The sequence below is a fragment of the Panicum virgatum genome, chromosome 9N, assembly GCF_016808335.1.
Source record: "Panicum virgatum strain AP13 chromosome 9N, P.virgatum_v5, whole genome shotgun sequence".
NCBI classification, from domain to species: Eukaryota; Viridiplantae; Streptophyta; class Magnoliopsida; order Poales; family Poaceae; genus Panicum; species Panicum virgatum.
The window spans coordinates 24,213,577-24,265,342 of NC_053153.1; the positions used below are offsets into that span (position 1 = coordinate 24,213,577).

General features: G+C 44.0%; 2 protein-coding genes and 1 pseudogene across 3 annotated transcripts; 2 read left to right on the forward strand and 1 right to left on the reverse strand.

Moving 5' to 3' along the window:
* The first annotated feature begins 29,054 nt into the window (after window positions 1-29,054).
* On the forward strand, window positions 29,055-35,543 carry LOC120693009 (protein CHROMATIN REMODELING 24-like). Its single transcript, XM_039976410.1, has 20 exons — window positions 29,055-29,270; window positions 29,338-30,233; window positions 30,530-30,660; window positions 30,744-30,798; window positions 30,974-31,207; window positions 31,287-31,342; window positions 31,440-31,530; window positions 32,138-32,275; window positions 32,361-32,444; window positions 32,575-32,784; window positions 32,880-32,951; window positions 33,092-33,172; window positions 33,247-33,365; window positions 33,461-33,572; window positions 33,893-33,961; window positions 34,044-34,138; window positions 34,467-34,595; window positions 34,736-34,807; window positions 34,894-35,025; window positions 35,143-35,543. Exons 1-20 carry the CDS (start codon window positions 29,093-29,095, stop codon window positions 35,297-35,299), a joined length of 3,111 nt encoding a protein of 1,036 aa, XP_039832344.1. The 5' UTR covers window positions 29,055-29,092; the 3' UTR covers window positions 35,300-35,543.
* A 573-nt stretch (window positions 35,544-36,116) lies between these two features.
* LOC120692045 lies at window positions 36,117-38,000 on the reverse strand (annotated as a pseudogene). Its single transcript, XR_005682463.1, has 2 exons — window positions 37,081-38,000; window positions 36,117-36,959 (listed from the first exon to the last, which is right to left on the reverse strand). The product of XR_005682463.1 is annotated as a tyrosine--tRNA ligase, chloroplastic/mitochondrial-like (transcript).
* A 3,159-nt stretch (window positions 38,001-41,159) lies between these two features.
* On the forward strand, window positions 41,160-46,579 carry LOC120688875 (cyclin-dependent kinase inhibitor 4-like). Its single transcript, XM_039971232.1, has 4 exons — window positions 41,160-41,332; window positions 43,712-44,119; window positions 45,870-46,061; window positions 46,231-46,579. The coding sequence occupies exons 1-4, from the start codon at window positions 41,160-41,162 to the stop codon at window positions 46,295-46,297; spliced, it is 840 nt and encodes a 279-aa protein (XP_039827166.1). The 3' UTR covers window positions 46,298-46,579.
* The last annotated feature ends 5,187 nt before the right edge of the window (window positions 46,580-51,766 follow it).

Sequence of the window (51,766 nt, forward strand, 5' to 3'; positions counted from 1 at the left end):
ACTGGGTGTACAATCCTATTGTTGCTCGTACTGAGTTGTTGTTGGCACTCCTTAGCCTAACGAATTACTTCGCAAGCATACAGAGACCGATTGTAGCTTTCACCAAGGAGTATACCTGGGATATCAAATCCAAGGAATGGTAAAGCTTCGACCAAACATAGAGATCGTCAACCGGACACAACCAGCGAGAAGAAGAACAGGGAAGAGGGCCTAACTCTAGATAACCTACTGTTCTGACTAGTTAACGAGCTAACTACTGACTTGATCTACTTCGACGGCTAGAAGAGGAAGGACTGCAAAAAGAGATGAGAGGGGAGTCCGACGGCAACCTGCACTACTGCTATGAAAACACCCGAACGTGGTGAACTACAAAGGACGGATAGGGCTGTCACCACCTACCGACTACCACAATAGTTTCGTGGGGTGGAACACAACCTAAGGTAACTACCAAGCCTGGGCACCATGCCCACAGCTCTCGAGCTACTTGCTCCTACTGTGTACTTAGATAGAAAGCAACATCAATTAAGCAGAACTTGCTACTTATGCAGACTCAGGATCCCGCAGATCAAAGTAAGTACTTAACAAGTAACTAAGATAGAAAATAAAGCTAGCGAGAAACTGAAGTTGAGACAAGAAACTTACTCAAGTATATTCCCTTGAGGTGGATACAAAAGTGGAGTAAGACCGAGAGAACTCGAGTCCACTCCTTTCAGCTCGGCTTTCACCAGAGCACTCACCTCACTCTCTTCCTACTCAACACAAGAGTGTACAAGAGACTCTCTTCTCTATGGAATGGTGTGTGTTACAAGAGGGGTATGGTGCTCTATATATACTACTCTGAAGTTGGTAATGGGCTGAGCGTCAGTTGCACGTAGGTAAGTTCGTTGAGCTTGTCTTCACGCCAAGGCAGAGCAGCAGAGGCTGCCAGGTGGGGCCGGCCGGCCTCCCCTAGGCTAGCCGGCCTGGGGATGTGGCCGCGTGGCCATCGCCTTTGCAGGGACGCTCTGGATCTCCTCCTAAAGTCGGTAGAAGTTGCGTGGCTTCAACGGTGACGGTTAGGGGCCGGCCGGCCTCTCCTAGGCCGGCCGGCCTAGCTCTGGCTCGGCTCAGGCTCTTGTTGCACCGACATGTTGTTCTCTAGGCCCAAATTGCCTCACAAGTTGAATTGCGCTCTGGTTCTTCGGGTTGTCACTGGATTTGATCTCAATTCTACTTGGTTCAAGCCTTTCGGCCTTATCTTATGAATTTTGCAAAATCCACCTTGGTGTGACTTGATCTTGGGCTCAAGTCACCCACCACAAAGTTGCTTGATGGGGTGCTGCAAGGGTAGGCCGGCCGGCCTGGGGTTCACCCTTTTTGGCTCAATTTTGCACATGTTGATCCTGGATTCAAACAATCACCAAAACTTGTGGAACTTGTTAATGTTAGTGAAAATTATAGTAATATGGTTCCAAAAGAATAAATCCGAAGGAATGTTGGCGATAAAAATAATCGAAAATGACCGCCAACACACCCCCACACCTAGACTTTGCTCGTCCCGAGCAAAAAGACTCGACAAGCATCCTGAGGATCAATCAAAGTCCGGGGTTCACAAACTCAGGCATGCATAAAAATTAATTCAGAGCTTTCCTTTCATACCTCGGATTCCGGGTGGCTAACACCTTCATGTTCACCTATTGATCCCCAGAATAAATCAATGAAGATTATGACTAGCTCTTGTTTCGCAGTACTTGGAAGATTTTTGTTTTTAAATAAATCCAAGGCATACTCTTTTTGCCCAAGTCACTCATTCACTCGATTTTTGTTCACAACTTCACTAATCCTCCTAGAATTTTCTTTGAAAATGAGAATGTGGAGCTGAGTGAAGGATGTTGCATGTCCTTAACATTTATATTGCAAGATCAAACCTAGTGTCTCTTAGCAATCTAGATGCTCATCTTATGGGTCAAGTGCAAGTGAGAAATGAGGATATAATCCCATGGTGGTTTTGTGTTTAGCACTATACACCTCCCCCTTCTTCTTCTTCTTCTCTTTTTTTTTGAGACAAGGCATGGATGTTATTCACCCTTTTCTTTCTTTTCAGGGGGGTGTAGTGCTGTTTTTTCAGCCACATTTCATGGATTCTGAGTGATGGACGTGTACGTGAATGATCCCAAGAAGATGAATCAATCTAAACTCCTTCGGAGGCACCAAATTTGAGCAAGCTCACAATGTAGAGGATAGCTCTGTGTTTGAATTCGAATGGATAGCTCTGGAAAGGGCATCGGTAGAGTTGAGCATAAGAGTTTTGCCTGTTTTTGTATTTTCAAAATGAAAACTTCCAAGACTTTGAGTTAAGAACTAACATAACTCCATATCATTATATCATGGAAAGCAATAAGCAAGCAATCAAGTGATCCTAGATTTGAGTTCCGAGGGTATTTCAGTACTTGCATAAGAAATAAAACTTAGCATACCATGGTTGTGAAAAGATTTCAACTCTTCCTAGTTATTTCATTCAAATATTTTATTTGATTTTAGTTAGCATGATTTTGAATGAAATTGAACGAAACCAGGAAGGAACAGGGAGTAAGAGTGGCAAACCATGAGCACACGAAGGGGGCCAGGGAATGGTCGACAGGTGGGGCCGGCCTGGGCCTGTGGCCATCCTTGGTGGCCCTTTTTTCACAGGTTCAGGCTCGGTCTTCTCTGCCCCAGTGAGGGTGTTTTGGTAATTTTTCAAAGATCTCAGGACGGCCGTCCTGATTTGAGCCACCCGGCTTGCTTCTCTTTCGGAATTTGTCCGAATTTCTCTGGGATCTTGTGTTCATTCTTCTCATTTGGTTTTTGCTGCGCAGTAGTCAAACATGAGAGCAGGGGTGTGGTTGGCACACACATGTGCACCAACCACATAAACACTAAGAGGGAAGAACTTGAGACTTTATTTTATTCAAACGGAAATGGGGGTGCTGTTGATTACAAAATAAATGAAAGAAGGAAATAAAGGAAATAAAAGCACCCAAAACTAATCCTAATCTAGACCTACACCTACTTGGGATCCGGGGATCTATAGATATCCTCGTTCCCGGTCGCCTTTGCAAGGCGTTTGATCTTGGAACATACCGCCTTGCGAAGGGTATCCACCCTAACCCCCAACTCCATCCTATCTATCTCCATCTCGGCTACGCGCTCATCCATATTGTTGAGGCGTAGCCGGAGAGCAGCAAGCTGCTTACGGAGTGAGGTGATGTCGTTGGGCTCCTCCTCCTCCTCGTCATCGTCGTCGTCGAAGTTGGTGTAGGCGTGGACCTCGACCGGTCCACGGATCGGTGGTGGCCGGATGTGGCGATGCACCGAACTCGGCAGAAGATCTATGCCGGTATGATCCAACGGAGGGGTGAGCACCTTCCCCCTACCGACTTTGCCCCGGACATGTGATGGCGTGGAGGACTAGGGCTAGCGGGAGAGTACTCCGGGGGGAGTACGTGGACAGGTCCTGCTGCACCATCTGTAGTGCAGCGACCTGCACGACACGTGCCCCTCCTGACGACGTCCCCGCATGCTTTGTCACGACCTTCCTAGGGGAAAGAACCCCTGTGGCAGGTCGTGTCGGACTGCGCGTGCGGGAGTGCACGAGGGCCCTTGACACCAGGCCCTAGACCGAACTTTCCACCGAACCGGGAGACTGGCAGCCTCGGGGTGAGGCCGGCCGGCCTCCCATAGGCCGGCCGTCCTAGGGCTGGTGCCCCTGGCCAGCCGGCGGCAATGGCGAGAAAGTGGCGATCTCCACCGGCTCCAGAATCCTGACGCTGCTCAACGAAGCCCTAGTTTGGTTGGATTTGGAGGGTTCCTTGGGAGTGGGTGTGTCCATGGCTTCATATTTGGGAGGTTTAGGAGAGGTTTGCGAGGCCATGGTGGTGATTTCGGAGAAAGGAATGAAGTTCGGGATGAGATCTGGTGAATGGCTGTGAACTGAGGAAGAAAGGGGAGCCTTTCAGTTTAAATCGTCTCATCCAGCTCTGAACACCTAGTATCTGAAAGTTTGAACCACGGGGAACGTTGCATGAAGAGATGAGGCCGAACGGCCCCGGAGCCAGGCCGGCCGGCCTAGGGTAGGCCAGCCGGCCCCACCTTGTCAGGTGTGGGCCCCGGGCTTCTGCAGGCTCCTCTTGATCCTTTTCTTTCTCGGTCATTTTTGGTGTTTTGGTCCAGAAAAGGAAAGAAAGAAATAGAAAGGAAGATCTAACCTAAGTTGGGGCACGTTTTAGGTACAGCGACGATCATAGATGATTATTCTATCTCGGTAAGCTTGTAGACATCTACTTCTTCGAGCTCGAGAATTTCGGGCTCGAGGAATATTTTCAATCTAGCCATTGGCCTTGAAAACATTCCCGTCATCGTCCTGGAGGGTTATGGCGCTGTGGTCAGCGGTGTTCAACACTAAGAAGGGGCCTACCCACTTGCTTCTAAGTTTACCATGACCAAACAGGCGAACGCGGGGGTAGAAAAGGAGTACCTTATCTCCTGCTTTGAACTGTTTGATCTTGATACGCTTATCATGCCATCTTTTTGTTCGCTCTTTGTAGAGCTTAGAGTTGTGGTAGGCCTTCTCCCTCCATTCATCCAATTCAGCCAGCTGGATTTGTCGCTTCATTCCGGCTAATTGGAGGTCCATATTCCACCTCTTAATAGCCCAATGGGACTTATACTCGAGTTCAACTGGCAAATGGCAAGTCTTGTCATAGACTAGTTGATATGGTGTCATACCAATCGGCGTTTTGTAAGCTGTTCTATAAGCCCATAGTGCCTCGGGTAGTTTGCTCTTCCAACCCTTCCCATGGCATTGACCGTCTTTTGCAAGATGTTCTTGATTTGCTAATTGGACGTCTCTGCCTGACCACTTGTTTGGGGATGGTATGGTGTTGCAACCCGGTGGTCTACTCCTAGCCCGCTGAGGAACTTCCTGAAGGTTCTGTCGATGAAGTGTGAGCCTACATCACTGATCACGACTCTTGGAACTCCAAAGCGAGGAAATATGATTTCCTGGAACATTTTCTTAGAGCTCCTTGAATCGGCCGCAACACAAGGAAGTGCTTCGACCCATTTGAACACGTAGTCCACTGCCACCAAGATGTATTCGCATTGCTCCGATATTGAGAAAGGACCCATGAAGTCAACTCCCCAAACGTCGAAGATATCCACTTGAAGATTGCTCTTCTGTGGCATTGCGTCTCGGGAATTGATATTCCCGTATTTTTGGCATCTTGGACAACGTCGCACGAATTCTTTTGCGTCTCCATACATGTTTGGCCAAAAGAATCCACTTTACCAAACTTTTGCATGGGTTCGGAAGGCTCCGTAATGTCCTCCATAGGGTGAGGAGTGACAACGCTCTAGAATCTTGTGGGTCTCACATAACGGGATACAACGGCGGAGCAACCATCAGCGCAGACTTTGAACAGATATGGGTCATCCCATAAATGGAATCTGCTGAGGTGTATCAGTTTCTTCTTGTCTTCTCCCGGAGCTATGTACCCAGTCACCATGAAATTCACTAAGTTTGCGTACCATGGACTGGATGAGGTGACCTTCAGGAGAGGGTCATCTCTCAAGTAATCATTGATTGGGAGATCCGGTCCTTGTATTTGCATCCTTGAGAGATGGTCTGCCACACAATTGTCTGCTCCTTTCTTGTCTCTTATTTCTAGATCAAATTCTTGTAGGAGCAGAATCCAATGGATAAGTCGTGGCTTGGCATCCTTCTTGGTTAAAAGGTACTTTAGTGCTGCATGATCCGTGTACACAATCACTTTTGCACCAACCAAGTAGGACCTGAACTTGTCCATGGCGAATACTACCACCAGGAGTTCCTTTTCCGTTATGGCGTAGTTGAGTTGGGGCCTGGTCAATGTCTTACTTGCATAGGATATAGCATAATGTTGCTTATCTCTACATTGACCAAGCACTGTGCCTACGGTGCAGTCACTTGCATCGCACATGATCTCAAAAGGAAGTTTCCAATCGGGAGGCTGTATGATGGGTGCGGATACGAGTGCCTTCTTAAGGGTATAGAAGGCCACAAGACATTCCTCGCTAAAGTTGAACGGGGCGTCCTTTGCCAGCAGGTTGGTCAAGGGTCTGGCTATACGGGAGAAGTCCTTAATGAACCTCCTGTAGAAACCAGCATGACCCAAGAAACTCCTGACTCCCTTGACATTAGTCGGGGGTGGCATCTGTTCGATAACATCGATTTTTGCCCGATCCACTTCTATACCTCGCTCAGACACTCTATGTCCGAGAACAATTCCCTCTCTGACCATAAAGTGACACTTTTCCCAGTTGAGAACTATGTGTGTCTCTTGGCACCTCTTGATAACCTTTTCCAAGTTCTCAAGGCATTGAGTGAAGTCTTTGCCATAGATGGAGAAGTCGTCCATGAACACTTCCATGATGTGCTCAATTAGGTCCGAGAAGATTTCCATCATGCACCTTTGGAATGATGCTGGTGCGTTGCATAAACCGAAAGACATTCGCCGATAGGCGAACGTACCATAGGGGCAAGTGAAGGTAGTCTCGCTCTGATCATCAGGGTGGATAGGAATCTAATGATAACCAGAGTATCCATCGAGGTAGCAAAAGTACAAGTGCTTTGCCAACCGTTCAAGCATCTCATCGATGAAGGGAAGAGGAAAGTGATCTTTCTGGGTTGCCTTGTTAAGCATCCGGTAATCGATACACATTCTCCATCCGGTCACTGTCCGTTGAGGTATGAGCTCGTTCCTCTCATTACGGACTACCGTCATACCTCCCTTGTTCGGGACCACTTGAGCTGGGCTGACCCACTCACTGTCTTGCACAGGGTATATGATGCCCGCATGTAGTAACTTGAGTACCTCTTTCTTGACTACCTCCCTCATCGCATCGTTAAGCCGCCGTTGATGTTCTTGTGACGGCTTATGTTCCGGCTCCGTTGGAATGCGATGGGTGCATAGGTTGGGGCTGATCCCCTTCTAGTCTTAGAGAGAATATCTGATGACAGACCGATACTTATCTAAGACTGCAACGAGCCGCTGAGTTTCACTCTCTGTCAGCTTGTCGCTAATGACAACTGGCGTTGCTCTATTGTCGTGGAGGAATGCATACTTCAAACCAGGGGGCAGCGGCTTCAGCTCAGGTAGAGAAGGTTGCGGGATCTCCTCTCCATCGAGCTTACTTTTACCGACCGGATCTGTTTCCTGGGTGCAGTGTGAGACATCTTCCTCAAGAATGGGCTGAGTTAGCTCTTCTTGGCTGATGTTCACTACGTCCTCCAATGGGTCTTGCTCCGATCTAGCCTCAGCAATGGTGTTGCATGAATGAACTAGACTAACCGGGACTTTCTCTTTGCCAACCTTTACCTCGAGCGTTGCTCGGTCTTCGTTTGGGTTGACAAGGGGCTCTATTGGCTGACCAATCAAGATAAACTCTTCACCTTCTGGGATATCGAAGATGTGGAAGTCCAGGAAAACCTTGTTACGTCCCATCTTTATGGACATAGCATGGATAATTCACTTACTTTCCACTATCTGGCCGTCGATCCACTTCAGGTGCTTACACGAGAAGGTCAGGGGCTCAGATGAAATGTGATCTGCCAAGGTTTTGGACATCACGTTCAACCCGACCTTCGGGTCATAAAAAGTTTCTTGTGGTCCAGCGTCCCCAATAGTGCGGATGAGCACTCTAGGATTGCAGTAGATCTGTATGATGCTACTGCTGGCCTCGGCTTCCTCTGTCCATTCCTTACTTATAATCGCAGAAAGACCCTCTATCTGCAATGAAACTTCGGAAATGAACGCCTCAGATCTTAAGAAAATGCACTTATGTTCCTTCGGCACGCTTGAAGCGTTACCGAGTTCCAAGTACTCTTCCTCTGTGAAGAGATCAGGTATGAACATGGGCATGTCTTCGATAAAGGGCTCAGGATCTGGGAACTTTGGTGGTTCGGTTATTTCCTCTATGTATGGTGGAGGTGGAGAGGATGTGGCTGAAAGGATTCGAAGCTGTTGTGTCTCACTGGGCTGCTCTATCAGCTCTGGTGGATCGTCATAGATGCCGGTATAGTCAGTGCTGTTCAGAACCTTCTCTAGGAGAGTTTTGACTTCAGCTACTGTTCTATGCATGACGGATCCCTCGGAAGCCACATGAAATGTGCACTTTCCGGTTTAAGGCCATAGAAGAAGTGTTGCATAAGCATTTCCTCTGGCATCTGATGTGGTGGCTCGGAGTCTACTAAATGCATAAATCTAGCCCAGGCTACTCCAAGTGATTCATCGCCTTGCTCGAATGATATCAGTTGTTTCCGATGAGCAATCACTTTGGAGATAGGATAGAAGAACAAGCAGAATTCATCCTTCAGCTGTATCCAATCTCCTCCGACTCTCCTTGTCATCCGGTTGTACCAAATCTTGGCTTGCCCCGTCAGAGAGAACGGGAATAGCTTCCACCGTAAGGTGTTTTGGGACATACCGGGTATAATCAAAAGAGAGCAATTCTCTTCGAAGATTTGCAAGTGAACATAAGGACACTCGTCCTTCTTACCAGAGAAGGACTGTGCGCGAACCATGGCTACGAGACCGGGACGGATCTCGTAACCATCGGATAGGATGGGGTGGCAAGATGGTGATGGTTCCAAATACTCGCGAGATGGAACTGCCGGATAACTAGGAGAATACTCCATGTGGATGGATGGAAAATCGTACGGCTGATTAGCTCTAAGTCTAGTGTTGCTACCGTTTCCCGGCAACGGTGCCAGAAAGCTTGTTGGCACTCCTTAGCCTAACGAATTACTCCCCAAGCGTACAGAGACCGATTGTAGCTTTCACCAGGGAGTATACCTGGGATATCGAATCCAAGGAACAGTAAAGCTTCGACAAAACTTAGAGATCGTCAACCGGACACAACCAGCGAGAAGAAGAACAGGGAAGAGGGCCTAACTCCAGATAACCTACTATTCTGACTAGTTAATGAGCTAACTACTGACTTGATCTGCTCCGGCGGCTGGAAGAGGAAGGACTTCAAAAAGAGATGAGAGGGGCGTCCGACAGCAACCTGCACTACTGCTATGAAAACACCCGAACGTGGTGGACTACAAAGGACGGATAGGGCTGTCACCACCTACCGATTATCACAACAGTTCCGTGAGGTGGAACACAACCTAAGGTAACTACCAAGCCTGGGCACCACGCCCACAGCTCTCGAGCTACTTGCTCCTACTGTGTACTTAGAAAGCAACCTCAATTAAGCAGAACTTGCTACTTATGCAGACTCAGGATCCCGCAGATCAAAGTAAGTACTTAACAAGTAACTAAGACAAAAAGTAAAGCTAGCGTGAAACTGAAGTTGAGACAAGGAACTTACTCAAGTATATTCCCCCGAGGTGGATACAAAAGTGAAGTAAGACCGAGAGAACTCGAGTCCGCTCCTTTCAGCTCGGCTTTCACCAGAGCACTCACCTCACTCTCTTCCTGCTCAACACAAGAGTGTACAAGAGACTCTCTTCTCTATGAAATGGTGTGTGTTACAAGAGGGGTATGGTGCTCTATTTATACTACTCTGAAGTCGGTAATGGGCTGAGCGTCAGTTGCACGCAGGTAAGTTCGTTGAGCTTGTCTTCCACTCCAAGGGAGAGCAACAAAGGCTGCCAGGTGGGGCCGGCCGGCCTCCCCTAGGCCGGCCAGCCTGGGGATGTGGCCGCGTGGCCACCACCTTTGCAGGGACGCTCTGGATCTCCTCTTGAAGTCGATAGAAGTTGCGTGGCTTCAACGGTGATGGTTAGGGGCCGGCCGGCCTGGCTCTGGCTCGGCTCTGGCTCTTGTTACACCGACATTTTGTTCTCTAGGCCCAAATTGCCTCACAAGTTGAATTGGGCTCTGGTTCTTCGGGTTGTTCATTAATTCTCATTATGGTTCAGAATTGTTGAGTGGATATCATGGGTTTGTTGCTGAAAAGGTAATGGAATTCCTGGAACTCTTCTATGATTCTACTGTTGTTCTTTCTGGTGCTTATTATCCCACAAGTCCACTTGTTTTGCACCATATCTTAGAGATTGCATCTCATTTGCATGCTGCTGAAAGAGATCATAACTTTAGAAATATTGTTGCTCCTATGAAGCTTAAATTCGTTAAATATTGGGAGGACATACCACTGCTATATTCATATGCATTCATTCTTGATCCTAGAGCTAAGATGAAAGGATTTTTTAATGTGTTGCAAATACTTGATGATAGTACTGGAGCCACTTACAGTTCATATTATGCTATAGTCAAAACTGAATTGTATAAATTGTTTAGCAAGTATGAGACCAAGTTTGGTGCAGCTAGATCTCATAGGGTTCCACAACCATCAGCTCATTCTGGTAAGAAAAAGCAGGCATGGGCAAAGATCTTTGGAGAACATGTTGATTCAATTGTTGTTGGTCCTCCCCCTGTCTCTTCCTTTTCATCTTCATCTGGTGCTGTTAGTGAGCTCTCAGCTTACTTAGACAGTGATTGTGTCACTGCTTATGATGATGATTTTGACTTACTTCTCTGGTGGCGTGGCCATAAGATAACCTATCCAATCCTATCTATAATGGCTAGAGATATCATGTCAGTTCCTATATCTACTGTCTATTCCGAGTCTTGTTTCAGTTTGTCAGGCAGGATACTTGAAGAGCGGCGGCGACGTCTGTCACCAAAGAATGTGGAGAAGCTGACTTGCATCAAGGGTTGGTTGCTAGGAGCAAGAAGGGAACAACACGATGCTGAGGACACAGAGCTTGAGGAGGCATTCGAGAATCTATATCTTGATGAAGAAGAAGCAACTGGTGGTGTTGGTGCTGATGTAGTGAGCTGAGAGTGAGAGTGATCTGAGAGTCTTATGCTATGAGATGAGTGACCATTTGAACTCACTGTCATTTTGGGTGGTCATTTGAACCATGCCACAATGGATTGTAATAATTAAGACTTATTTTTTAGCTGACTGCACTCTTTTTCTTTCTAGGGTTTCTCACAAGGGTGAGTTTTACCTAGAGAGGTTTTTAATGAGGTAATATTGCACATCAACTCATTTTGATTATCATGTTCTTGCTATCTGTTGACTGTGTGTTGTGTATTGTGTGCTGTGAATTGTGATTGTGGAATGTGAATGTTGGTGAATGTGAAAAATGATGAAGTGTTTGAGGTATTCTGAGGTTGATGGGCTGTGGGCTAGCACGACCAGTGAAGTGTGCTGTGCTACACGGGCAGGCACAACACGAAAAATGGCCCTAGGCACGAAGCACGCAGCGGCACGATTCGTGAGGCCCGGCGGCCCATGTCGGCCCGACTACTTCTGGGTCGTGCCGGCCCGACATCGGGTCGGGCCGGGCCGGGCTGGCCCGTTGGCCATCTATAGGGGCGGTCGGCAGCCTATCACTAGGATTCGGGAGGAGCTGACTAGAGCTAGGGTTTAGCACATTTTAGTAGATCAGTAAATTGGGCTAAATAACATGGGACAGATAGACCGGACCTGTGACACCTCTGGTGTCTGTACACTAAAAGCCAATCCATTTAACCCAAATAAATCATAGAAGGGGTTTTGGAAATTTAATTCAGAAAGAAAAGGTCAAATACAATTCAAACTACACATTTGGAACATGGAATGTGAGAGCAATGATATTAGAAACATACTCAAATCCTATTTAAAAATATGCACAAAACTAAGTTTGGGTTGAAGTTAGTACCTTAAATGACATATGCTGAATTCAAGTTTCAGCCAAATCCCATAAAAAACCCAATAAAAATCAAAGCCCTTTATTGCAAGTTTGGAATTTTAAAATAGTTCAAAATGTGAACATCAAATGAAAATTTGCCTAAAACAAAAGTTGTAGATCTTGAAAAGTTACACAAGTTTGGTATTCAATACTTTTTCATTTGAGCCCAGAAAGATGGAGAAAATTTTAGTTTACAAAAAGGTCCCTAAACTTCTTGGAAATCACAAACTGGTCCCTATCTCCATCTCCCTCTCTATTTCGCCACCGCCCGCCCGTACACCGTCGGTGGACCTCGTCCACGGTGCGCCCGCGGCCAACTGGACCCAGGAGGGCCCGTCAGGGACACCTGGATGGCCCCTTGGCCTTTCCTCGCACACAGACACTTGGGCGCTTGCCACGCCGCCCCGCCATCCGCAGCGCCGCTCCTCCGGCCGCCACCTCACCGCTGAGCATCTCTGGCCTGGTCCGACCTCCCCCAAACCTCTTTTGCTTCGCCTCTAAGCCCTCCAGCCTATAAATAGGACCAGAACCCCCGCCGTCACGCGACCCTCGCGTTTTCCCCTTTCTCCGCCGTCCGCCATCGCCGGCGAGCTCGAGCTCGCGCGGACAGGCCACCCCCGACCCACATTCCCCCATTCGACCTCACCAGCAGCCTCTCCTAGCTCCTGTGAAGCTCACGCACGCCTGAAACCCCACCTGAAGCCACCCACGCGCCGCCGCCCAATCGTGCCGCCGCCGGTGAGCCCTCGGCTCGCCGTGGAACGACCGATTCCGGCGACAATCGAGCACTAAATCTACCCCTATAGCATCCTCAAGCCCTGATGGTGCTCGTGCGCTCGACGTTCGACTACCCCGAGCCTTCCTTCGGCCACAACGCCGGCGACTCGAACGCCATCGCCGCCATTCACGCCGGTGAGCTTGATTCCGACCGCCCCAACCTTGAACACCGGCATTGGTAGGTAGCTCTCGAACTCCTCTACCCCACGTGCCTCCCAGTCGCAGCAGCGGTAAGCCCTGCCTAGCAGAACACCACCGGCAAGGTGCGGCATGGAGAAGGCCGGCGAAGGACCCGGTTGTAATTTTTCTTTTTTGTTTAAGGGGCTAAGTACAAGTTTCTCTGAGTATTGCAGTGAACTTCAAAAATGCATAACAAATCACAAAAAAATTGAAAAATGCAAACTCAAATGTTCTGGAACCCTTACAATGAAATCTACAAGTTTTGTTACATGCAAACCTTCAGAATCCATCCACATTTTAATCTATGAAAAAGAATAGATTAAACACCTCATAAATGTTCTGGTAGTTTTGTACACTAGATGAACATCATTTTTGGATATGTTAGTCCTGGTAGAGTTTTAAGCCTCTAGTAAAAAGATGAGATCTGTTTGAATCTGTTAACTTGCTTAAATGACAAAGATTCTTAGATCTGCTAGTGAACTTCATGTTTTAATGCTGAAAAACTTGGACATGTTCTAGCTCTGAATTTTTTCCTGGATGAACTTGTGACTGCAGTCCTGCTGATCCATAAGTTTGAGAAATATTAGGTATAGTTTGCTATATATAATGTTTAATGCTTGTTTTACCAACTAAATTCATGGTATATAGTTCCTGTGCTTAGAAACATCTAGATTTATTTCTGAATCCTTCTTTTAGTTATGCAATCATGCTTGCATAGTTTGAACTCTATTTACTGAGTATTGCTACAGTTATAAATCATGCTTGGTATATCATGTCTAGATTTGTTATTTTTGTTCTGGATAAAATATTCCATATCTGATCATGATCTTTGGACGTGCTCTTAGCTAGAGTTAATAATTCCTGTGGTAAAAGTTTCACATGCAGCACTGATCATTTTGAATCTCGATTGAAAATGCAAGTTTATCTAAAGTTAAATGCATAAATAAATAATCTGGTAGAAATAATACTTGATAATTTGTTCGGAGCATGATTAAGCCATTACTAGGTTCTGGTAAAATTTTGAGATCCATAACCTTTGCATAACTCCCTATGGAAGTATTCTTTGTTGCTAGATTGTTAGTTTTGTTAATTTTATAGCTCCTGATGAATGAGTATATAAAATCTGGAAAAATTACAGTACTTAGTAGATAATATCTAGATGCTACAGTAAATTTTGTAGCCCCATATACCATGCCTATCAGTCTGTGAAAAATTATGAAGTTCCTATGTTAATCTGTTTGAATGATTTTTCATGTTTAGATGCCTTGTTGTTAGATGCTGAAATTTATACAGTAGATGCTAAATTGTCTGAGCTATTCTACATAAATTTTTCATCACTAGTTCATGAGTAGGTTTTCCTATTATGAAATTGTGAACGTATGTTATGTTTTAATTCTAGAAATGGAAACCACCCCCACGCACTCATTCATGAAGTTAGTTAACTATAAGTACTACTCCATAAACGACTGCCCAGGAAATGAATTCACAAAGATCGTCACTAAGTTAACTTTTTGTTGGACTACTACTTTATCGTGAAGGAAAGAAATCATTTATCCTATTGTAACCATGAAAATCTTGCATTGCATATAGACAAGGTTAATCTTGCCGACGGTGATTACGAACTGATTCCAGCGGACCCTCTTGCTGCGTCGGAGGTTAATCTTAACTGTGCTAACTTGAACCAAGACCTGGGCAAGGACTCTTAGTTTGACAGTGCCCAAGAAGGCAAGCCCTAGTGCATAACCCATTATTTTCCGCGTTATTATTCATCCAACTATTCATAAGTGTTGTAATAATTTATTTGCGCATTTACATTTTCTAGGCATTGATCGAAAACCTTAGATGCATGATCCCTAGGTACCAATGTTTGATATCCGGATCTTTTTATCGACTAGTTGCCCCGCTAATTAGGAACGGTAGAAGTCGAGGGGTTTCTTGCCTCTCGCGAGCATATAGGAATTGACTGACTTTACCTTTAGCTCAAATATAAGGACAACGGGCGGGGTTGTGTAGTTGTGATACCCCGCTGGTGTAGTCGAAATTGGATAAGGTCGCGGTGTGTGGCTCATTTCGTTAAGCGTTTGAAAGTACTAGCCACATGCCGAGAAATATGGTAATCGGTAAGCTTAAGTACCTGATTAGACCAGCGAGTGGAACGACCTTGCACCCTCTTGGTAGAAGTAGGTTTTATTTTTGTCCGGATGTACGGGTGCAGAGTAGTCGGACTCTGTAGTCGGGGAAGGTGCCCCGGATCCACGGACAGGAAAGAAAGGGGAACAGTAGTGTGGGCGAGAGCGAAGTCGATCCCCATGCGTGTGCGTTAGGTTCCCCTGGCCAGGTTGAAATTCGATTCGGAATCGTCCGCCTCTCACGGCATGAGATTGCTTAACGTTTTCGGTCACATAGAGTAACAAGTGGAACAAGATGATGATAATACTGCTGATTGATTAAATGGTTGCTCTACCATGTTTGTGTAGAGTTAGATGTAAACTTAGAACGGTTAATCCAACTAGAATATGGCAAAGTTAAAATCTGAAAATAAGGATCAACTCTTAGTGGCGTTTTTGGCAAAAAAAAAACCCCCACAAACCAAAAAACCTTGCATGTCTAGTTATCGGACTATGGTATATCCGGTGATGGGTAAGTCTTGCTGAGTATTAGTATACTCAGCATTGCTTGTGGCACTGTTTTCAGGTACTAACTCGAGGATATGATTGCGAGTCTGACTTGGCCATGTACTTTGCCTCTGGGCTGGTCTGTCGAGTGGGATGGCCCTTCAGCTGGTGCTGACCACCCTCCCACTAAGTGACGTGTTTCATACGGGCTTTATCGATGCGTCACATGTTTCGCTAGACGTCGTTTTACTTCTTCCGCTGCAATAACGAGACTTGAATAATTTGTGTAGTTGGACATCTATAGTACTTCGCTACTCTGAACATGGTTTGTAATAAATTTACTTTCCGCTACAAACTCTGATGATGTAAGAAATGCTCTATGTTGTAATCTCTGGGCTCACCTTCGTGTGAGTGTTGTCTGTGCGATCTTGGAAGAGCGTGGCTTTTATCGAGGCTTCACTCGAGGAACTACCGGTGCGTGCCGAATTGGGTCAGAGTTTTCTAGCAACGAAGATCAGTGCACCCGGGCCTAGTATTTTGGGTGGTTCCGCCACAGGACCGTTGGGTAAAAAGCGATGTTTTGTAAGAGTATACCTCACCGGAGCATCAAGATAAATTTTAGGTCAGTGACAAATCTACTTAGCGTTGTTTAGCCAAAGTCTTCATTTATAATGCATTGCTACTATCTTGTAGAGTTAAGTAAAATGGGTTACAATGTAGCATTTTTCATTTGTGGAAGATAGAATTTCGTTAATGACTACTCCCTCCGTCCAAAATTATTAGTCATTTTGGCTTTTCTAGATACAACAATTTTGCTATGCATCAAGATATATATCATGTCTAGATCCATAGCAAAATCGATGTATTTAGAAAAGCAAAAGCGACTAATAATTTGGGATGTAGAGAGTATATTAATTTACAGGATAAAGCAAGAGATTATGATTGAGAATATTTTCTACAAAAGTGCAAATGAGAATTTTTACAGGATAAATAAAGGATTTGAATTATCTGGTGAGATTATTCTAGTTAAATAAAATATTATTTTAATCGCATCACGGGTCAAAATATATAATAGAACATGTTATTTTGTTTTACAATGAAACTATATCAATGAATTATTATCTTATGTGATGCTCTATGTAATGTATTATATCATTTTTACTGGCCGTAGGAACGCACGAGCACAAACCTAGTATACACATAAGCTTGATCCTTTGCTATGTTTGTAAATGAAAAAAGAAATAGAAAGCAGCGAAAAAGGAGGAAACGAAATTGAAATCAATATACCAACATTTTAAGTGGCAATTTTACAAAGCCACCCTCATAATAGATTATGCAAAGCTTAATATTTACAATGGTAAAATTTTAAATTTATCATACTATTTCTACTCACGGTCTCGACTTCTCCCTTCGTCCCACAAAGGTTGTTCATTGGCCATTCCAAGTGGGAGTTTCGTAGGGGCTTCATGCACATTTAATAGGGTGCCGAATAAACAATTTGGATGACATGACACATTTTTAAAGAAGAGAGATGGAAGGAGTTTCATCTACAGTATTTCCAAGTCACATTGTGTCTTATACATTTAGTACATAGGAAACATCAAAACTGAAATCATGCATTGTAGGTATTGTTTCATGAGCAAATTTCCTGTTTGTCATTGGGAAATGTAACTCATCCTTTTATGTGCCATTGAAAATTAGCACATCTTTTCTATGCTATCCTTTATAATTTCCCATCCCATATATGCCATTACTGTTAGATTTCAATCTTAACGGCATCAAACTTTTGGTGCTGGGACATTTTTACCCCTATGTGTATCATATGACTCGAGTCAAGAAGTAGGACAAGATGGATTAAAAAAAGAACCGCCTTACCCCATCCTACCCGCGACGCAAGACCCTGATCCCCCCTCGATGCAGGAACCCTAGATCGGGTTGCCTCTCCTCCGCCCACCCTGTTGAGCCCCGGTCCTGTTCCACTGAGCCTCGCTCAAATTGATTCATGTGCAGATCTGGAAGTGGCTTAAACCAACTAGAGCAACTTTTCATTGAGTATCCTATGCTAACTACATGTGGGAGCACACCTCCACCTACTACCTCCAAGCCTACAAAAGAGAACAAAGCTAAAGGGAAGGCAAAGACAGCAGGAAAGAACAAGAAGAAACAAGTTACAGTGCCTCATGATAGTCCAGTGATGGGTACTAGAAGCACAACACCCCTCACAAGCATAGCCCTACCTCACATACTAGAAGCAAAAGAAAGTTTCACTGCCAGATCTGAATGTCTAGTTGATGCAATTCATTATGTATGAGCTGCAAGTTGATGTCTCATGTTTTGCTTGGTATTTGTCAAACCTAGTTTATGTACTGTTATTTTGCTTGAAACCTAGTGAGGTTGTTGCTTGTGCTTTTGGCATGTGTGGACAACACCGATTAGTTGCAATATTGCATATTTGGACATCAAAAACTAGCTGTATGAACAACATCAGCAGCTTGCAAAGATTTTTATATATTTGACATCTCTCTGTATGGCTGTTCGGCCATTATGTTGTTTTGTTTGATCATTATATATTGTTCGGCTAGCATATTTTGTTATAAAATAACCAGGTCATTTATATACTGCTCTTCACTCTAATGGCATGGGAGGGATGAATGCCACAAATATGCATCATTCTAGCTAGGGGTAGAATTATCTTTTCAACCTATCCTTAAAAACCTTAGTTAGTGGATTTTGACGGTAATGGCATATAGGGAATGAGAAATTATAAAAGATGACATAGGAGGGATGTGCTAATTTCCAATGGCACATAAGGGATGAGTACATTTCCCAATGGCATATAGGGAAATTGCCTAAAAATGGCATACAGGGAATTCTTTGTGGGGCGATTTTTTAGGCAATTTCCCTGTATGCCATTGACCTAGTTCCCTACTATGAAACTATGTACTATGATTGACCTTATGTAGTTTCTTAGACTTTAATTTTTGTGCAAGAAACCATTTCTTGCATGAGACCTAGTTTTTTTGTTTTTCTTCTCTCTCTCCTCTTTAATTGCATTGCCAAATCAGCAAAATATCCTACATGGCACCATATTAAATGGTGTAGAAACCATCCTAATCACTGCATTGAGACTGAACTCATAGAAACTCTCCAATTCACAAAGTCAAGAACAGGCTCACCCTGGATTAGTCACCGATGAACATGGTTGATGATTGGTTTTGATTTAGCTTCTCACCCTTTAGACCAGTCCCAACACTCAAGGATAGTTTCCATAGCATTAATGAGGATGCCATAAAAGTAATTTGGTGACATGGCAAGTGAGTTAATAAGGGAAAAGATAGACATGGTTTCTTATGTAAGACACCGTATCTACACAAGAACCAAGAAAGAGATAAGAGTGATAGGGTGAGGTAAGGAGATAGAAGAGAGAGGATTGAATGAGATTTATTTTCTTTATTTATTATAGAAATTATGCATTGGGGAGGTACTTATAGTTTTTTACTCTCTATTTTTAAGACACTGTCAGACCTAAGGCCAAAAGATATCACACGTGACATGGTTCTGTACGAGATATAGGATGGGGAATTTCATGCACCATGTAACCACCTATATCACATCTTGTACTAGTCGGATTAGATGGAAACTACTCGAGATAAGCTCTAGGAGTTAAACCGACTTATGGTTTTCATGTAACCTTGCTCTCCCGACCTATATAAGGGCAGGCAGGGACCCCTCCCATTCATCCCATAACATATAGAGACATCCCTCTAAGCGTATCGCTACACCCAAGGCAATACAAACCACATAGGATGTAGGGTATTACGCAACATCTGCGGCCCGTATCTGTCTAATTCTTGTGTTGCTTGCACCATTGTGTTCCTGATTTCGGCGTTCCCCCATGATCATCTCTCTAACTAAGAGTATCCCTAGATGGACATGATGGTAAAACAACGACAGACACCATCTTAAGCACTATGGGTTGAGGATGATCTTAATTGGCATGCTTTGATCCTCACGATCATCTCTCTATCTAAAGGTATTCTTAGATGGACGTAACTGTAAAACACCGACATACATCATCTTAAACACTATGGGTTGGAGATGACCTTAAAAGCAAGTATTATGGATCGCTGCAAGCTGGCTAAATCCTACGTGGAGGAGAGAGAGGATAGCAGAAAGAAGAAAATAGGCGCAGGGCTGGCTCATAGTTTTCAAGGGCCCCAGGGCGAGCCCGATACTATGGGCCTTTTAGCCCAACTATTTTTTTATTTGTTATGGTAATTAAAAATAAAATAGAAATTAATAAATAATAATATCAATATTACAAACTAAAATGGTAGAATATAAAACTAGGATTACCTGCAACCTGCTAGAGCGCTAGTGCTAGCGCCAAGGCAGCAAATGCTCGCGCGGGCCGCGGTGCCGCAGCATCAGCCAGCCTGCGTGTGGATGAGTGTGTCGGGCTCTGGTCTCCGATGTGTCGGTGTCTGGTGTAGAAGGAGAACACCTGGTGCCGGCCCCTGACAAAGCAGATGAAAACGAAACGGCGAACTTCGAGTTGCGATCGTGGTGCGGAAGTGCGGAAGTCCGGAAGACCGGGCGCTACTCGGACTCCGAGTGGATGTTAGGCAAGATGGGCCGAAAGTAAGAAGTCAGGTTGGTCTAATATATCAATTCATGGTAAATATAAGAAAATTGGAATATCTTTTTAACATGCCAAAAGAAAAATTCGGCTAAAATAGCAGTGGCTGGGGACTACTATGAAATTCAATGTGGAAAACAACAAATTGTTTCAGCATAAAAAATTATTCCGTTATGTGTGATAGTTTGGCTGCCAGTCACACATGTGATTACTAATATTTGCTGAAAGACCTGTGTGCCTAGTTGCGTGACTGACTGCTTGCTCGTATACTCCGAGTTGGACTAAATAATATTATCTACGATATACTAGATATTGGGCCCCCTCCTCCGTGGGCCTTGGGCCGGCGCCCAGCTGCCCTCCCCCTTGAGCCGGTCCTGAACAGGCGCATAGCTAGGGATGGCAACGGGTAGAAACCCGTCGGGTATCACTAAGCCAAACCCGCACCCGGCAGGGTAAAATCGTATCCGTTAAAAAACCCATACCCGTCGCGGGTATGATTTCATGCCCGTACCCGTACCCGTGCTGTTTTTTTTACCCGCGGGTTTCCCGTACCCGATAGAAGAAGCAACAAAATTTAATAGAAAGCATAAACAAATACACAATACATTATAGGCAAATGAGTCTATGAGTAGGTAATCATCGATGGGAATGGAAGTACATGAGTTTAAGTCTCTGTTAGCATGTTATTGGACCTTATTTTGATACAAGGCCTTATGACATTGGTATTTTAGGTTATATGTAGTCGGGTTTATTGTACCCACGGGTTTGCGGGTTTTGATACTTAGAGAACAAATCCGCACCCGCAAACCCGACGGGTATGAAGTTTATTCCATTAAAAAACCCGCGGGTATATAATTTAATCTATGCACACACTCTAATGGAGAAAAAACCCATCGAGTTCGGGTACCCGTTGCCATCCCTAGCATAGCTTACCGCCGGCTGAAACCGGCACTCCAACCTCTGGTTATGGGCCTTGAGGGAGTCAGACGCCTGCCAGCAGCTCGCTGCAGGCGAAAAGCGAGCGTCTGGGCCGCCCACGCAGCCGGCCGGCTGCATTATTGACCCCGCCCTAACTGGCATATGCCTCGGCTATCCCATATGTCTAATATTTACAGCAGTGCATAATTAACCGAGCAGTCATCATTAAATAGGTTTAAATAGGCTGTGGAATCCATCCATTTGGCAGCTGGCAGTCCAGCTGGGAGAATAAAATTTTTTAGCTTATGTGGCATTATAATAAATGTGAGTGTGGAAAGAGAAAGAAACTGGTCTTATGCAAGACCCAGTATCAACACGCAAACCAATACACTAGACACCACATGTTATGCATTGAGAGTGAGGTGATGTTTTCATAATAAATAGAGAACAAATATGATAGGTGGAGAAAAGAGAGAGTTTAATAGGAATCCACACCAAGGAATCATGAGTTGTAGAGTGTAGTTTTTAAAAGTGATGTTTTAATGATATGACAACATAGACACTACTCATAGACACTATGGATTGTGATTGGCCTAACACTTCCATTAACATTGGCGCCCCTAAGAGTATTCCACAAACCAAAATAGAAGATTAACTCAAACGTTAATTTCCAGCTGCACCACACCTTATTCAATATGTATGCAAGCATGCAGGGTGATTCCATTTTTCAAGGTCACGCTCACCCAATAAACCAATATTTAGTTCGTGAATTTTTTTAAATTTTGGTACTTTAGCATTTTCGTTGTTATTTGACAATTAGTATCTAATTATAGACTAATTAGACTTAAAAGATTCGTCTCGCCATTTAGTTTACAGTTAAATTGTATAATTAGTTATTTTTAGCTGCATTTTCATATTCCATGCATGTATCCGAAGATTCGATGAGTACTGTAGGAAAATTTTAAGGAACTAAAAATGATCTTAGCTTTCACAAAATCTCCTTTGCTTTAATCATATGACGTGCATGCATAATCTCTTCAGAGCATCTCCAAGAGCTTTTCCAAAATCTACTCTCTAAATTATTATTTGGAGAGGCATTTGAGTGAAAATCGTTTTTTCATATTTTTATCTTTTTCAACATCTCTTCTATATCTTATTTGTAGTCTAGAGAGCCATTCTTACTCTCCATCTTTAGCTAACATGAGCTCTGAAATAGAGAATATCTATCTTTGGATATACATTTGAAGAGACTGTTGGAGACTAATTTTTTTATCAAAATCTCTATTTCTATAAATTAGAGAAGATATAAAAAATCTCTTGAAGATGCTCTTGAAGAGCCTGCATTCAAACGTGCGCATTCTCGTTTCCGTCGGCGCCCGTTTGAATTCCGAGTATATAAGAAAAAATGGGAATACGGAGTACTCCTATAAAAGAGTCCGGAGGGAGTATCCCGTTTTCGTCGGCACCCGTTTGAATTCCGAGTTTCTGACCCATTCCCGTCGCCTTCATCGTTCCCGCAGGCCGCAGTAGCGGCTTGGCGCCGCTCGCCGCCACGGAGCGCCGCCGCTTGTCGGCGCCATTCCTCTGGATCCACCATTCTCTTCCTTCTCTTGCTCGTGGGTCCGGGATTCAACCCAAACTCGCCGTCGGCTCCTCCACTATCAAACCCTAAGCGGGCCTGCCGGCTTCGGCGGCGGCTTGTCGGCCAAGAAGGCACGCTCTGGTCGCACGCCGCTCTATCATCCTGCTCGATAAGGGTATCGTGTTTGTCAGCTTGTTTCTGATCTTGATTTGGTTTGTCCTTGAGGAACTGTCAGTACTTGATTGATACGAATACGATTGCTAACTGATAGAAAATACGGAGCAATGTCTCTGGATCACTAGATGAATACCACCAAAGTTTCTGAAATTACTGATGGACTAGTCTGGTGCTGCTACAGTTGAGATGGCGAACTATAAATTCTAGGTTTTATTCCTAAGCTTATCTGTTTGGTCGATTGTCGACAACTAACATACACCTTGTTTCGAACAAACTTGTATGGGAGAAGTCTAAATACCCCCCCCCCCACCCCAAACTATCAGTGTTGGACTACATAACCCCCCTACTACTAAACCAGGTAACGTGGACCCTAAACTGTGCAATCACGTTTACTTCACCCCCTATAGTGGTTTTGTCCGGTGGTTTTGACACGCTGGAACGATGAGGTGGACTAGGCTGCTGAGATGGCGCCTCTGACTTGCGGGACCAGTCTGTAAGTGAGGGATAGGCCATGGCGGCTCTGTAAAAAGGCACTGGAACTCCCTCGGCCCCTCCGTCTTCCATCTTCCGCCCGCTCCGTCGCTAGCTCCCCCGGCGAGGCGATGATCTGGACGAGATTCGGTTGATCGTCGTGCTGTAGGAGTCGAGGTCAGTGTCCACTACTCTAACTCCACACTCTGTTTTGTTTCTTTTGGGGCACTCAAAGTAGGGCATGGGTTTTCGAGGTGGGGTTTTGTTGGGGGTTTTTCTGTCATGGATTTCACCATCGATGAGTGTTGAAATTAGTTTGAAAAGTTATTCGCTTTCCCTTGATTTCACCCACTGCGCATCATATTCTGTCAATCCTAGGGTTAGACAAGAACAGAAGCAAGAAAGAATGGGGATTAGATATACAACGTGATCGTAGTGGCCAAGAACGATTTAATTTGTGTTTTTACGCAATGAATTACAACCATAAACCTTTAATCTTGTAAAATCTTTAACCTTTTTGGCAGCATGGATCCAATCGAGTCTCTGATGGTGAGATTTCACTATGGAGGGGAATTTCTGATAGTGGGAGGACACCTACAATATTTTGGTGGGAGTACTGGAATGTCTGCCATTGATGTGGATAAGCTGTCTTTGCCCGAGATCGAAGGTCATCTTGCTGATCATATGGCAATGGATGGTAGAGTGCAGTTGCACTGGTTGTATCCAGGAATGGGATTGGGTGAGGGTTTGAGATTGCTACATGATGACAATGCATGTTGTGAGATTCCTAAGCACATTGGTGATGGTGGAGTAGCAGATATCTATGTTGAGGCTCCTGCAGTTCAGTATGCAAAGGACTGACTGGGAATTGGAGTTTTCTGAAGCTGATGATGAACAAGAGGAAATATATGTTGATGTTCCTTCATCTATGCCTACTAATGTTGAGACAACCCTAGAGAAGCAGAGAGATAAAGACTTGTTTTCATTCAGACAATTCTACAAGTCTCCATCCAAGTGTCCTGCAGAGAAAGGAAAGGAACATGCAAGCAAACTAGAAGGTGATAGTAGTGAGAGATCAGATGTTGACTGGGTGCCTAAAGATCTGGACAGCTCTGGAGATGATGATGAAACACAACAACTGAGACAGTTTGCTAAGCAAATCAAGAAGGACATCAAATGCAAGAAGACAGGAGGTGGATTAGAGGCTGAAGTAGACAATTTAGAAGATGATGGCAGTCCATACTTCAACTCAAGTGATGAGTACTCATATGAGGAGGGTAGTGATGGAGAAACTATCAGGTGGAGGAGCACTGAAAATAGGTATGACAGTAAAGCTCATGTGCCTGTGTTTGCTCTTGGAATGGCCTTCAGGTCTAGCAGGCAGTTCAAGAAAGCACTTGTTAGGTATGGGTTGACAACACATAGGCATCTTTTGTTTCCAAAGGATGAAAAGAACAAGGTTAGAGCTGTCTGTTCTTGGAAAGGATGCAAATGGTTGATTTATGGATCTAAAACCAGTAGGTCAGAATGGTTCAAAGTAGTCACATTTGTGGATGAACATTGTTGTCCACCTAGGAGGGATAACAAGCTGGTGACATCAAGAAGGATTGCAGACAAGTACAAAGATCAGATAAGAGACAACCCCACGTGGAAGGTGGACTTGATTAGGCAAGCAGTTCTAAATGACTTTCTCTGTGATGTATCTCTGTCCAAGTGCAAGAGAGCAAAGGCTTTGGTGCTGCAAGAAGCTTTGGACTCTACCAAAGGAGAATACTCAAGGGTTTATGATTATCAAATGGAGTTACTAAGAAGCAACCCTAGTAGCACTGTGGTAGTGATGTTGAATCCTGACATAATACAGAAGCAAGTATTTCAGAGATTCTATGTGTGCTTTGATGCTTGTAAAAAGGGGTTCTCCACTGGTTGAAGAAGAGTTATTGGGCTAGATGGTTGTTTTTCAAGGGGGCAACCAATGGTGAATTGTTATGTGCTATTGGAAAAGATGCCAGCAACCAGATGTACCCTATAGCATGGGCATATGTTGAGTTGGAGACTCATGACTCCTGGTATTGGTTTATTGGTTTGCTGCAAAAAGACCTTAACATCAACAATGGAGGTGAAGGATGGGTGCTCATTTCTGATCAGCAAAAGGTTACAGCTTATTCTTAACACTTTGATTAGCACTTTTTCTTAACACTTGTTCTTGACATTGCAGGGTCTATTGAAAGCTGTATCAGAACTTGTTCCAAATGCTGAACATAGGATGTGTGCAAGGCACATCTATGCAAACTGAAGGAAGAAGTATGGAGGACAGAAGTTGCAAAGGAAATTCTGGAGATGTGCAAAGTCATCTTCTCAAGTGATATTCAATTACAACAGAGCAAAGCTAGCTCAAGAAACTCCAGATGGTGCAAAGGACATGTTGAGAACCTCACCAGAGCACTGGAGCAGAGCATTCTTTAAGTTAGGATCAAACTGTGATTCAGTTGATAACATGTGTGAGAGTTTTAACAATTGTATCATGGATTCAAGATTTTTACCAGTAATTTCTATGAATGAGATTATAAGATGCAAGGTCATGGTTAGGATTCAAGAGAATAGGACCAAGACAGAGAAATGGCAAGGCACAATATGCCCAAATATTTTTAAGAAGCTGAAGCTGAACATTGAGAGATCAGGCAAATGCTATGTACTCTGGAATGGACAAGATGGATTTGAGGTGAAGGAGAAGGACAAGATGAAGTTTACAGTCAATTTAGCTCAGAGAACATGTAGTTGCAGGTGTTGGCAACTTTCAGGACTTCCATGTTGCCATGCAATCAGTGCTATCTACAAGTCCTCAAAAAAATTGGACAACTTTATAGATCCATGTTACTCAATCACAGAGTACTTGAAAACCTACCAGTTCTGTTTGCATCCTGTAGAAGGCTAGGAGATTTGGCCAGTTTCTAAAATGCCAAGGCCATATCCTCCTGCTTATGTAAAGATGCCTGGAAGAAAGAAGACCAAGAGAACAAGGGAGGTAGGTGAGAAGCCTGCTGGAACAAAGATAAGCAAGGTTGGAGTCAAGATGGCACGCAGCCTTTGCAAGAAAACAACTCACAACATTAGAAAATGCCCTTACAACAAGCAAGCAGGCAAGAGGAAAAATGCACACATCAAAAGAGATGCTAAGAGGCAGATAAAGCAAAATGAGGCTGCAACATCTACTCCTGGCCCAAGTGTAAGTCAATTTCGGTGTACATCTACTTCTGGCCACATCTTTTCTTTTGTCTGTTCAATTCCAACACATTTTTGTTTGTAGGTACAACCTCAGGGACAGCCAAGGCCTGCACCGAGAGCAGCACCGGCTCATCAAGCTCTGAGAGCAGCACCGGCTCATCAAGCGCCGAGAGCAGCACCCGTTCATCAAGCCCCGAGAGCAGCACCGGTTCATCAATCCCCGGCAGCACCGGTTCATCAAGCCACGAAAAGCATCCCGCGTAGGAGTGGAGGCCTTCAGTACCTGTTGTTTGGTGATAACTACTGAATGTGCACCTGACACTAGTGAATGTGCAAGAATTGTTTTTTGATGTAACTGTGAAGTCTAAGCTCACAGCTCATATGGTTATGAGGCGTCTTTTGATGTAACTGTGCACCTACTTTGGTCACAAGTCTGAATGTGAACATTCAATGTTACAGACATATGGTTATGAATCTACATCTATCAACCTTCTCAGATCTGTCATGTTTTTTAGAATTTGTCATATTTTTTCTGTAAACAATTTTCATTCACAATGACAAGACAAATGGAGTCACAGAAAAAAAAGGATGAGGCCAACATTTTTGCTGAACATTTTTCATTCCAGTATCAAGAACAAACTTAACATGCACCTAGATGGCTACTACAATGTCACACTTTTACCAACATTAATCCAAACAAGATGGCTACTACAACGACCACAACCATGCACCTAGACAGCCAGCATCTATTCCCTTCCTTAATCTTGTCGACCATCTCAACCATTGTAGCTTCAGTTTGTCCCAGCTTTTGGCATCAACTCTTCTTTCTCCTTCTGCAGTTTCGCCTTCAAGTGCCTTAACTCTGCATTATCACTCTGCATCATCTCAATGACCTAGTTGGCCTCTGCATTTTCCCTTCTCAAGCTCCAAACAGCATCACGCAGATCACATAGCAATGTCCGCTCATATGGTGTCGCCTCACGATCAACCCACTGAAAGAACCCGTAGTCCCCTGGCGTCTGCACAATCACATCGCCAGCAGCAATTGACATATCAGGGAACCAATCTAGCAAAAACAAAAGAGAAAACCAAACTTTCTTACCATTCCCGCAGGACACCTGTAGTATCTTCGGCCAGGATTTTCATTGCTCCATGCGGTCCAGCACGGGGTCTTCCGGCGGCACTGGCCGTCACTGCTCCCCTTCCCTGTCCTCCCACCCTAGCTGCTCCTCTTAACGTTTGGTGAAAGGGATAAATGCTGCAGCGTCCCAGCCATCAGTTTTGGAGGGAACTGCAGTGCCCTTCCCGCCATTCTGCCCTTTCCCACCATTCTCTGCAATAACAGAGCCGCCATGGCCTATCCCTCACTTACAGACCGGTCCCGCAAGTCAGAGGCGCCATCTCAGCAGCCTAGTCCACCTCATCGTTCCAGCGTGTCAAAACCACCGGACAAAACCACTATAGGGGGTGAAGTAAACGGGATTGCAAAGTTTAGGGTCCACGTTACCTGGTTTAGTAGTGGGGGGTTATGTAGTCCAACGCTGATAGTTTGGGGGGGGGGGGATTTAGACTTCTCCCAACTTGTATTGTGCAATCTTGGCTAGACTAGAAAATGCAAAAAATTTCAGTATTGTTGATTACGCGTAGATTCAGTTTCCAGTATCTTCGGTCCTCATGTAATTGCCACACGGCAATTCTTCGTTAGTTCATTATCTAGTGCTAATTGTTGATCTGCACATCAATTCGTTATACATATTTCATGAACATGTTAACAGTGAACATTACGGCATTACCTGGTACACTAATAATAGGCTAAATTTCTGTGAGAACCTTGGGTTAGAGTTGGCTCTATTCCTGCTAGTGCTAGCTAGATACAATGGTTCGAAATAGCCTTGTGACTCATTTATTTGTCTAACATAATATATGGAACAGCTAGTAATCTTCTTGATACATATGTGCTTATGTCCAACAGTAATGCTTCTGAATCTTTCTAAAGACTACAGGCACTTGTGTGTTGTGCAAGTGCGCTCTATCAGCTAAACTTTGTATACCAAACACTGATGCCTTTTTGTTTCATTCTCTCCGATCTCTGGTTTGGGGCTGTAAGCTAACAGTACTACTGCACTTTAATAATCTTCCAGTCAAATATGTACAGATATTCAATAGTAGTAGTTTCTTTCTCAGATCTTCCAAGGTGCATTGAGTAACTGCAGAATGGTTCAATATTTTTCCACCAGGATATTAGCAACTTTATGAAGCTTCCTTGTAACTAAACACTACTGATAAGTTTATGTCTATACATATCTAACAAGTTACTCACTATTCATAGAGCAATCACTCCCTTGTTGATGCTGGGTAGCTATGCAGGATAGTTTTCCATACTCCTTCAATCCTTTTGTAAAATTCAACCCCCTTTTTGTCTTCTGCTCTGGCAGTACACTGGTCTGGTCATGATCATATGGATCATGGATGCTGCTGCTACTCAAGGGAACTCTTGTAGTTGAGATCCTTTGTACATGTTGTATCTGGTTTGAACTTCTGTGCTTGCCCTTGTTGATGCAAGGAAGCTCTGCAGGAACTATATCATTTATTTAAAACTTCTATGCTTGCCTTTGTTGATGCAAGGTAGCTTTGCAGGAACGGTATCATTTTTATTCAAATTTTCGATACTCCTTGTGATGTCTTGACTTAAATCCAATCCCTTGTTTGTGAATTTCAGGACCGCGCAACGTTTCAATTCCATTCCTTGGCGAGCGGCTGGGATGGCGTCCCCCACGCCATTCGACATCTTCGACGATCTCGACGACGAGCCAGCCACCGCCATTCCCGCTGATCACCATCACCATGCCACTGGCCCCACGGCCAACGGCCTCAACGACCGCCTCCTCCGCCTCGCCCGCAACCACCAAGACCCTAACCGAAACCCCAATCCGCCTCCAGGTACGCCCTTCTCACTAGCTCGCCTGTCCCCCCCCCCCCCCCCCCCCCCCCCCCTCTTTCCTCGCAGAAAACCCTGCTGAAGAAGCCAGGAAGGTCAAGCTCGCCAGCCGCCGTCGCCTATGCAAGCTTGCCGCCACCACCACCACCCAGCAATTGGAGGAGGAGTGGCAGCAGCAGGAGGACGACGGCAAAAGCATTCGTGAGATCCTAAACGATCTCACCAGTCACCTCGACTCGCTGTCCGTCCACAAGCCCAACCCTTCCACGAGGCCCAGAGAAGAGCAGCTCGGCCCCCTGCTGTGCAACATCACCGTGGACCCAGATGACCAAAGCGCCGAGGATGGGACTCATACCGGCGCCTCCTCGCCCATTCAGATTTCTAGCTCTGATGAAGCTGCTACAACCATCACCAGGCGGGCTGAGGTCAAGCCACAAACTACTTCAGTCGCCTCAGCCTTTACTGATTATGCTTGTGGTGAGGTCCCCCGCGGCAAGGGGAAGAGCAAAGGTACCAAGGATGTTGGGAGGATAGATAGGGTATCAAAGGCCTCATCCTTCGTTGATTCTGATTCCGATTTTGACAACGATGAAGAGGAGGAAGGAACATCATCAACACCTTATGCTGCTAAGCATGTCAGTAGGAAGGCATTTGCAAGGAGACCAACCAAGGCCTCGACATTCAGGAACAATGTCTACAGCAGCAATGACATCCTGGGTCAGGAGAAGGAAAACCGTGGACTTGTGAATAACGATTCTGAGGATGTTGGATGGGAGAAGACGGAGGACTTCAAGATGGAGCCAACTGGAACTGCAGCAACATCCAAGCCATACAAGCTCCCGGGAAGGATTTTTAAGATGCTTTACCCTCATCAGCGTGAGGGCCTCCGATGGCTCTGGGGTCTGCACTGCAGAGGAACTGGAGGGATCCTAGGGGATGACATGGGCCTTGGCAAGACCATGCAGGTTCATCACGCTCATCTCCCCCTTTTCCGAGTATACACTTTTCTTGATCTTTTTAGTGTTTTTTATTCAATGCCATTTGAATCATTAAGGCTTAGGGAGCTGTAAACAGTTCTCTTCAGACAGAAGCATGTAAAACTTCTTCTTCTTTTTTTTTGCTATATACATACCTACTACCTAGTCATTTCCCAGTTGGCTTCATATTTTGAATTTTGTTGACAGTTTCTCATCCTTCGCCACTGGTTCATTTAGTTGTGGATCCATTAATGGAAGCATGCGACCGTATTTGTCCTGTGCAGGTTTCTGCATTTCTGGCTGGATTGTTTCTTTCTCGCCTAATCAAGAGGGTCCTCATTGTTGCTCCAAAGACACTTCACGCTCATTGGACCAAGGAGCTCTCAGTTGTTGGCCTTAAACATAAGATCAGAGAGTATAGAACACTATATCTTCTATCTCATATGATCTAAGTCCTGTTAGTTGGTGCTAATCATCTATTCCTTCCCAATTTGGCAGCTACTCTGGCCCCAGCACAAGTATTCGCAATTATGAGCTTCAGTATGCCTTCCAGGTAAGTTCTTTTACCATATGGATTACTTGGTCTAGCTTTCTGTAACTTTGCAATGTGTACACTTTGAAAATTTGACTACCCAGCCATTTTTTCATATCATCTAGAACAAATTCCAGAATCCCTCCCAAGATGTTATAATTAATTCTAGCAAATGTTTAACTCCATCTTTCCACAGTTGGGTGGTATCCTCCTAACAACCTATGACATTGTCCGGAACAATTACAAGCTGATAAGAGGCAATTCCTACAACAACGATGAGGAGGAGGAAGGAACATTGTGGAATTACGTCATTCTTGATGAGGGGCATCTAATAAAAAACAATAAGACACAAAGGGCCCAAAGCTTGTTCAAAATACCTTGTGCCCATCGCATTGTGATCAGTGGGACACCTATCCAAAATAACTTGAAGGTATCCCTTATCCCCTTCCTCAATTCCTCAAACTTATACGTTTAACGTGTTTTGTAGTGAAACTGATTAGTTATTGCAGGAAATGTGGACTCTGTTCAATTTCTGCTGCCCGGATGTCTTGGGTGATAAACAACAGTAATTTCATACATTCAATTACTCTCTATTGTTCCTGCATTCTCAAAGTTGCTTCAATTCACAACCTTATGTCATTTATTTCGCTATATTATTACAGGTTCAAAACAAGGTATGAGATGGCTATCCTTCGAGGTAATGACAAGAATGCTACCACTCGAGAGAAGCATGTAGGCTCAAATGTAGCTAAGGTAGTAACTTCTATCTTGAACTTCTTCTGTTCATAATATAATATGTGTGTGACTCCGGCTTCCCTGCTTTAGTGGTATATTCCAGTACTGTATAAGAAAATTGCCAAAAGGAGCTGTACAAACGAGAAAAAAACAACTACTAACAGAAATGAAAACTACAAAGAAAAGAACAGGGCTGTACAGAGAAAACTCTCAGAAAGAAAGATTAATGGAGAGAGTTCAGCCAAGTTAGGATGTGGCTAGCCTTTTACTCATTGAATATGTAGGCTTGAAGCATAACTTCATCGTTGACATTGATTTTTGATAAAGTAACACAGTTAGACATCAACAAAATTGTAGTACGAGTTACTCATTCATATACCAACTAGGTAGTAGATTCATCTTTTACTAGACCCTTGAAAGCAATGCATATATGCTGCACTCAGACTTAAGATTAACTCTGATCTACTTTCAGTCGAAGCAATAAGAGGGCCAACATATTATTTTAAGCCTTTGTAGTTTGCTCTCTTTTGTGCTCACCATTCTAAATTAATACTTTTAAGTATGTTGCACATTAATTGATATAATTTAATGTGTTTTTGGGTTGGTTTTGAACTACATTTCACAGGAACTAAGAGAGCGGATCAAGCCATACTTCATGCGACACATGAAAAGTGAAGTATTCCTTGATAGTGGCACATCAGAAGAAAAAACGTTAGCAAAGAAGAACGAGTTAATTGTCTGGCTGAAGTTAACAGCTTGCCAGGTTTGACTCTAGTGTCATTCTTGTAAAAAATTGCTTGAGCTATTGGTTAATGGATGTTTTGCTGATGACCTTTCTCTGGGCGCAGAGGAAGTTATATAAAGCTTTTCTAAAAAGTGGGTTGGTTCATTTAGATGTACAACCAAAGGGATCACCACTGGCTGCAATCACAGTAAGATCACCTTTTTTTCTTCTTTATAGTGATTCTCTTTACCTTTGCCAACATGTTTTCTGTTCATTTAGGTCTTGGGCATGTTTATTGGTGGGATTATGTTTCATACACTGTTTTATTCTCTCTGCAGATATTGAAGAAAATATGCGATCACCCACTGCTATTGACTAAGAAAGCTGCTGAAGGTGTCTTGGAAGGAATGGATGAAATGCTGAATGATCAAGACATTGGAATGGTAGAAAAAATGGCCATGAACCTTGCAGATATGGCTCACGATGATGATGCACTGGAAGTTGGTCAGGATGTCTCATGCAAACTATCATTCATCATGTCCTTGTTGGTAAGTATTTTTGGATGCATGCCTATTTTGGTTGTTGCTTATGTATTTATTTGGTCCTAATGTTAAATTCAAATAAGTAATATCTGATGTTGCAGCAGAACCTTGTTAAAGAGGGGCATCACGTTTTAATCTTTTCGCAAACCCGTAAAATGTTGAACCTTATTCAGGTATGTTTTTGCTATTTTTAGTTCTTTTGTGCTTCACCGTGCCTTAGCACGTTTGCACATGGCACTTTCTTTTAGTAAATGATTGCCTACTTTTTTTGCGTATTAGCTCAACAGTTTCAGTTTTTGGCTTGTTGTAACAGGAAGCCATATTATTAGAGGGCTACAAGTTTTTGCGCATTGATGGCACAACAAAGGTTTCTGATCGGGAAAGGATTGTGAAGGTTCTCTCCACGAGCTTTGTTTCATAGAGTCAGCCATATGTACTTTGTTGCTTACATGTACTTGCATCCTCCAGGACTTCCAAGAGGGTCCTGGAGCTCCAATATTTTTACTAACCACACAAGTTGGTGGACTTGGACTAACGCTTACCAAGGCAGCACGCGTCATAGTAGTTGATCCTGCTTGGAACCCAAGGTATCTGAACAATGACACCTAACTGCCTCACTTAAGTTTTCTTGGATGGGCTCTACAAGTTTTTCCTCCTTACACACTTGTTTTTATTTTTACAGTACAGATAATCAAAGTGTAGATCGCGCTTACCGGATTGGCCAGACCAAAGATGTGATTGTGTACCGCTTGATGACATCTGCAACCATTGAAGAAAAGATATACAAATTACAGGTTCAAATATCATCTCTTATCTACTGGTTTGTTGAATGAATCATTAGGAGTATGCCTATACATGGTGAAATTTTTGTTACATCCTTGTGTTTCTCTCCGCAACAGCATAGACCCTACTACTGAAATTACCGCTTGGTGCAGTCTGCTACTGGTTTTCGTTAATGTGAATGTAGTGTGTGTACTTCGATGTCCTTTTTACATGCTTTGCACACAACTCCTTTTTCCATGATTTCTACAGCTTTGTACTCATATTTTTCTTTTGTAAAAGAATATGTGGAAGGAAAACCAGACTGAGTAGTGAAGGATGATCTTTTGTCCAGGTTTTCAAGGGGGCTCTGTTAAGGACAGCTACAGAGCAAAAAGAGCAAACACGTTATTTCAGCAAGAGTGTACTTGTCCTGATTCTATTTCTTGTCATTGTTTGCTCAATCTCCTACTAGATACTTATGTCTATCTTGTTTGTACCCTTAGGAGATTCATGAGCTTTTTAGTTTGCCACAACAAGGTTTTGATGTTTCCCTCACTCAAAAGCAGTTGCAAGAAGAGCATGGTCAACAAGTTGTTATGTAAGAGATATGTTTTAATTGAACTCCGTCTTATGTGCCACTATGTAGATAATGGATGGCTACCATAATAATTTTGTTTACATTATCACTTGAATCTGAAATTTTCCTCGGGTGTAGATGAGGCACAACCTGCATATTGTCAAGTGTTGAATTTTGCCCATGAATTTTGTAGGCATTTTGATGTGCATGAGGCATTCTTTATTTGCAGAAGACAATGCAGTGCCCTATAAAAATGTTTCTTCTTGTTTTTAGATGAATTTTCTGCTCAATCAATGTGCAGTAGTTACTCATTCCAAGTTTACTTAGAAGTTTGTTTTGCATCTTACAGGGATGAGTCCTTGAGGCAGCATATACAGTTCCTGGAGCAACAAGGAATAGCAGGCGTGAGCCATCACAGCCTCCTGTTCTCTAAAACAGCAACCCTGCCCACATTGAGTGAGAGTGATGCACCGGACAGGTTAGCCTTACTGCTAGCATAGCATGTGCTTCTTCTGGTTAATAAATGATATCATGCTTTTGAGGGCGTCTCCAGTTCCTTATCTTCCATTAATATGTGCTCTTGTTATTATTGTATATAAACTGGCACATTACATGCAGCAAACCTCGACGAATGCCCATGATGCCCCAGCACTATTACGAGGGATCCTCATCTGATTATGTTGCTGGCGGGTAAGGATCCTCATCTGAGGTATTGTGTTTCTATTTTGTGTAGGTTTGGTCTGTTGAAACTTTGTGTTTCCATTTTGCATATGTAGGGTGGCTCTTGCATTGAAGCCAAAAGATGGAAAATTCACTGCTCCAAGGTACTCCCAAAGCAACAGAAGTGCAGAGAGTCCTGAAGAGATTAAGGCAAGAATCGATCGGCTTTCAGAGTCTCTCTCACTCACTCACTCACTCTCTCTCTCTCTCTCTCTCTCTCTCTCTCTCTCTCTCTCTCTCTCTGATCTTTGCATTCAGTTTGATTCATATATCAGGGTATGAGAGTAAACAAATTGTTGAATTTAGGCCCTGGTGTCGAAGCTACCAGACGATGGGTTGAAGATAAGGAGGCAGATAAATGAGCTGGATGAGAAGCTAACTTCTGCGGAGGAGGAGAAGGGGGCCACCGAAGTGATCTGCTTGGATGATGTGAGCACAGATATGGAGAGCGTAGTTTTGTAGGGTTTAGGTTCAAGGTTTAGGATGTGGAGTTTCTGATGCTGAAGTAGTGTCTGGCTGGCTGGCTATGCGGGGGGAGTGTGTTTTGATTTTTGAAGCACGCTGCGCGCACCGCAGGCAGCAGCGTATTGATGGGATGTTGTGTTGCTGCTAGCTAGTACATGTTGTACTTCTGACATTGAGTCAGTGACAGCTAAAGTGTTCACGAAGGTTGCACGGGAACTGGTTGAGCAGTCTTTTCATACCAGCCTCTCTCTTTTTTTTTTTGAGATTACACAGTACAACTCAGACACTCACGACGCACGCATACTCACCTCTATAAACACACGTACGCAAATCCTATCCCTATGAGCATCTTCGAAGACCGTGTCGGCAAATCCTCGAGGTTGACAAAGTCACCACAGACGTCTCGCTGTCGACGAGAACGTCGCCTACCACTTAGTGCACAACGCCGTTAAATCTCAGAATATTCGCTCACATAGGGAATCGAACCCAGGACCTCAAGTGCTACCGAGGCTCTTGTAATCACTAGGCTACAATCCCTTTCGCTTCATATCAGCCTTCTCACTTGGGCATTGAAATAGAAAAGGGTGTAACAATAAATTTAATATGCCTAAACAAGCTGAACTTACTATCCTCTCCACCAGAGAAAACAAGGAGCCTTATTTCACCTTGTCCAAAACGCAAAGTTTCTTCCAAAAAACTAAGCATACCACAATTGTGCAAGAATTACACCACCAAAGAACCTGATATCACACGTCCAGCTATGATATTGATATATAGCATGACAGGTAAAAGCATGTGCCGTTCTCAAAGCTGATAGCACCAAAAAAAAAAACTCTGAAGAACATAATGAACGAAAAAGAATGTGTATTCAATCTCCCCAACACAGCAATCTGTTAATTCATGTTCAAAGGCTCAGCACCGAACTTTTCTCTTCCACAGACAAAAATTAGAAACACCCAAAAAAGGAACAATCAAGATATCCTCACAACCATCTTATTTTTCTTTCCAGCAGATAGTAACAGAACCTTCCCATCAACTATATCACCTTCCTCAACCAACTTATCCTCACTATCAATCCTAATATTATTCAGGTACAGGCCACCTTGCTTTATAAGCCGCTTAACTGCTGACTTACTAGTAAGCAAACCTGTGGAAACAGCCAGATCAACCAGAGGAGATTTCACTACTTGATCATAAGCCAAAGAGCATGATGGCACATCATCTGCTATTCCCTCAATTGTTTGTGCGTCCAATTGTGTCTGAGCCCCAGGTCTCAAGGCCTCGGTTGCCTTCAGCGCCTCCGCCAATCCCTCCTCGCCATGGACGAATCGAGTCACCTCTTCTGCAAGCCTCTTCTGAACAGTGTTCGGCACGTGCCCGGGCTTTTTCATAGACTCTTCCAGCTCATGAATCTCATCCAAGCTTACGAACGTCAGGGTTTTCATAAACCTGATGACATCAACATCTGGAACTGCGAAGTACTGATAGAACTTGTATGGGGAGAGCATCTTTGACTAGAGCCAGATGGCGCCATCCTCCGTCTTCCCAAACTTGGTCCCATCGCTCTTCAGCAAGAGCGGGAACGTCAGACCATGTGCCCCCTCGACCTGCAAGATCTTTCGGATCAACTCCGTCCCAGCAGTGGCGGGCCCAGCAACTGAACAATGGGTATTCAAAATTGGCAATATCTACCATTATACATCTATTTTTAACATTTATAGCTAATTATAACTTTGAATACTAGTGATTAGCAAAAACAATGGGTATTCAATGCATACCCATGAATACCCTTTGGGCCCGCCCCTGCGTCCCAGCCGTGATGTTCCCCCACTGATCACTGCCCCCGATCTGCACATTGACACCCATGTTCTTGAACATGTGCAGGAAGTCGTAGCCCTGGAGGAGCTGGTAGGTGAACTCGGTGTAGCTCATTCCGTCCTCTGACGCGAGCCGCTTCTTCACGCTCTCCTTGGCGATCATTGTACCGACGCGCGCGAACCGCCCCACCTCCTTGAGGAAATCCAGCAGCGTGATGTCCTTCCACCAGTCGTAGTTGTCCAGGATCACGAAGGAACCCATGTTTGCTGACGAACCCGCTGCTGAATTGACCAAAGGCTGCTGGTCCGTACCGGGTTGGGAATGATGGGCAGGCTCGGGAACGCGGCCGATGATCTGGGCGACGAGGGACTTGATGGCGTCGGAGTTAGCTTCGACGGCGGCGACGTCGAGCTCGGGGCGCTCGGCGCTCTTGCCGGACGGGTCCCCGACGCGGCCCGTGGCGCCGCCGACGAGCGCGACGGCGGTGTGGCCGCACCGTCGGAACCAGGAGAGCGCGACGAGGCCGAGGAGGTTGCCGAGGTGGAGGCTCTCGGCGGTGGGGTCGAAGCCGCAGTACACCTTACGCTCCCCGGGGCGCGCCGCCGCGAGTGCCTCCGAGGTCGTGGCCTCGACGAGGCCGCGCTCCCGGAGCACGTCCACGACGCCGCCCGGCGCGGCGGTGGAGACGGAAGCGGAGGCGGAGGCGGCTGTGGTGGAGAGGCGGCGTCGGAGGGGGCGGATGAGGGGGAGGAGGAGGCCGCCGTGCGGGCGCAGGAAGGCCCGTGAGGAGGCGGCCGCAGCCATGGCGGCGACCATGACTCGCCTTCTCGGCCTCGCGCCGGTGATAGCCTGATAGGGCTTTTCGCCTGGTTGACGGCTGACGGATCCGGGCCGCTGAGGTAACCATACCCATCAGACTTTTAGGCCCATATATGGGCTTCTTCAGTTTTTTTTTCTTTTCAATTAAGGGAAGACGTTTTTTTTTCTAGACCGAGCCCAGGAAAAGATACCAAACTGGATCTACTGGTTTGCATCACTCTAAAACATTTTATGCTTATAAACAGCCCGCTGCTCCGAGTCTGATAGGTGGATGGCGTCGGCGGCGGTGGTGGGGGTGGACGGCGACGGCGAGTTGCGATTGGGCACGACAGAGGAGGGATCCGGTGAAGACGACTATGATGGTGGTCCCCATGGTGGTGTCGTGGGAGCAGGAGAGCTCGGCAATGTTGGCGCCATGGACTACATCGCAGCGCATGGTGTCGGTGTAGGCCTGGGCAGCGATGTTGGCGCTAGCTCGTCGTCGTGGTTGAGGGAGGGAAAGGGAGGGGCGGCTAAGAGAGGGAGAAGCAAAACCCTAAGTCCTCTTTATATATAGGCCCAATAGCTGGGTAAGATACTACCTTCATTTATGGTATTGGGCTGGGCCAGATTTTAGGAGGCGGACTTTATGAAATAACCGCTTTGGCTAATTCATTTACCGAGGCGGTGTCGTTACAATGACCGCCATGGTAAATAGGAATTAACCGAGGCGGTTATATTACATTGCTTGCCACGGTTAATTGATTTTAGGAGGCGGTTAATTTTATCCACTTCGGTTAATAAAAAATGACCGCCTCAGTTAACCCAATGCATTAACTGAGACAGATCATAATTATGCCCGCCTCCGAGCGGTTTCGAAAAGGCCACGGTTAAATGTTTTTGTAGTAGTGCTTATGTGTCTGTTGGGGGTGCGTCTTAGGTTTCTTAATGCTAACAACCCCCTTTGTGTACGAAAGAGGCTCGAGATAGGAGTCTAAGGATTTGTTTGTGAGGCCTAGGGATTTAGTTGTAGCATATAAGGATATGTTTGTAATTTATAGAGACTCATTTGAAAATCCTAGGGACATTTTGAATACTCGACCCCACCAATAAAATAGATGTAAACAATCGGCTCCTCCTCCCTATAAGTAGGGCCCTAGATCTTGAAGAAGAGGACTTTTGGCTATTTGCTTTCTTGCTCACTTGCTTGCTCTTTCTCTGTCACTCTAAGGTTATTAGAGCAGCTCCACGAGACCCTCTATATGTTTCCTTATTGTTATAAATAGAGATTTTGATAGAAAAATATCCTCCAACAGCTTCTCTAAGTGGCTATCCAAATGTAGACATCCTTCATTCCACATTTCTTGCTAGCCAAAGATAGATAATGAAAATAGCTTTCTATAGTGCACACAAGATATAGAAAAGCTATTGGAGAGTGCAAGCATATAGAAAATGATTTTTATGCATAATGCTCTTCAAATGATAATTTAGAGGGTGAAATTTAGAGGTTTCTTAATGCATAAAAACCTATTTTTATTGTGATTGTGTTAGGCTATATTGTAAAACCTATGTATTCTAATACTAAATATATAATCAAATAACTTTTTATCCATTTACATATGTTTTTATTCTCTGGTGTGTATTGAGCATCAAAATCAGTATGATACAATGGTTTAGTATTTCAGTGTATCTCAATTGTGCAAAACTATATGGCTATAATTGCCAAGTAGGGATCAAAGTTTCCGCAACCGTCAATCAAAGTTTCCGCAACCTTCTCAAGGATATTTTAGAAGCAAATGGACATGTCTCATATGTGTCCAAGTAGTGGACATATTGTTCATCGTGCAAATTTCATAGTGTAACCATAAACATACGCACAAAATCACAATTCAAAAAGTTATATTGATAGCCTCATAGAATTTCAAACTTAATGGAACCCCCTTGTTCCCCACGTTCATGTTCGGAGCATAAGATTGTAAATATACAAATCAAGACCTGATCATTTATTGAATTGGGTAAAAAATCCAATATTTTTTTCTTCAACCCAAACCTGATCTGACTATACCTGTTACCTGGCTGGACTTTTTTGGCCCGAACCCGACCAGACATATGGTCGGGTTGGGTTGGGTAGAAAAAATCAGCCTAGTCACGAGGCAAATTTTAACTTATCCTAATCCACGTATTGGTCAGGTTGGGTTGGCTTTTATCAGACGGGTCGGGTTTCTAAGATTAGATGGCCCATGATGGATATATAGCTCAAACTAAAGATCCAAAGGATATGCGTCTTGAATTTTTCATGTCCTTATCAACACATATAATGTTTAGAATAGAAGATTGTAAATATACAAATCAATGGCATAGAGGAGAAACAGTAACATGCTTAGGACAAAGATCCAAAGGATATGGGTATTCTATTTTTCATGCTCTCATCAACTCATATAATTTAGCAAAAATTAATTTTGATCATTCTGAATGATCGGCAATTTGGCTTGCTATTATAACTTGCCAGTAGAAGTGCCACTAATCTAATAGTGGCTATCTTTATCCACTAGCCGGACATATCATTATGCAGGTTTTACAATATAGCCTAACTGCACACAATCACAATAAAAATTATATTCATAGCCTTATAAACTTTTAAATCAATAAAAAGCAATCTCCTTGTCTCCGATATCCATATACGGGGGAGAAGATTGTAGATACAAAAATAAATGACCTAGAGTAGCAGAAATGACATGAGCCAAATCAAACATCCAAAAGGGTAGAGCTTTTTGGATTCTAACCATAGTGGGAAGTGGGCTTCCGAAAAATGCCATCGTTAGAGGGGTTTCGCTGTGTTGCCATTATGAAACATCTCCATTCACTAAAATGCAATCCGAGCACATTTTCATACTTTCTTTCCTCTTTTGCCCCTGCCCCTCTCTCTTTTCTTTTTCTCATGCGGACGGAACGGGGAGGCAGCAGAATGGATGTCCGCTCCGACCGGCCTCCCACGCCGGGACGCCTCCAAGCTGGGCCCGCCTCCCGCTGAGGGCCGCCTCCCATGGCGAGGCCACCTCGAGGGCCGGCGATAGTCACCACGGAACGGGAACACCCCCACGTTCCACATTCCGGGAATAGTGTTCTCGTTCCGGAACATGGGAACATTTTCGTTCCGACAGTGTAAAAATGCATCCAAAGTGTCGTTCCTCGTTCCCTGCACCTCGTTCCATGATCCGTCGTTCCGGGAACTTCAGTGATTATGGGGCCGGTTCCCGCGCCGGGGCCGCCTCGTGGCGAGACCGCCACGCGTGCCGAGGCCCAGCTCGTGGCGAGGTACAGTAGCGCGAGGGCGGCGTGCGTGCGCGACTGCAACGAAGCCCGTGAGGTGGGCGGCCTCGAGGACCAGGCAGGTGACGTGCGGGAGCCTGCGCAGTGAAGGGCTCTTCGCCTGGTCCGGCCATGGTGTCCACAGCACAGTCATGGAGTCCACGCCGTACATGGAAGCCATCATTCAAGTCAAAAAGAACAATGAATCAATGTATCAGTTGTGTACTTGTGAGTCTTATGTACTTGTAGGGATGAAAACGGTCGGAAACGGTAATTATTTGGTAATTAGTTTTTTGGTCGTTTTTCTTTGATTGCAAATAAATAGGATATAGAATCTTGTATACAAATTTGTATTCTTGTTTTGAGCATTGAGCTTGTAAAGATTCGTAAAAGGTAATCCTTAAATTCATCCTATATTTTCTCAAATGATAGATATAAAATTCGGTATGGATTCGGAAACAAATTCGGTATTTTTTTTCACTTTTTTTGTTGTAGGGAGCAAATAATGCATAAAATAATTTATGCAAAATTTTATTCTTATTTGTAATAATATGCTTGATAATATAAGAAATTATCACCATCAAATTTTATATATATCTATTTTAAAATATTAAATTTATTCTAACAGTTCAGATTAAAATATAAAATTCTAACTTGTATTCAAAATGTATCAGTTGTGCCAATGAATCAATGATTTTGGCGAGTGTATGTCATTGTAAGCTGCCAAGTGAATGACAAATGGTCCAGCACATTCATTTCATTAAAATGACACAGGTTCTCATAAGAAAGAATCCAACGTAAATTCAGTTTCAGGAACGTGGGGCGCAGGTCTCCCAGCGCTCGGCCAGCTGAGCAAGGCGTGCTCGGCGTGGGGGTGCAAGTCTCCCAGCACTCGGCCGCCGGAGCTAGGCGCGGCGTGGGAGCCAGGCCTCGGCGTAAAGGGTAGGGGGGAGGGGGCTCGCCGAGGAGGCGAGCAGAAGGGAGGTGGGGTTCGCCGGGGAGGGAGCGCTCAAGCAAGAGCATGCGCTCAATCCGTTCTATGTCTGGCTTCGTTCCGTCCAAGAGAAAAAGAAAGAAAGAGACAGTGGTAGAAGGGGAAGAAATTTAACCAAAGACCTTCGGATCGCAATAATGGCATGTTCGCGAAACCCCTTCGATGATGGTATTTTTTGAAGCCCACTTCCCACTATGGTTAGAATCCAAAAGTCTCAAAAGGGTATGCATCCTCTAGTTTTTGTTCGCATCCTTATCAGCACACATAAATTAGCACAGATTAATTTTGACCATTCAAGATGGCCGGCAATTTGGCATACTATCATAACTTGCCGGTAGAAGAAACAACATTTTAAACAGTGGCAATCTCTTATGCAATCCCCACATGATAACAATGAATTCAAATACTTCCCAAAAAAAACTCACCAAATTAAATATGTTTTTATTTATGTGTGCCGTGTATCAAAATCAAGTGGATTTGATGGTGTAATATTTCACTTTGTCTATGTTGTGCAACACAATATGGCTATTATTGCCCAACTGGATATCAAAGTTTTCCCAATTATCCCGATGATATTTTAGAAGTAAATGATCATTATGTCCAAAAAAGTGGACATATATCACATCGTGCAATTTTTTATTATACATGCCTCAATTCACATGATAATCTCAAAAAACATTATATTAATAGAATAATAAAATTTTAACAAACAAGAAGCAACCTACTTGTGTGTCATGTCCATGTCCAGAGGAGAAGATTATAAATGAACAAATCAATAGCCTCTGGGAGCAATAATTACATGCCCAAGACCAAAGATGCAATGGATATGTATCATCTTTTTTTTCTCATCCTCATCAACATAGAATTGATTTAAACTAAATTGTATGTATCTAGATATTGTTGAATCTTTAAAGCGCGCGAACTAAATTTGGCATCAAATCAATATCGTGACATTTCTTTTAGCTCCACTCATCATATTTTAGTACTGTTTAATTTTGATCATACAAAAAGCTAGAACTTTGGCGTGCTATTATAACTTGCTATAGTAAGAAATAATGCCCCAATTGCGGCTATTTTTTACACAATCCTCATCGCTAATTGTGAATTCCAATGACAAAGATATAAATGGAATAACTCTAATGACGCAAATATATTTTTATTTTTATTTTCAATGTATACAAATATGCTTTCATTTTTTGTACATATAGGTCCTAAGATAAATACAAAGAATTCAGGGCGCCACCTAAAAACACAAATTTAATAAATAAAAATCCATACACATATTATTCAAAATAAAGATCTATACCCCCAAAATTAAATATATAACATCCATCTAGAAATTATTTTACAAAAAAGACCTTGAAAAACCTCCTTCCACTCCCTACAAGCATTCATATCCTCCCACTTCCTATCATCTCTCCATTATTCCCGGCTTTATCCTGCGTACACCATCCTCACCCTGCCTACCATTTAATCCCGGCCAACACCAGACTCTGCCACCTCACTGCACAAAATTGTTGGGCGAACCCAAGGAGGTCTGCCCTGAAACCCTACCTTGCCCAACCCCACCAAATTGTGGGTAAGTACATACACAAGGTCAAGGTCTCCCACAAGGTTTCCATCATGGAAGTCACTTCCGCACCGCTCGGGGTCCGCACCCGCGCGGGCTCGCTCGCGCTACAACGCCTGAAGAAGCAGCAGACGCAGTGGAAGGACAAAGAGGGTGCTGATGGTGATTATCTGGAGCTGAGAAGCCGGAGGATCAAGAAGCTACAGCTGTTGGTGCCAATACAGAAGAGGCGCCGAGGGAGGAAGGCGGCAGCCATGACTACAGCCGCTCAAGACGAGGTGGAGGGGTCATTCGGCGAGAACATTCTCGAGTTGGAAGGCATGGATAGGTGAGTTTTAATCCCTTTTCCCTTGTGCGTTTCTTGATTTCGGGCTCAACCTTTTGGGGTTTAGCCAAATTATAGTTTAGGGTTTATGTCGTACATAATTTTTTATTTAAAAGTTGAAACTTTAGTGCTATTCTACCATTTTTTTTGAATCTTTTGGGATCTATATGGCTCTTCTTCTTTTTTCCTTTTTTCCATGAGGGCTGTGCGGATTCAAATCAGAGCGAATACGTATTTTTCCAATACAATTGCAGAGCTCCTATCATTTTTTAGAGATCTTTTAATGTTCCATGGTTATTTCTTCTGCTAATTATTTGTGGTGTGTCTCTTTCCCTATCTTTGGAAAATAAAAAATCTCATATTTTAAACAAAGATAATTTCCTAGGCCTCCGGTCCAAGGAATTACTGCCTAGTTCTTTCAAGAATCACCTGCCTCCATCCAATTTTGCCTTTCACCCCAAAAAAGCCCAAATTTCTTTGTGGCTTGTTTCTAAAGAACCTTCCAGCATAGAGTTTGTATTGTTCAATGTTGTCCTAAAGCCTGATTAATCCACTAGTTTACTTAGTGGGGTTTCTTCCGGTGTGCGGCCATGCCCTCCTCTTTTTCCATAGTGGAAGGGAAAAGCCTCCTCTTTTCCCCCTCCCCTTGGACTATCTCACCCTTGTTTCTTGTACTTGTGCAGAGATACAAGAAATGCAAGAAATTTCTCTCTTCCAACCCTACCCTCTGATCTCACCTCTACGACTCATCTTCTTTGGATCTCTCTCACCACTACCATGTCACCTCTCTAGGTTCTAGAAGGCAGTGTAATGGCATATCCCTGCACAGTTCCTTCCTGAGTCATGGCCTAAAATTGGCACCTCCATTAAATGTTTGAGGTTAAATAGGGTGGCGATGCTTCCCTTCTCCGTACTAGAGGTTTATGATCCTTGGCTTGAGTTAGGGCATCAAGAGCGCTTCATGATAAGGGAGCCACTTCTTAGCCTATGCTCAGCTCTTGATATAAATGTTTCAGATAGTATCATGGGCTTGTTTGCAGGTGCTTTGGTCCTATTATCTCCCACAAGTGCTCCTCTTTTCCAACCTATACAGGTCAGAATCCATATGTTTAGCTCTTCTTGTATAAGCCCATCTATTGTTTGTATGACTAAACGATGTCAGCATGCATTGCACCATCAACAACCATGATCCTAAACAGTAGTTTAGCTGAGCCTCTAATCCCATTGCCCCCTACGCTATGGATGGGCCTAAATAGTAAATCATGTTGCATTCATGGCTCCTCCAAGCATAGCCAAGCCAGGTGTAGAGTCAGTCTAGGGCGTTGCTAGGTTACTGTTTGGTGCGTGGCCTACCTCATGCAATTTCAGATGTTGGGGCTTGCTTGCCTCTGTTGTTGTCCGAGCATGAGTTAAAGGCTAGGCTAGTGAGTCTTACCTACTCATGAGACTGCGAGTTGGGATTCACATTCACTAGTCCTAACCACTTCGTTGTTTTCTCTGGCTAGGTCCATGGTTGTATCTGCTAGTCTTTTTATGGTACCTGAGCTGGTTTTTCAGAGGAGCAATGGTATATTTCACATGACCACAAATGATGTTGATGAGCGTGTATATTAATGTTTTCTAGATCATTATATTTTTATTTCTGTTTGTTTGTGAGATTCTGTTTGATATAATGTTGGAATTATGGAATTATGCTTGCTTCGTATGGTTTTTTCTTAAGATTTGCATTATATTATGATCTTGTTGGTTGCAGGAACACTAGGGAGACGACGCCTTGCAGCTTGATTATCTTGAAGAGGACAAGCACCCCTGGATCCACAACAAGACCCAACCACTCTTCCCATAGCACGGTGCAAGTTCCGGTGTCCACCATGTCAATCTCAAGGGCGTTGAAGGATTTGTTTGGTGCAACAGAGCAACAACAACAACAGGCTTTCATTGACAAGTACGAGCCTCCTGCATACTCATCTAACGAGTTGCATAGTCTATTATATATGTTGCTTCTCAATTCATTAGAGCTTATCCTGATGATGCATTGCACTTCTATTGATCCATCAAAGCTTATCTTGATGATGCATTGGGCTAACAACAAATATGCATGTTTTAATCCTCAGGTACAACTTTGATCCTGTAAATGACTGCCCTGTCCCAGGCAGATATGAATGGGTGAAGCTAGACTAAAAGATTTTCAAGACAAGAGAGCAACAACATGGACCTCTCCTCTGCTCCCTCCAACTCCAGAGTGTCGTGGTTAAGGCGCATACCGTCACATTAGCTTTGTATTTGTTGTTAAAACTTGGGGTTAGCCTGTAGCCTTATAGAGCTGATTCTGAGTTACAATACCCTGATCTGATTTGATCCCTCAACTCTAATGTAACCCTTAACAGCTCATTCTGTAAGGAACCTATCACCCTGCTATCAGTTGCTACATTAATGAATTAAAGCTAGATAATTATGTTTTCTCATAGTTATTAATAACCTTACATGTGTATGAATTAAAGCTAGCTGCCATATATATGCCTTTTTGCTTTTGGTATTCGGAAAGCTAGCTGCCATGTTTAAAATTTTGGCGCCTTGTCCTGCGCCCTTCCATGATATTGGCATCTCCTCTCAGGGTTATGGTGCCTGTGCCATTATTGCTGCCATAGTTACATGCTCTGCATTTGCTATGCTCAATTGCTTCTGAATTCTCTCCGTTCAAGTAATGTTCATGAGAGTTTGAATCCTATCATTCTTGGAGTTCTCCATCTGGTGAAATGCATGCATGTGTGTGGTGTATGCTTACAAACTTTTGTGCATTGTGGGTTGCTCTCCACTGTTCTTAGTTGGTGATCCTTGCACAGTTTCACTGTGTGTGGAAGTTACTGTTGGACCAAGGATAAAGGCCCCCGCCCCTCCCACTATAACACCTGGGTTTTATGGTCGGGTTGGCTAGGTGGGACGCTCTAACTTGGTATCAAAGCCGAGGTCCTGGGTTCGATCCCTCCCGGCCACGCATTTCCGTTGCGCGATTTCCCCTGCGTCTCTCGTGTGCTGAGACCTGCTGCGGGCTACACCGGGCACTAGAACCTGTTGCGGGCTACGCCGGGCTCGCACGCCGTAGGGGGAATGTTGGACCAAGGATAAAGGCCCCCGCCCATCCCACTATAACACCTGGGTTTTATGGTCGGGTTGGCTAGGTGGGGCGCTCTAAATGTTACCGGTGCCTTTTGCTGCTGTGCTGTGATGGCTTTGATATGTCATTTGGCCATTTGGGCATGTTGCACTACACGACACAGCGTCTTGACCTCTTCTAGTTTTAGCAACAATATTTTTACCACACTATTGGTGTTGCTAGTAGTGGTAACCAGTAAACGAGGCCACTTTTCACAGTGTATCCTTTCTACTGGTGCATGGGCCTTACCTCCTTTTCATTTGTCTTCCGGAGCTTTCCTTTTGAGTTGAATGATAATACTTTTGATTTGCTATTAGATTGTCTCTTTCTGTACAGGGAATGGGGTAAAAAGAAATGTTGTAAGTTTGCTCCACTGAAGTGCAAACAAGCAGGTGCTTACTCAAATGTGTTGCTGCTTCTTTGCTCGTCTGAAATCTAAAGCTACTCCACAACTTTTTTTAGATTAAGGATAAAAGTCGGCCTTTCATATCCACTAATCCACATTGTGGATATGTACAGCCAATGGATACAAAGAGTTCTTATCTAATCCTCAACAATGAGGAGCTAAAAAACACAAGGAAACAACCTCTATGACAAAGAGAGAGAAAAAAAGAAGACTAAGCTTCGTTCTTCTTCTTTGTCCATGCATTGTCTTTAAGCATTTTTAGTCCATTGCATCTTTCGTTTGCTTAGAAACTTGATGTCGGACCTGTAATACTTGTCTTCTACCTCTCCAACGACAAACTCCGCCGTAAGTAATGAAAGTCGAGCCAATGAACTTCTAAGGTGACGCCTTCAAGAAGGACACGACATCGAAGACGCCATCGTCGCCCATAGTTTTCACCTGCAAGGTCGCTGATATTGCAGAAAGCATCACAACAAAACAACTATCAATGCTGATACCGACATAAACAGCCGGATAAAGCTTTCGGCCGTTACTCCACAACTAGCGTCGTGCTGAGTGTACTTTCAGGGCATGATTTTGCCATGTTAGCATAGATCTGATGATTCCTTGTTCTTGGCAAGATCATGTCGATGCATTTCATATTTAAACTAGCGAGAATATCATGTATCTGTCCACAAAAGTACAATTATGATGAGTACAATTCACGTCCTGTCATTATCTTATCTCAAACAGTTTCTCTCTTGAAAATGTTGAGATGCCAAATACTACCAAATCCATTAGAATCTCTGCTGCATGTTTTATTTAAATCTAGAGCTGAGACTACCCGCCCGTCGGCTCATGATATTGTTCACCTTTTGAATGGTAAAACTATATGCAAGTTCTGTGAACTACTGTGAATAATTAATTGATATGAAGGATAGTAATCCCTTCGCAGTGTGTGTCAGGTGAAATAATTGTTGACACCAGTTTTTGACACGTGTCAGGATGAGTGTTGGAAGGAAACATAGATTACTGTTTCAAAGGTGATGATGGATTTGGCGAGAAAGATCAGCTGACGGTTCGTTGCCGATTGGAGATTCTGTTGACCGGCAGGAAGACAGGATTGACCAAATCTTTGTGGACTCCGGTTTATTAAGCAAATATTTTTTCTTTTGCGCCAAGCATGTATTTACCATGATCAGCTAGGACTCGGTTAGCGCAAGGTATAAATATGTATCCCCAGTCATTGTAGAAAGTTTGATACACATCCAATACAACAAATCTTTACAATTTTCTGCATTTTTTACTTTCTTTTCGGCGACTTTGCTAACCCTTTTTCTGCGACTTCTTTCGAGTCGATTAAGGACGTCTCACATTCAAGCGACTTGATTTGCTGGTAAGCTTTCGTTTTTACCAAATTAATCTAAACTCTAGTTCAACCGGCGCATCGCTGTTGCTTCAATTAGATTTATTCACAATTTATGGATATTTGCTAGATCTATAAGTTTTTCCTGTAGTTTTAGCTTTTATCAAATCTATCTCACTCAGAACACGTTTGATCGGCTGTTAATTCCTTTACTTTTGCGTTAAATCTTGTAAAGCTGATTAGATCTGTTTTTGAGCTTAGCTTTGCTTAAACCCACACATTCGTGGTTTTTTTTGCATTGTCTTTTGGCACGTGTCGGTTAGATCTAGCCGGCTGCTGCTACCCTCAATCAGCAACTCTTGCCGATTCCCCGCAGATCGCTTTAATACTAGTTTACCACGTTTGACTTGTCGTTTTCTGTATCGGTAGCGCCTTGCCGATACACAGCATGAGAGTTGTTCGGAAATCTAGCCGATACACTCTCGAATTTGACGGTTTGCCGATTTCTTGTCAATTTACAGGTCAAATTGACTAGCATGCCTCGGTTTGAAGCAGTTGCAATTTGAGCTTGGCGAATAGTGCTCTCGGGCTTGGTGTGTCGATCTTTCGCGTCAACAATAATTAACCCGTTTCTTCATTTCACCCGTACCAAACAAAATTGTTGAAATGATTAATCTTTTTCCACAGACCACAACTCACAGCAGCTCTTCCAAAAATGTTTTTCCACAGACAACAACTCACAGCAGCTCTTCCAAAAATCACAGATCAAACAAAGGCACCCTTAGAAACCCAATATCTTTAGAGCATCTCTAGCAATACCCTCTCAAACTAGACCCTCTACTTGTAAGTAGGGGCTCTTCCTATTTTTTGAGGAATTGATTTTTTCCTCCAACTCTAGCAAGAACCTCTGTGTCTTAAGTCTTAACCCCTAATTCCTCCTTATATGTGAGGCCTACTTGTCATGCCTCCTTTCATGTTTTCTTCTTCCCCTCTCCTTGCTTCTTCCCATGGCAACTGGAGCTGGGCAGCACGAGCATCGCGCGGGAGGACGGCTGGACCTCGAACCTAGCACACCAATATGCGAACGGCGGCCAGAGTTCGGCTCGCGGGGCGCCAGCAGGTAGGCTCCGGTCGGAGCTCGGTTCGCGCGGCGCTGACAAAAGTGGTGGCTGGAGCTCGGGCTTGGCGAGCGGAGGGAGAAAGAAAAGACAGTTGGATCGGGTCCACGGATAGAGAGCTCCCTAAAAGCCCCCAGATCTAGGGGTGGAGGGGGAGATTTGGAGGCCTTTTTATTTTAAAGACTTAAATAGAGGGCTTGCTAGAGTTAGTTTTTGAACTTCACTCTCTAAATTTAGAGTAAAAGGTTTAAGGGCAAGTATATTGATATACGTCAGCGGTCTCATAAGTCATCTCATGCAAGTCCATGTAAATTTTTTTATTATTAGGTGGCAGAGCGAGAGGGAGAAAATTAAAGAGAACAAGTTTCTTATAGGCTAAAATTTAGCATTACGAGATCAATTCCTCACTATCGTACAAGTTGTTGTTGTACACAAATTATGGAGTATTTATTATGAGACAGCTTATAAGACTACTGGCAATACATGAGACTGCCTATTAAACTAGACCAATGCACCTACCCTAACAAAGGGTTTATTGAAGTTGCTCTGACATTTTCTTTTGAGGAAACCCAATGTCTTTACACGCACCAATACCGCGTCGTCTTTACCTAATTGCGATAGAATCCATATAAATTCCCGTGTCCCAAAAGGCATTAAACCCTTCCCCAAGGCACCTCTTTGCTTTTCTAGCTCCACTTTCACCGTATCCATGGCAAGGCGTCTGGAGTCTGGACAGCCAAGCAGCATGATCGGGTGCCAGTTTCTTGAGGAGCTGAAGGTGTCAGCTGCAGTAGTTGAACAACACAGTAGCTGAGCACCTGAGCCACGAGCTCGACCTGAGGACTGAGGAGTGGGCCCGGTCGCTTGGAAAAGAGCATGTGCAGCAAAGAACAGGGAGTTTTATACAGAGATTGCAGCTGGTCGTGGCTCCCTTTTGTAGATGGGCATCTGACGACAGCGAGAGGCTGAGAAGGCTGGGACGCGCCATGATTCTGAACTCGTAAAGCTCACCACGCGCCTTGGGGTAATATGATTGCGCGGCCGGCTGGAGCTGCCCAGCAATTCGTTTAGGCGGAGGTGGTGCCCAGAAAAAAGTGCTCCGTGGGGATCTGTTTGATGAGGCAAATGTAATTTGAATTCCAAGAATCTCCAGGATTCTTGCGCTGTGAATCGCGTGTAGTAAGGATACAATATTCGTTGGTGTCGTTTGCCCCAATTCAGGTTTCGGCTTCCTCGTGAAGATGGGAGGGGCTTCCAGCTTCCTCTCTAAAGCAAGCATCTTCAAAAGCTACTTCGAGAATTGCTTAAAAGAAAGAGCTAGAGCTTACCCAAAGGGACTAAACATCTCCAACCATCTTTCGTCAATATGATGATTTGGCAACCCGTTGTTTATGTTAGTTGGAACTTTAAAAAGAGTTTTTGGTTCCTTTGGGATCTTGCTATCTTGAAATATCAACTCTGATATAGTATGCTAAAGGCAAACCATACAGAGCTAAGAATACATTTTGAAATGCAAGCTCTGATATATCAACTCCTCATGAGGACGAAAAATTTAGAAAGTTGAAAAAAAATGTTTTAGCTACTTAGGCTCCAGATGAAACATGAACAAAAAGATTGGAGCATGTTT

What these genes read in the sequence shown, in the direction of transcription:
- LOC120688875 (XM_039971232.1), top strand. Translation starts at nt 41,160, where the DNA reads ATGGGGCCGGTTCCCGCGCCGGGGCCGCCTCGTGGCGAGACCGCCACG. An exon ending in GAGTTGGAAGGCATGGATAG is followed by an intron (nt 44,120 to 45,869) that starts GTGAGTTTTAAT and finishes TGTTGGTTGCAG; the next exon opens with GAACACTAGGGAGACGACGC. An exon ending in CAACAGGCTTTCATTGACAA is followed by an intron (nt 46,062 to 46,230) that starts GTACGAGCCTCC and finishes TTTAATCCTCAG; the next exon opens with GTACAACTTTGATCCTGTAA.
- LOC120693009 (XM_039976410.1), top strand. Translation starts at nt 29,093, where the DNA reads ATGGCGTCCCCCACGCCATTCGACATCTTCGACGATCTCGACGACGAG. An exon ending in AAAAGATATACAAATTACAG is followed by an intron (nt 33,573 to 33,892) that starts GTTCAAATATCA and finishes TCTTTTGTCCAG; the next exon opens with GTTTTCAAGGGGGCTCTGTT. An exon ending in CACGTTATTTCAGCAAGAGT is followed by an intron (nt 33,962 to 34,043) that starts GTACTTGTCCTG and finishes TTGTACCCTTAG; the next exon opens with GAGATTCATGAGCTTTTTAG.